This window comes from Epinephelus lanceolatus, chromosome 16, assembly GCF_041903045.1.
Source record: "Epinephelus lanceolatus isolate andai-2023 chromosome 16, ASM4190304v1, whole genome shotgun sequence".
NCBI classification, from domain to species: Eukaryota; Metazoa; Chordata; class Actinopteri; order Perciformes; family Serranidae; genus Epinephelus; species Epinephelus lanceolatus.
This window is the reverse complement of record NC_135749.1, coordinates 37,664,325-37,725,272: the sequence shown is the minus strand read 5'-3', so window position 1 is coordinate 37,725,272 and position 60,948 is coordinate 37,664,325. Positions and strand designations below refer to the sequence as shown.

The 60,948-nt window shown below is 41.3% G+C and overlaps 2 protein-coding genes across 4 annotated transcripts; both read right to left on the bottom strand.

Annotated features, from left to right (window-relative positions):
• Positions 1-3,998: 3,998 nt before the first annotated feature.
• LOC117263715 (toll-like receptor 13) lies at positions 3,999-23,602 on the bottom strand. Of its 2 annotated transcripts, XM_033637322.2 has the most exons (4): positions 23,494-23,602; positions 17,554-20,061; positions 6,204-6,321; positions 3,999-5,518 (listed from the first exon to the last, which is right to left on the bottom strand). In XM_033637322.2, the coding sequence occupies exons 2-4, from the start codon at positions 20,045-20,047 to the stop codon at positions 5,287-5,289; spliced, it is 2,844 nt and encodes a 947-aa protein (XP_033493213.2). In that variant the 5' UTR covers positions 20,048-20,061; positions 23,494-23,602; the 3' UTR covers positions 3,999-5,286. The 2 variants fall into 2 exon arrangements, with proteins under 2 accessions (XP_033493213.2, XP_033493214.1); XM_033637323.2 differs by lacking the exons at positions 17,554-20,061; positions 23,494-23,602 and having other exon boundaries at positions 6,204-7,281.
• A 16,108-nt stretch (positions 23,603-39,710) lies between these two features.
• On the bottom strand, positions 39,711-56,274 carry vps45 (vacuolar protein sorting 45 homolog). 2 transcript variants are annotated; one of them, XM_033637334.2, is made up of 16 exons: positions 56,014-56,274; positions 53,396-53,530; positions 53,255-53,315; positions 52,681-52,760; positions 52,343-52,411; positions 47,740-47,877; positions 47,538-47,648; positions 46,220-46,354; positions 44,634-44,747; positions 44,292-44,459; positions 42,350-42,508; positions 41,333-41,440; positions 41,064-41,185; positions 40,776-40,907; positions 40,325-40,430; positions 39,711-39,962 (listed from the first exon to the last, which is right to left on the bottom strand). In XM_033637334.2, exons 1-16 carry the CDS (start codon positions 56,104-56,106, stop codon positions 39,921-39,923), a joined length of 1,773 nt encoding a protein of 590 aa, XP_033493225.2. In that variant the 5' UTR covers positions 56,107-56,274; the 3' UTR covers positions 39,711-39,920. The 2 variants fall into 2 exon arrangements, with proteins under 2 accessions (XP_033493225.2, XP_033493226.1); XM_033637335.2 differs by lacking the exon at positions 40,325-40,430.
• Between the last annotated feature and the right edge of the window lie 4,674 nt (positions 56,275-60,948).

The following is a 60,948-nucleotide window of genomic DNA, read 5'->3' as shown; positions in this document are numbered from 1 at the left end:
GGACCTAAAGATTGTGTTGTTGCTGTTATTTTTGTGTTCTGACTTTTATTTAAAAAAAAACAAACAAAAAAAAAACAATATATACCTGTAATATTGGTATTTCTTTTTCTCTCTTTCTTGAAAATAGTATTAAGTATCGAGTACCATCCTTAGTATCGGTATCGAGTTTGATATTTTAATATCGTGACAACACTAGCACTAATAGGCCATCACTCACTTTTGTTTCCACATTTATGTTTAAAATAGAAGCGTCAATTTGAATAGCTTGCATGCTTGATTATCATGCAGTTGACAGACAGTGTTGATATTGGCATTGGTATCAGTTGACAAGATATGTTTATAAATGGCAGTGGCAAGGCCACTCTTCTCACTGTACCTTGCACATGTTTAAAATAAAAACATGAATATATGAACCTGTGTATTGTTTGAATAGCTTAGTGGTGAATGCATAATGACAAGGTACGTTTATACATGGTACTAGGCCCAGGTTAATATAAAGCACAATTTAATATACAAAATATATATAGTAGGGGGTCCCTGCTCCATCTCTCCATCAGTCTGGGGGTCCTTGGCCTGAAAAATGTTGAAGACCTCTGCTTTAGAGGGCATTATGAGAACCCCAATAGCAAACAAGAGCACATTCATTCATTCATTCATCTTCTAACCGCTTCATCCTCTTGAGGGTCGCGGGGGGGCTGGAGCCTATCCCAGCTGACATCAGGCGAGAGGCAGGGTACACCCTAGACAGGTCACCAGACTATCGCAGGGCTGACACAGAGACAGACAACCATTCATGCTCACATTCACACCTACGGACAATTTAGAGTTATCAATTAACCTAGTCCCCAATCTGCATGTCTTTGGACTGTGGGAGGAAGCCAGAGTGCCCGGAGAGAACCCACGCTGACACGGGGAGAACATGCAAACTCCGCACAGAAGGGCTCCCACGCCCGGGATCGAACCAGCAACCCTCTTGCTGTGAGGTGAGAGTGCTAACCACCACACCACCGTGCCGCCCCAACAAGAGCAGAATGAAGTGAAAAATAAAACCAGAAAACTAGAAGGAGCACAATGAACTGAAAAGTAATACCGCCATAGAAAATTACTTGAAATACTAGAAAATGCAGGGAATAAAGGGGGTGCTGTACCGGGACATTACCCTGGAAATCCAGAGTTCTCGCGAGAGCACAATTTGAATTTGCTCAGCGAGTCACTCTGGCAATCAGTAATGATGCTCATTGCCCATGCCGTTGGAGCCGAGCTGCACCAATCACATCGGTGTATCTGATATAGGTGGGCCAGAGGCGAGCTAAACAGATGACGACAGTGCTGCGACGACAAAGTCTAGAATCAGTCAGTAAACATTGCAAGATGGCTACAGATGAACACCAGTTGTTTGAAACGGCTTTGGCCGCTACAATGAACGAGTTAGACTTGGCTTTTTCTCTAAAAGAGGAACAGAAGACAGCGCTCGAGTCTTTCCTTTGCAAGAAGGACGTTTTTGCTGTTTTGCCGACCAGATACGGCAAGAGTCTAATCTACCAGTTAGCTCCGTTGGTAGCGCTCTGGATACGTCACCCCGTGTATTGTTCTGATTGGTCGTAGTGTTATCCAGTTGCGTGCAGTGATATTTTCAAATGTATGCTTGATGCCGCCCCTCAAGTTGGGCCATTTGCATTACTCATAGCCAGACCCTAAATCTTTCTAGATTTGGGTCTGGATTTCCAGGCTACCGGGACTTAAGAGTTTTATCTTTATTTTAAAAGTTTATTTTTTTCATGCTTTGTTATACACAAGTTTCCTTCTCAATTGCTTTGGCTCATTTCTTGAAACAGAAATGACATTCTCCAAGCTCTACATGCATTTGCCAAAATAGCCTGGAAGGTTCAGCACAACAGCATGGCTCACCTGCAAAAGGTCATATCTCTCCCAAAACAGTTAACTCATGTGTCAAAACTAAGCCATTTTCTCATATAAATAGTCATTGGCCCCAAAATGCAAAGTCTCTTTGGCATTGTGTAAGCACTGTTGGTCAAAATGTTTAGATGTTTTGTGACTATGGCAGTGGACCATGGAAATATCACTTATGTCACATTTCAATCTTGGTCCAGACCATTCACTGACAATGAATGGTTACTGTAATTGAAAAAAATGATGGACCTACACTGTCATGGAAATTGTTACTGTATTTTTATTCACAAACATAAAATAACTGCCAAACATCACAGTAAAAAGAAAATGTATACAACAAAATATACTGTACTGTAAACACATCAACACAAAAAAAGGAAAATTATATGCAATATCGTTCACACCAGTAACTCCACCTCAATGGTCATCCTCCTCATCCTCACTCTCGTGGTCGTCCTCTCTCTGCTGTCTGTCTGGCCACAGATTTTCATCCACATCACACCTGATATTCTCCCTTGCGATGCAACAGGGGAAGAATCTACATGCATGCCGCAACCATCCCCTGCACTGATCTGCTGTGACATTGTCACAGCAAGCATCCATTGCTTCAAGCAGGGACCTCTGGTTCTGAGCCCGATGCTCATACACCCCCCACCTCCAAGCAGAGAAAAATTCCTCAATTGGATTGAGAAATGGGGAGTAAGGTGGTAGGAGCACCATTAGCAGTCTTGGGTGGGCAGTGAACCAGGCCCTGATGAGCGGGCTGCGGTGGAAGCTGACATTGTCCCACACAACTACAAACTTTGACAAGTGAGGCCCTACCAAACCTCTCTCATATTCTGGGATGAGATCTAAATAAAGGTGATCCAAAAAGAACAGGAGCTTTTGGGTATTGTATGGGCCAAGTGTGGGAATGTGGGTGGCCACACCATTTTCAGAAATGGCAGCACACATTGTTATATTGCCCCCACGCTGGCCTGGGACATCCACCGTGGCCCGGTGGCCAATAATATTCCGGCCACGTCTTCTTCCTTTGGCCAGGTTGAAGCCGGCTTCATCCACGAAAACAAGGGTGTGAGGAGTCTCATTCCCCTCCAATGCCATTATTCTCTACAATACAGTACAACAAAATATCAAATCAGTTATATGGTAGAATCATACCATAACAGCAAATTACATAGGAATGTTTTGTGTTCTCCACCAGAAGTTCAATATAGTGGCCTCTGTGCTTTACTGTAAACAGGTTATAATGATAGATAACCAGTAACACACCACTGACTTACATTTACATACTGGAACCGCAGCTCTTTCACTCTATCAGAGTTTCTCTCAAATGGTACCCTGTAGAGCTGTTTCATGCTCATCTCATGCTTCTTCAATACCCTGTCTATTGTTGATATGCTGATAGTATTGATGATATAAAATACTTGACTGCAAGATTAACAGTGCATCAATCTTCACAAGAAGCTTACACCCTTTAGTGGCGCTAAGCTATGAAGACCAATGCAGACAAGTAGGAAAAAAAAAAACAAAAAACAACTGAAGGGGTGCTGTACTAAGACATAAGAGATTGAGTTTTATTAAAATGTTTATTTTTGCATTCTTTGTTACACATTTTGCTTTATTGTACAATCTTTATTGTTTCTATGCAAAATTTCTCAATTAATTTGATGGCCTAAACTGTACCTGTAATTAACTTAACCTTTAATTACAGTAAAAGTAACTTTAACTTCATATTACTTTGAGGTGCAGGGCAGATATTCATTAATTCAAGCTTTATTTTAACTTGAAATTACACTGAGGGACACCTCTTATTTCCAGTATCGTCAAGAAATATCAGGGCACTGTTCAAGCAATAGGTGACCCCACCCCCTATTTTGAATACATTGATGTATTTTTCAGAATTCAAGATCAAAACTTGAATTTTCAGTTTCAAATTAAATTTTTTGAAGTACAAAACATTTGGCCCCAATATAGCTCCATTCCTTCCCCACTTAATTGGCACAACTGTTGGCTGTTAGTGCAAATATTTGCTAGTTGCATCAACTCCAAAAAAACTCCCGCAGCCGTATGGGAGTAACACAAACTGAAAATTCACTTTGCATTTGGTGTGAACACAACATTACACTTAAACTGACAACTCAGTGCTTACACTCAAACACTTCAAACCCTTTAAGTGCTTCAAACAACACGTAATCGCTTTAAAGATTCAGTGTGCCAGATTTAGGGGGATTTAGTGGCGTCCAGTGGTGAAGATTGCAGAATAAAACCTGAAACTTCTCCTGGTTAGAATTCCTTCAGTGGTCATTGTTCAGGAGGTTTTTACCAGGAGCTGAATTATCCACAGCGGTCTCTTCATCTTAAACAAATCAGGTGATTTAAACCAGTAAAACAGTTTCATGACAATCTGTTTTTCTCAAGCTTTTATGGTGGAGGGGCTTCTACCTATAGTCGGTGATGCAAAAACACAAATGTCCCTGTCTAGAGCCAGTGTTTGGTTAGTCCATTGTGGGCTACTGTAGAAACGTGGTGGTGCAACATGGCAGTCTCTGCAGACAAGGACCTGTTCCCTATGCAGATGTAAACAGCTCATTCCATGGTAACAAAAACACAATGATTCTTATTTTCAGGTGATTATACACTAAAGAAAATAGACTTAATTTCTGCCAGTATATCCTCCTAAATACACACGGGAGCTTTAAGTCTTCAGTGTACTGTAACTCTTGTCCATCTCACAAGTAAACAATTCACATTTTATTGAGTTTAACAGTGTTTAAAAAGATCTAAAAAAAAATCAGCACGTTAAAACATTTTAATTTTCTTGAACTCAAAGATTTCAATTGCAAGTGCAGGTATGACATTTTTAAGACATGCTGTACAACAGGACTAACAGCGGAAATTCCGAAGCTTTAGTAAAATATGATGATGCCCTGCTACTGAGTGAAAATATTTCACTAATGGAAACATGGTTTTAAAAATACCTAAAGGTTACTGGGAGATTTAATTTGAAAAGAATGTACTCCTCAACACTGTGCTAGAACTTACAGATGGAGAACATAAGTCAAACACAAGTCAGATTTTCTGAATCAGAATATTGTCTGTAAATTAAAACAACAATTTCTAACACATGTCCTGCATTATTAATTACCAGAGTTACAGCCTTTCCCCCCTGAGGATACCCAGACTTGGTTTTGTATCATTTCCTGAAATTTCGGGTAAGGAGGAACTTGCTCCTAAAGTGGCAGTAGATGGAGGAAGCAAAAGCAGAACAAAAGACTACAGATAAATGTTGTGTGTTTCAGTTCCTGAAGAGGAAAATGAGTTCTGTGAGGCTCCACAGACGCTCTCTGTTGGGACTGTGGTCCAGTGATATTCTCAGCATCCAGTCAGCAGGTTGTTGGTCTCGATGGGAGCTTCCCCTGTCTCCAGAGCTCTCCATACGTTCTGCCAGAAGACTCCTGTGTGTTGGCTGGCCTGCGGCCAGCTCAGGTAGGTGTGCCTCTTCACCAGCTTCCTCATGCGGTGGTATGGAGACAGCTGATAGGCCGGGATCTCCTCCAGGAACAGCAGGATCAACACGTCCTTCTGCTCGTCAAACAGACGGAAGCTGCAACAACATGCACAGGACAGACGGTGAGGACAAATCCGAGGACTGAACCAGTTTATGAGGCTGCGAGATCAACACATTCTTAATCAAACCTCGTCAAATATCAACGTTTGGTCATGGACCTTCCACGTCCAGATACGACGTGAAAGATACCCTGGGTGTATTGGATGTTGATGTTCTAGGGTGCCGTGTCAATTTATGCCTGTTGCTTGCATTGTTTTCTTTCAAACTACACTTCGGTTTTCACAGGAAATGTACATTTTACATACATTCTCCTTCAAAATAAACACACTACGCTGGTACAACACCGCAAATTGACCTTTTTTTTCCCTCCAACTAATGCACATGGTTGGGTTTAGAAAAAAGAACAAGGTTTGGCTTTAGAATCTTACAGGACATGAACACCGCTCTCCTGGGTGATAGTCAGTGTTTGTTGGACCCATCAACCACCCCTCCCGCCCGCCCAACACAGACTTTCGCTGCCTTATCTTTCATTCGTTCGTTCATATCTTTCATAAACTATAATGGCGACCAGCCGCGTATCATGCTGACGTCAAAGGACAGTTTTTTTTTCATTAGTGTCTGACACCCCATGTTACTGCCGAGCACCGGATTTCGATGACTTTATAGTGAGTGGGTTGGTGAGATAAGAGCAGCAGGTGCTGATAGATGTGCGCGTCCCCACCTGGCCATCTGGATCTCTCTAGAGCACCATTCGCTCTGCAGGTAGCGCCGGGTGATCACACAGATGGTCTTCCTGCTGCCGTAAATGGCGTCTGTTATGTTGTCTATGATGGGTTTACCTGTGGAGACATTTCAGACAAACTGCAGGAAATCCACATGGAAGAAGAACAACATGGTCACAGTGATGTCACTCACAGGCTTCTGATGAAAAGCCTGAAGTTTGGCACCATTTTGGTAGTTGTTAGGACCTAACTGACAAGTGATATTGAAGGAGGACATTCAGGAAGAGACACAGGTTTTTGCCTTCAGATGTGTTCCGACATCACATTGTACACTAGGCTGTTTGAAGTATACCAAACATTTTAGTAGGAGATTTCTGGGGTGCTTGAGGCCCTCTGGAATTAACTCTTCCTAATTGTACGTTCACACCAAATGCTGCCAGAGCTGCAAAATAGCTGAATTCACTCTAGCAACGCCGCTGGTAAAATATGTGTGGCAGCGAAAGCAGCTCAAGTCACTCATGACATCAAATTCTGAACATTTGATTATGCTTCTTTATTTATTTTATAAAGCAGGTTACTGGCTGGAGCACAGAAATGTGACTTCGTGCATTTGCCTGAGTACAGAAACTTTCATGTTTGGACAATGAAAAGAGAATTAAAAGTCTAAATAGGTCTGACATTAAACATTAAACACGCACAGCCTGTGTTGCGTTCAGGCGTTGTCACGTAAATAACAAATTCCAGCATTTCAATAGGCCGTAGCACAACACAGACATTGCATTCCCCGCCAATAACAAGTGTTCCAGAGCACAAAGAAATTGTATATGTGCCATTGTCCACACTTGTGTATCGATTCAACATGGAAGAAGACACTCTTGTAATTTGTGCTGCCGTTTGGTACCTGCGTGGATGTAGCCACTGTCGGGTCTGGGTTCACGATATCCTCCAGGGCCAGCACGGGGAATATCATCGGCTGGTGTGGGAGCTGCGGTTGGATGGGGAAAGGTTCCAGCGCTACTTCAGGTTGAACATACAGTACAGGCCAAAAGTTTGGACACACCTTCTCATTCAATGCGTTTTCTTTATTTTCATGACTATTTACATTGTAGATTCTCACTGAAGGCATCAAAACTATGAATGAACACATGTGGAGTTATGTACTTAACAAAAAAAGGTGAAATAACTGAAAACATGTTTTATATTCTAGTTTCTTCAAAATAGCCACCCTTTGCTCTGATTACTGCTTTGCACACTCTTGGCATTCTCTCCATGAGCTTCAAGAGGTAGTCACCTGAAATGGTTTTCCAACAGTCTTGAAGGAGTTCCCAGAGGTGTTTAGCACTTGTTGGCCCCTTTGCCTTCACTCTGCGGTCCAGCTCACCCCAAACCATCTCGATTGGGTTCAGGTCCGGTGACTGTGGAGGCCAGGTCATCTGCCGCAGCACTCCATCACTCTCCTTCTTGGTCAAATAGCCCTTACACAGCCTGGAGGTGTGTTTGGGGTCATTGTCCTGTTGAAAAATAAATGATCATCCAACTAAACGCAAACCGGATGGGATGGCATGTCGCTGCAGGATGCTGTGGTAGCCATGCTGGTTCAGTGTGCCTTCAATTTTGAATAAATCCCCAACAGTGTCACCAGCAAAACACCCCCACACCATCATACCTCCTCCTCCATGCTTCACAGTGGGAACCAGGCATGTGGAATCCATCCATTCACCTTTTCTGCGTCTCACAAAGACACAGCGGTTGGAACCAAAGATCTCAAATTTGGACTCCTCAGACCAAAGCACAGATTTCCACTGGTCTAATGTCCATTCCTTGTGTTTCTTGGCCCAAACAAATCTCTTCTGCTTGTTGCCTCTCCTTAGCAGTGGTTTCCTAGCAACTATTTGACCATGAAGGCCTGATTCGCGCAGTCTCCTCTTAACAGTTGTTCTAGAGATGAGTCTGCTGCTAGAACTCTGTGTGGCATTCATCTGGTCTCTGATCTGAGCTGCTGTTAACTTGCCATTTCTGAGGCTGGTGACTCGGATGAACTTATCCTCAGAAGCAGAGGTGACTCTTGGTCTTCCTTTCCTGGGTCGGTCCTCATGTGTGCCAGTTTCGTTGTAGCGCTTGATGGTTTTTGCGACTCCACTTGGGGACACATTTAAAGTTTTTGCAATTTTCCGGACTGACTGACCTTCATTTCTTAAAGTAATGATGGCCACTCATTTTTCTTTAGTTAGCTGATTGGTTCTTGCCATAATATGAATTTTAACAGTTGTCCAATAGGGCTGTCGGCTGTGTATTAACCTGACTTCTGCACAACACAACTGATGGTCCCAACCCCATTGATAAAGCAAGAAATTCCACTAATTAACCCTGATAAGGCACACCTGTGAAGTGGAAACCATTTCAGGTGACTACCTCTTGAAGCTCATGGAGAGAATGCCAAGAGTGTGCAAAGCAGTAATCAGAGCAAAGGGTGGCTATTTTGAAGAAACTAGAATATAAAACATGTTTTCAGTTATTTCACCTTTTTTTGTTAAGTACATAACTCCACATGTGTTCATTCATAGTTTTGATGCCTTCAGTGAGAATCTACAATGTAAATAGTCATGAAAATAAAGAAAACGCATTGAATGAGAAGGTGTGTCCAAACTTTTGGCCTGTACTGTAGATCAGTTTGACAGCTTGCTGCTTGTTCTGAAGTAGGAACAAATGTGTGGTAGGAACTATAAGTTTCCAAGGATGTTCCCTGGGTTCCACACAAGCGATGGACATCTACATTCCAATTGGTTGCTGGTCATTTGCAGCTCAAACGCGTCATAGCTAATTTGCATAAAGTTAACCAGTTTTCAACTTTCATTTGTAGCGCAATTCGCCAAATAATAATTTGGCTCATTGCTTTTGCAGCTCAAAACGCCTCTAGTCGTTACATGTCCATTGAAAATGAATAAGACCTGTCACCTTTGCAGCACTGGCAGCTTTTGGTGTGAACGTACAGTAAGTCCTGCCTCTTATCACTCTGTGCACCAATAACAGTGAGTAAACTTCGGCAGAACCTCTGTCAGCTTTCCCCTATCCTGTTATACTTAGATATGTTTTGTACTAGGCTTGCCTATGTTGACAAAAAGTACAGTCTTGTAATATGGTTAAAAGATGTGGCTGTCACAATCTTTATGGAGAAATGACATTGTACATAGTCATATCTTAAGTTACCAAAATGCTAGCTAATGTATAACTACATCATGAGGAGTTAGCCTACTGTCAGATCACCAACATCAGGTTTGCTTTGTCCATATTTCCGTGGTAATGTTAAAGAGATTTGGAAAAGGACGGATAGTTTGGTTGCTGAATTTTTCATGAAGCTATGAGTAATAATTTGTCAAATAAGATTACAGCTAACGTTCCTTTATATGTGTGGCTGTGTCTGTGTGTGCAGCTGTTGTCATGGCGATTAATGACTTGCCTGCACCTGAGGGGCACACAGAGAGCTCATGAGAGAGCAGATCAGCAAAGGCTGTTTATAAAGGGTTTGAACTCCTCGAACAAGTTCTTCTGATTCCCAAACCATTGGTCCAATAATGAAAATAAAGTGATGGTAAGAGAGATAAACTTCTCGTGAACGCATGTGTCATGTTTTATATTTCTAGAGTCAAAAATGTGGTCAGGGGAGCGAGTTTAAAATGTGTTGCACCTCAGCTGTTTTCCAGAAATTTCTCCTCTCAATTTACATGGGAGTGAATGAGAAAAAAAATCAGTGCTCCCTTCGCTTTGGAGCCACTCAGCAAAAATGTGTACGTGTGAGAGATTCCATGTCAACATATCTGTGACCAGGACAAATTTTCCTACATTTTTGGTATAAATTGTGTATGTACAGTGAAAATTGTGGCCATGGCAGCCAGTTAAAGACAAAAGTTTTAGCCGATTTTTAGAGCCCTCTCCACTCTAGCTCACAGCATTCCGTGCAATACACACCCATTATAAACTGACAATTTCTCCACATCTGCTGATGGTACTTTGAGAGGCACAGATTAAAAACGGTAAAAGATATGAAAAAGATGAAAACATGAGTGAATAGATTAGACCTGTGGCAACATTTGAGAGTTGGAATGGAGTCTGTAGCACAAAGTATGGAGACGCTGTAAAGGCTAGACAAAGCCCTAAGATTGGTCCCTTTCTCCCCCTGCTGCCATTCATTTCCTATGGGACAGCTTTCGAAGGTCGTCAGGACGTTTTGTGACATGTCACCTTAAGGAGCCCATAAAATCCAAACTGTTCGAGTAATGAAAAAGTTATACAGAAGATCTGATTAGCACGAGTTGATCTGTCATGTGTGCGAGTTTGAAGCCGATACGATAAATGGTGTAGGAGGAGTTGATTTTTTAGGAAGAGCTGTTTTGAGGCGAAATCTTAATTTGAAAGGGCAAATAGCTCACTTCCTGTTGGATTTAGGTCAGGGGTGTCAGCGTGTGATTTGTAGGTCTTGATGAGACGAACACGAGCCCTTATTTATTTGAGCCAGAATACACTGACGAAGAGCTTCATGAAATTGAAGAACGGAGGAGGAGAGAGGGAGAGAGGCGCAACAGGTAGAGGACGACAGAGGAGGAATGGCTGCTGGAAGGCTTTAGCTCTGGAGATTGGTGGTGTAACGTTACCTGTGAATGCTGTACCCCATTGCCCACAGAACAGGAATACCTCTGTTGCAAGGAATGGGACCGGTTGCAGCCTTGGCTAAATGGTAAACAACAAACATGGCACCACACTGGTAAGGTAAGACAGCACGTTTACATGTCGTTTTCTATGGTCTCTGACATTTATCCTAACGATATGAGGCGGTCTTTGTGGAGACAAAGCTTGTTTAGTGGACTAACTTTGCACTTGAAAGGATGCCCATTCAATTAAGTTTTAACAGGTCTGACGCTACGGCTGTATCTAGGCTAACGGCTAACATGCTAACTATTATTTCTTTGTCACTAGTGACTTGAAACAAATTTAGGACAATAGGAGACGAGTTGAAATAAACCAAAATTTCCCTTTAACTGACTATTTGTTTTCTGTTCTGGTTTTGTGAGAGTGATATTTTTATTTGGTTTACACTCCTACTGTATAAGTAAAGAGTACTGATGGCATTGTTTTGGGCACAATTAGTGAAACTGGAGCCATGGATGGACTATTGCTTGTTTAAACAGTTGTACAATATTGTGTGTGGTTTTTTGGCCCTTCTGTTGGTCCCAGGAAACAGCAGCACCAGGCTGGCACTGACACTACAAAAATAACTGAAAAGGAAAGGGTGCATTGTTTGTTAAATGTCAACAATGTCTTGTGGTGTTAATCTTTTTTTTATTTATTAGGGGGGCAAAGCACAAGTGTGTGGAGTCTTGCTACTATTTTAATTTCAATGTTAGACATTTTAAAGATTTCTTGTGTTGATTTACTTTTATTTATTAAGGGGCCAAAGCAGCCAAAGCAAACCAGCTATATTTTTTATTTAATGTTAATGTTCAAATAAAATAATAACATTAAATAAAAAATATAGCTAGTTAATGTTCAGCTCCTCCGAGAACCATCACCTTATCGTGGTGGAGGAGTTTGAGTGCCCTAATGACCCTAGGAGCTATGCTGTCGGGGGCATTTTGCCCCTGGTAGGGTTTCCCATGGCAGATTGGTTCAGGGCGAAGGATCAGACGAAGAACGGTTCAAAAGACCCTTCATGATGGATAAAAACAAGGATTCGTGTACCTGGCCCGGAGGGTTACCGGGGCCCCACCCTGGAACCAGGCCTGGGGTTGGGGCCCATGGGCGAGCGCCTGGTGGCCAGGCCTTCGCCCATGGGGTCCGGCCGGGCCCAGCCCGAACCGGCTACATGGGTTCGTCTCCCTGCAGGCCCACCACCCGCAGAGGGATCCAGAAGGGTTCGGTGCTATGTGGATTGGGCAGCAGACCAAGGCGGGGGCCTTGGCAGTCCAATCCTCGGCTACAGAAGTTGGCTCTTGGGACATGGAATGTCACCTCTCTGGCGGGGAAGGAGCCGGAGCTTGTGGAAGAGGTTGAGCGCTACCGGCTAGATATAGTCGGCCTCACCTCAACACATAGTTCCGGCTCTGGAACCCGAGACCCAAGTGGTGTTCAGTTATTGGACTTCTGTGCGGGTCGCAGTTTGGCCATAACTAACACCATGTTCAAACATAAGGATGTCCATCGGTGCACGTGGCACCAGGACAGCCTAGGTCGCAGGTCAATGATTGACTTTGTAGTCGTATCATTTGACCTGCGGCCATATGTTCTGGACACTCGGGTGTAGAGAGGAGCAGAGCTGTCAACTGATAACCACCTGGTGGTGAGTTGGATCAGATGGCGGGGGAAGACGCCGCGCAGACCTGGCAGGCCCAAATGAACAGTGAGGGTCTGCTGGGAACGCCTGGCAGAAGAACATGTCCAGATGATCTTCAACTCCCACCTCCGGGAGAGCTTCGACCGCGTCCCGAGGGCAGAGGGGGACATTGAGTCTGAATGGGCCTTGTTCCGCTCTGCCATTGTCGAGGCGGCGGTTGCGAGCTGTGGCCACAAGGCCTCTGGGGCCAGTCGCGGCGGTAATCCCCGAACCCGCTGGTGGACACCAGAGGTGAGGGGAGCTGTTAGGCTGAAGAAGGAGGCCTACAGGGCATGGTTGGCCTGTGGGTCTCTGGAAGCAGCTGATGGGTACCGGCGGGCCAAGCGGAGCGCAGTGGCAGCAGTCGTGGAGGCAAAAACTCGGGCGTGGGAGGAGTTTGGTGAGGCCATGGAGGAAGACTATCGATCAGCTCCAAAGAGGTTCTGGCAAACCGTCCGGCGCCTCAGGGGGGGAAGGCGGCAACTTGCTCACACTGTTTACAGTGGGGACGGGGAGCTGCTGACGTCAACTGGGGACATTGTCAGGTGGTGGAAGGAATACTTTGAGGAGCTCCTCAATCCCACCAATACGTTTTCCAGTGAGGAAACAGAGTCGGGGGTCTCGGGGGCGGGTCATCCAATTTCTGGGGCAGAAGTTGCCAAGGTAGTGAAACAACTCCGAGGCGGCGGAGCCCCGAGGGTGGATGAGATTCGTCCTGGATATCTCAAGGCTCTAGATGTTGTAGGGCTGTCCTGGCTGACACGCCTCTGCAACATTGCATGGACATCGGGGCAGTGCCTCTGGAGTGGCAGACAGGGGTGGTGGTCCCCATTTTCAAGAAAGGGGACCAGAGGGTGTGTTCCAACTACAGGGGGATCACACTCCTCAGCCTACCCGGTAAGGTCTACTCCAGGGTGCTGGAGAAGAGGGTCCGGTCGATAGTTGAACCTCAGATTGAGGAGGAGCAATGTGGTTTTCGTCCTGGACGCGGAACCGTGGACCAGCTCTTTGCCCTCGCCAGGGTGCTGGAGGGGGCATGGGAGTTTGCCCAACCAGTCCACATGTGTTTTGTGGATTTGGAGAGAAGGCTTATGACCGTGTCCCCAGGGGCATCCTGTGGGGGGTGCTCCGGGAGTATGGGGTTGGTGGCCCCTTGCTAAGGGCCATCCAGTCCCTGTACCGAAGGAGCATGAGTCTGGTTCGCGTGGCTGGCAGTAAGTCGGACCTGTTCCCGGTGAGGGTTGGACTCCACCAGGGCTGCCCTTTGTCACCGGTTCTGTTCATAACTTTTATGGACAGAATTTCTAGGCGCAGCTGAGTGGTGGAGGGTGTCTGTTTCGGTGATGGGAGGATCTCATCCCTGCTTTTTGCGGATGACGTGGTCCTCCTAGCTCCATCGAACAGTGACCTCCTTGCTGGGACGCTTTGCAGCCGAGTGTGAAGCGGCTGGGATGAGAATCAGCACCTCCAAGTCTGAGGACATGGTCCTCAGCCGGAAAAGGGTGGATTGCCCACTCCAGGTCGGGGGGGAGGTCCTTCCTCAGGTGGAGGAGTTTAAGTATCTCGGGATCTTGTTCACGAGTGAGGGTAGGATGTAGCGGGAGACTGACAGGCGGATTGGGGCGGCGTCAGCAGTGATGCAAGCGCTTAACCAGTCAGTTGTGGTGAAGAGGGAGCTTAGCCAGAAAGCGAAGCTCTCGATTTACCGGTCGATCTACGTTCCAACCCTCACTATGGTCACGAGCTCTGGGTAGTGACTGAAAGAACAAGATCGCGAGTACAAGCGGCCGAAATGAGTTTCCTCCGCAGGGTGCCTGGGCTCAGCCTTAGAGATAGGGTGAGGAGCTCGGACATCCAGGAGGGTTGGGAGGTGTTTCGGGCATGTCCAACCAGGAGGAGACCTCGGGGTCGCCCCAGGACACGCTGGAGGGACTACATCACCCGGCTGGCCTGGGAACGCCTCGGGGTTCCCGTGGAAGAGCTGACGGAAGTGGCTGGGGAAAGGACTGTCTGGGCTTCTTTGCTGAGGTTGCTGCCCCCGCGACCCGGACCCGGATAAGCGGAGGACGACGAGTACGAGTACGATGAGTACGAGTACGAGTTAATGTTCAAGTTTAAAGTTTGTTTATTTAACCCTGTTAACAATAAACGAGTCAGTTTCTCATACCAGCTGTTGTGGATCATTCTAACTAACCCGATTAAGTAGTTGTTCTTGTTAGAGTAATATCGCTTGATCAAACATTTTCTAACATGAATGACAACAAAATAAGTGAATATGTATAATACGCACTTGGATCGGATCGTATCGGCCAAAACTCAAGGCTGTAATATTGGTATCGGATCGGAAGTGGAAAAAGCTGGATCAGGACATCCCTACATGCCAGTTTTGGTTTGATGTTTCTACGACATTCCTACGGGCTGCAGCGGCCATTTTAGTGCGCCTAGGCGGCACTAGAGAGCCCATTTTGGCACTTTAGGGGTTAATGTCATGATTTTCTAAAATTTTTCGCCAGGTCTGACATGCGTGACAATTTTGGTGAGTTTTTGAGCGTGTTTAGGGGGTCAAATTCCAGCTCAAAGAGGCGGCGGGAGAAAGAATAATAAATGCAGCAAAAACAACTTCGGCAACTTCTGCCTTCGGGCTCGGTCCCTAATTAAAGGGCCAGTGTGTAATATTTGGCATGGTTTATTGTCAAATCTGAATCTGAATCTGAATATTCTACCCATTAATATGTTTATATAAGTGTATAATCGCTATAAAATTAAATTTGTTTGGTTTTCGTAGCCTTTTAATTATGCTTTTATATATGTATATATATAGCAAGGGCCTTGTTTTAGAGAGGTCGCCATCTTGCGCCGCCATGTATGTAAGGCAGCCCGAGCAGACAATCCAGCCAGCCAGAGAACGCGTTTCGCGTGTATAAATAAACCAACGAAGACAGCGGAAGGAAGGAAGAAGGAGGAGGAAACAGCAGAGAGTGTTAGTAGTTCGTCGACGGAGAGTAGTGAAAAGTTTTTTTAGTTATAAAGTTTGCGAATGGACCACACTTGCCACACAACAGGAGAGAATGAACCCGAACCGTCATTTGCGAGGAAAAGAAGACGCAACTTCACTCCTTGTGATGCACTCTCTGTGGCGCTTTTCCTCCTGATGATATATCTCCCCAACAATGGTAGCACCGAATCCCATAATGTGCAGCAAAATGGGAGCGGAGGATTCAGCCTCTTTTCTCGCCCGCTCAGTGTACTCCGGCTCTCATCTGTGTACTCCGGCTCAAACAGGTATGGCTCTGGGTCTGTGTCCGCTACAAGAAACTCTTCAAAATCGCGTTCAAAGTCGTCCATTGCAGCTACTATAGTCCAGAGATATTGCTAGGCTAAAAAAACAGCTGAGCTCTGTTTACAGGCTATGCTGTCAGTCAGTGTGCGGGCTGGAGATTGGCGGAGCAGAGAGGGGAGGGGGTCCCCGCTAGGTATTGTAAACGAGTATGTGTGTATGAAGTGTGTGTGTTTCGCCAGAAGAGTCAGAGTTTGGGACGGAGTCTTTTACCCCCTGGAGTGTTACTGGAGTTTTTGGAGTGCTCAAATAAACTGGCCTTTTTCCCGAACGCTACTCTGGTCTCCTGCTTGTGAGGGATTCATTACAATATCGTAACATGGTTTAGATTTCTAAATAAACATTTACCTCGTCGCTAGATAGACCTACTCCTGAAAAACTCGTGTCTGCGCAATGCTTTTTGTCCCTACGAGGCCACCGTCATTTACCCGACGGGAGGGGTGAGCGAGTGAGCCCTGCAATCTAGAATTTGACCACTGATGTCACTGTTTTCAACCCATTTTACACACTGGCCCTTTAAGGAGGGCAGGACTTAGGATCCCTCAATTAGTGATTCAAGTCCATTGTGCAAATGTAAACTTGTTAAGGTTGCTCACAAATCCTTAAAAGTGTTCGGACAATACTTTGCACGAACTAGTTTCTTTTGTGTCTATGCGCAAAGGTACCCCATTCTTGCATTGTCCCCCCACAAGATACCTAGGAGAGAAATAAGCCCTCTCCAAGTCCACAAAACACTGACTGATTAGCAAACTCCCATAACCCTTCCAGACTGGCAAGAATAAAGAGCTGCTTCAACATTCTACGACCAAGATGGAAACCTCATTCATCTTTCTGAATCTGAGGTTCAACAGTTGACTGACACCTTTTTTTACAGAACCTTGGCAGCATGTTAGGCAGTTCATCTTACCTGCTGAGACAATCCCACGCCTCCTCTTTCTGGATAGTCTGATGTTTGCAGAATTGGCCAACTGAAAGTCATATCTGAACACGTCCATTACTCCTTCTGACTTTTTGTGATTCTAACCCTAACTTTCAACGATGGAGGTACTAAAGAGGTTTGCATCCTAAAGTTAAGCTTATTTACCAGGGTGACAGGGGTAGGCTGGAAGGTGGACACAATGTTTCCACACTATGGGTAAGGACAATATTAACGGGGCATCGGAGACTTAGTGGATAGAGCACCATGTACAAGGCTGTTGCCGCAGCGGCCCGGGTTCGAGGTCCGGGTTTCCCTCTCTCTCTCTCCCCCCTTCACACTCAGCTGTCCTATCAATTAAAGGCAAAAACGCCCAAAAAAATATCAAAAAAAAAAAAAAAAAGGACAGCAGTAATCACTGAATTAGTGGTGATGCTAGCTAGCTCCTACCCAACCCTACCATAATACTAGTACTACTACTAAACTCAAGAGCAGAAAAATTAATCATGTGTAACCAGTCAAAAATGTGCTTGGCAATTAACTGATTATGGTTAACCACTGTCATCCCTATTTCTTACCTTCATACACCTTAATAGTTACTGTGTAGAGTGGGCTTACTTGTCAAATTGTTGGGGTTTTTTTCGGCATGTTTCAAAAATTGGCAGATTCAACTCTATTTGATGAATTATGCTATGCATACAAAAAGACAGACATGCACAGTCAAGTGTTTACCTGGTTGGAAGTCTCTGTGGTGCAGACAGAGTCTCCAGCCCTGCTCTCCCTCCAGCACTGGAAGCATCTCTCTGTAAACCCAGTCCTCGTCATGAACGTTGTAGGAGATGAAAGCATCGTAGTGATGAGGAGCGCCCTTCTTCCTCTTCCTGCTGTCGTAGAGGAAGGCCAGGAAGAGGTAGTAGGTGTAGGCTAGCTGCCACCTCAGAAAGTGGTAGATGAAGGATGTGAGGAGAGTCATCAGCGTCAGGCAAAAGCTAGAAATGAAGCAGAGGAAGCTAACGTCCATCCAACAGGACTGGACGTCAAAGTCCAGCAACTTTGTTCCTTGTTTAGCCACAGGAAAGGTACAAGTGTACTGGTAGGCATTAACAACCTGTGTTTGGTTGTTGTTCTTCACCCATTGGATAAAGCCAGTGTTAGAGCAGTTACAAGTGAAAGGGTTACCAGTCAGGTCCAGGTATGTCAGTGCAGGGAGAGACTGAAAGACCATGTCGTTGATCACGGTCAATTCATTGTCTCTAACTGTCAACACTCTGAGTGCAGAGAGGTTGACCTGGGCTAGAAAATCCAGAGATCTGAGCTTGTTTTTGGAAAGGTCGAGAGCCTGCAGGTTGAGGATTGGCTGAAGCACTTCAGGGTTTAAGACTTGCAGATCACTTTGAAATATGTGAAGACTTGTCAGGAGGGGAGTGTATTTGAATGTGTCTGGGTGAGGTGACTCTGTAAATAATTTCTCCGCTCCAAAGTAATCTAAAGAATTCAGACCTGTCAGAAAATCAGGTGAGATTTCATGATACCAATCATAATTTTGTATCAGTAGACTCTTCAAGAAAGGTAATGGGAAAATGGGTAAATGTGTCTCATTTTTTTGACGAGAACTCTTGCTGTCATATGAAGACGTGAGATGTATTTTGAGGTTTTCTAGGTGTTGCAGTCCTGTAAAAACCTTTGTAATGTAATCCATTTCACCAAAAAATGGTGTAACTGAAAGATTTTGAAGATTGTCCAGTCCTTCAAAAGCCCCCTTATGGGCAACGTAAAATGTATCTGATTCTAAATACAGAGACCTGAGGGAAGACATATTCTTAAAGTCATCTGTTTTGAGCTGCATCAAAGTATTCATGTTCAAATCCAAAACTTCTAGTTTCTGTATATTCAATTTGAAGAAATCAACAAGTAAATGAACTCCATTTTCTGCAACGTTCAGGACTTTCAAATCATTCAGATCTTGAAAAACACATCCCTTGAGTGTTGAAATGCGATTTTGGCTGAGATTGAGTTCTACTAGTTTTGTCAAATTTTGAAAGTCAGAGCAGTCTAACTCACTGATGAAATTCACACTCAGATCTAGGATTTCAAGTGTGGAGAGGCCTCTGACACCCTGTGGCACTCTAGACAGGGAGTTTCTCACTAAGTCCAGGCGTCTGAGCTGTTTTATTGATCCGAGGGAAAACTCGGACAGCTCTTCCAAATAATTATATGATAAATCAAGCTCAGTAATTTCAGTGCAAGATTGAAGAAATGTCTTGTTTATACTGACAAAGCTAATTCCACTCAAATGAAGACTTGTCAGAGCAGTCATTTGGCAGGCGATGTCTACCAGATCTCTTTCTCGGTCATGGTGCCAAAAGAGGAGTGACAGTTCCCGCACTGACTCGGCACTCTTCAGCATCACTTGGTACATCTCACAACTATTGTCAGATACAGATAACTCCAAAGTAGTCAGGCTCCTCAGAAACATTGGGTCTGGTACATCCCACTCAAAGCCAGTGTTAGCATTTAAATGGATAGACTGAAGATGGGGAAAAACGTCTCTTGTAATGCTGAACTTTTTCATTGAATCACTACATAGCCACAGTGCCCTGAGGTTTGATTTATTAAAAGGCAGGTCATCTGACTGAAAGGAAGTGAGACTGTTAAAATCAGCGAGCAGATCATTCAAGTTTGGTAGTTGTAAGATGGGCACAATGTCGGTTATTTGATGTAGGTTGTTATATGTCAGCTGTAATGTCTGTAAGCTGATCAGGGACTGAAAGGCCAGAGGGGAGATGTATGTGATATGGTTTTTCTCCACTGACAAAAAAATTAACTTCCACAGGCCCTGAAACATATAGTTCGTCAGGTTTATGAGGTTGTTTGAACCCATGTCAAGCTCTATTAACTCCACCTCTGCAAAAGCTCCATCATCTACATGTGAAATCAAGTTATTTGCAATTTTTAAATACCCAAGCTTTGAAAAACGGCTGAAATCTGTCCTGTTTATCTTTGAGATGTGATTGAAGTTGAGATCTAGAGTTACTACAGTTATGAGAATGTCATCAGGAACCCCAGTGAGGTCACGATCTGCGCATTCTACCCAAGTCACATTGTTGTCAGCAGTGCAGTTTTTTAGTGAGAAAGCCAGCAAGGGGTTAAAAGGAAGCAGGACAGACGGAAGTAAGATGAGGAAGCTCTGTAGAAAGAACAGAGGCCAACTTCCCATCACTGACATGTTGATCTTCAAAACTGAGAGAGAGAATGAAAGAAAACAACAGTCTGCAGTCAAACAGCTCTGTGAGGCTAAACTTTCCTTTTCCTTGTCCTCTCCTGACGACCATTCATAATTTAATTCAAATGTAATTTGGGGGAAAATATCCATCTTCTTGGTGTAACGCTATAGTGTCAGTTTGTGTCAATGTAGCTAGTGTGCAGAGATGGGCAAAAATACATCAAAATGTATTTTATATATATTATACAAAATACCGCTCCAATAAATGTATCAAAATAAAATACAAAATACTGGTGCCAGAAAATGTATCAAAATAAAATACATGTATTTTGTATTTTCAAATACAGAAAATGCTTTTTTTCTTTTTCTTTTTCTTTTTAGCAGCGACCCACAGCTCTATAGGTCACTCAGTTGATCGGTTGGTTGGTCGGATGGTCGGTCGGTCCACAAAGCTTTTCATGAATAACTCAAAAGTCCTTGACCAAAAATGCTCAGAATTTGCATACTACAACTAGAGACCATGAGTAACTATACCAGAAAGAATACCCATGATTTGTCCATGGGTGGTGCTATACTAACCGATTCAAATCTTTTTGTGAATAACTCAAAAAGTCCTTGACCAAAAATGCTCAAAATTTATGTGCTGCAATTAGAGACTACAAGTAACTATGCCAGAAAGAACAACCATGATTCATCCATTAATGGCGTGACAGTAGCAAATTTGGTCGCAGCTATTGCAAATTTGCCCTTGTTTCCTCACAATTTGGTGTAGGCTACCCTAAAATATTATTTATTGATTCAGATTTAGATTCAGACAACTTTATTGATCCCACGTGAGGCATTCATTTGTAGTATACTCGTCCCAAGCATCAACCACAACAACATACAATTTTCTGTGTTATGCGCAGTCCAGTAAAACGAACCACTAGGTCATTGAAGGGCACATTGAATGGCCCAACTTTAAAAAACACATATAGATAAAAAAAAATTAAAGTAAAAAAATATTGTTACATCCAATATTATTATTATAAGAATGTGTAGCCTATTATTTTTGTTTTTTGATTTGTGAAGAAAGTATTTTGAGTATTTTAAATACAAAATTACTCCACTCAAAAGTATTTTGTTACAAATTACATTTGCTTTTTATTGGCCTTATACATAATACAAATTACAAAATACTCAAATGTAATTGAAATATGTATTTTAAATTCAAGTAACAGAAATATTGCCCATCCCTGTGAGTGTGACAGTTGGTTAATTAACGGTTGTATTTATATTTATAACACCTGTGAGCGGAGTGATTTCACTGTTACATGTCCCACTGATGTTGTACTCTGTATCAGCATTCATGGAATGCCTCTCGTCCAATCAAATTACTCGGTCGGAGCTAACTGTTGTATAAATATATATATGTATATACAGTACAGGCCAAAAGTTTGGACACACCTTCTCATTCAATGCGTTTTCTTTATTTTCATGACTATTTACATTGTAGATTCTCACTGAAGGCATCAAAACTATGAATGAACACATGTGGAGTTATGTACTTAACAAAAAAAGGTGAAATAACTGAAAACATGTTTTATATTCTAGTTTCTTCAAAACAGCCACCCTTTGCTCTGATTACTGCTTTGCACACTCTTGGCATTCTCTCCATGAGCTTCAAGAGGTAGTCACCTGAAATGGTTTTCCAACAGTCTTGAAGGAGTTCCCAGAGGTGTTTAGCACTTGTTGGCCCCTTTGCCTTCACTCTGCGGTCCAGCTCACCCCAAACCATCTCGATTGGGTTCAGGTCCGGTGACTGTGGAGGCCAGGTCATCTGCCGCAGCACTCCATCACTCTCCTTCTTGGTCAAATAGCCCTTACACAGCCTGGAGGTGTGTTTGGGGTCATTGTCCTGTTGAAAAATAAATGATCGTCCAACTAAACGCAAACCGGATGGGATGGCATGTCGCTGCAGGATGCTGTGGTAGCCATGCTGGTTCAGTGTGCCTTCAATTTTGAATAAATCCCCAACAGTGTCACCAGCAAAACACCCCCACACCATCACACCTCCTCCTCCATGCTTCACAGTGGGAACCAGGCATGTGGAATCCATCCGTTCACCTTTTCTGCGTCTCACAAAGACACGGCGGTTGGAACCAAAGATCTCAAATTTGGACTCATCAGACCAAAGCACAGATTTCCACTGGTCTAATGTCCATTCCTTGTGTTTCTTGGCCCAAACAAATCTCTTCTGCTTGTTGCCTCTCCTTAGCAGTGGTTTCCTAGCAACTATTTGACCATGAAGGCCTGATTCGCGCAGTCTCCTCTTAACAGTTGTTGTAGAGATGGGTCTGCTGCTAGAACTCTGTGTGGCATTCATCTGGTCTCTGATCTGAGCTGCTGTTAACTTGCCATTTCTGAGGCTGGTGACTCGGATGAACTTATCCTCAGAAGCAGAGGTGACTCTTGGTCTTCCTTTCCTGGGTCGGTCCTCATGTGTGCCAGTTTCGTTGTAGCGCTTGATGGTTTTTGCAACTCCACTTGGGGACACATTTAAAGTTTTTGCAATTTTCCGGACTGACTGACCTTCATTTCTTAAAGTAATGATGGCCACTCGTTTTTCTTTAGTTAGCTGATTGGTTCTTGCCATAATATGAATTTTAACAGTTGTCCAATAGGGCTGTCGGCTGTGTATTAACCTGACTTCTGCACAACACAACTGATGGTCCCAACCCCATTGATAAAGCAAGAAATTCCACTGATTAACCCTGATAAGGCACACCTGTGAAGTGGAAACCATTTCAGGTGACTACCTCTTGAAGCTCATGGAGAGAATGCCAAGAGTGTGCAAAGCAGTAATCAGAGCAAAGGGTGGCTATTTTGAAGAAACTAGAATATAAAACATGTTTTCAGTTATTTCACCTTTTTTTGTTAAGTACATAACTCCACATGTGTTCATTCATAGTTTTGATGCCTTCAGTGAGAATCTACAATGTAAATAGTCATGAAAATAAAGAAAACGCATTGAATGAGAAGGTGTGTCCAAACTTTTGGCCTGTACTGTATATATATATATATATATATATATATATATATATATATACAGTACAGGCCAGTATATATATATAGTGTCCTCATACAGTTTATTTCTTTGACAGTCACAGTCCAGTTGTTTATTGGTTTGTTTCTGAGTGACAGATTTACACATCATTGAAGTCTTTATTTACTGAGACATGTCTCAGGTTTTAATGGTGCAACCTGTAAATCACTAGTTTGAAAGTAGTTACAGGGAACTTAAGAAGGATTTTATGTTCGTCTCTATGAAGAGGGTTTAAACGCTGCATCATATTTCTGCCGTCTGTCAAAGTTAAACCTTTCAGAGTGCTGTGCTGATTTATCTAGCTGTATTTACTGATTAAATCTTTTTATTTCTTTGAATAATCTGGATCTGAGCAGCTACTCACCAGCCAGATGTTTGACCTCAGACTCCGAATGATGCTCCGGCTCGTTCTACATGAACTGATATGGGAAATGAGAAGTTGGTGCTCCTCTTCAGACTGTCAGACTAAGACTGAAGAGTGGAAAGAGGAAGATCTGTGAGACGTCCGCACACAAGGGCGTAGGAACTGGAGGGGATGGAGGGGACGTGTCCCCTCCAATATTAGAGACAGGCGCATTTGTCCCACCCAGTCGGGACACAGCGGCCTGCATGCGACAGAGGTTTAAGATGAAACAACGGCAGCAGCTCAGTTTAAGCGCTTTCTTTCTTATGGGAAAGAAAAGAAAGAAAGACAATGTGAGTTGGTAATAATTCTGTCCGGGAGGATAATACTCCTATGTCCATAATACCTATGTCCTTGTCCGCACAGTCACCTCTTCTGTTTACTGATGACTTTCTGTCATTCTGAGGTCAAATCTTGTTTTTAAATTGTTCAGACTCTTCACTGTCTGCCAGGACAGTTGAAAGAGGAAGACTGCAAAGATATATAAAACAACAAACTGAACAAACAAAAAGACTGGAGGGAGTTTTGTTTTTATCTACTATCCCCCCAAAAAAGTTAATGCATCACTGAAATGAGACCATGGTTGTTAATGATAACATTAAACTTAATAAACTTCACCAGGAATTAGACGACTTTTTTTAGAAAGAGAGGCCTATAATAACCTCGCTAACACATTACACAGGCCTACTTAATACTGTAATCTGCATTCATAATGTCATATGACATAGGTCTGTGTATCATCCGATCATTCAATTATTCCATTCAATCTAGCAAACGAAAAATGAAAAAAACTAGTCAATATTTTGTTTTTCTGTTTTTCTGTATAACCAAAAAATGGAAGATTGGTGTTTGTTTTCCTATTTTCAGCTCAAAACAGAACAAATAATAAACTGGGAAACCAAAATTAAATAATAAACCTAATTTACGGTTATTGATTTTCCCATTTCTCACGGTGTCTTTGTGCTGCGTGAGCACGTTTTGCGCATACGTGCATGAAGGCTACATTAGCCTACCCATGATCCTCAGCGACAGTTACCATGGTGAAAGATGCAACAGACCGGTCTGAGCGCCAAAAGTGGAGGCTACCGAAAGTTCCATGGTATGGTTCAGTCCCAGCAGACCACTAAAATCTCACGTTCTAATGGCCTCACTCGAGCCATACATGTCTATAATTAATGATATGTTTATGAATGAAGTGACATATCATGAGAGTGTGTGTGTGTTTTTAACAGACTGGATCTACTTATGGTCGCAAAATGATGACAGGCTACCTGTGCTCAGTTGGGGTACATGGAGGGGAATGCCGAATTGGAGGAACTCTGAGAGCAGCCTAGTAAACTAGTTTGGATACTTTACAAATGTCATTTATATAAAGGATAAATAGTTTAGGTCCCAAAACTGACCCCTGGGGAACACCACAAGCAATGTCCAAACATATTAAACTAAGTAATAATAATAATAGCAGGAAAGACTCAACCATGGCGGTGTTTGGACTCACTGAGGAACATAGCATTCATTTAGTTGCTTTCAACATATTGTGTCAGGCCAGCTTTGCTCTTTATTAGAGGCCATGCTTAGCGTTTTACGATGACTCTTGGTAGGAGGAAAAAGTGAGGAGGTGTTACAAGCCACTGGTAGTCCAACTGACGAGATTCTCCGCCTCTTTTGTTGCACAGCTTGAAAGTCAGCCTCTGGTACAGCCATGATTTTTTGAGAATTCTGCTTCCAGTAAAAGGAGCCTAAATGAGTGCAAAAAATGTATAATGTATAAATAAGAACTAATTCTTGAGACTGACATGAATGCAAATTAATTTAGTTTTATCTGAAATGACAGTAAAAGTTTGACATTGTTTATGGCTGCAGTTTGAAATGTGGGACTTTATAAATGTCGATGCAGAAATTCAAAGCCCACAATATATTTGCAACCTGATTGTGAAGCAACATAAATGTTCTGTGTAAATACAATAAATCTTTAAGACACAGGACTATGTTTACTTAAACTGTAAACTGACAAGGTAAATAAAGTTGCTCAAATGAAGCAGCTCTTGTTCCTTCTGAGTCAAAAATTTCCAATGCATTGTGATCTGTCAGGATGAGTGGTTCGTTGCTTCCTACGGCATCTTTTGTTTTTTCAATCATAGATGGGACACTGACCTCCTGCTCAGTAAATCTTATAACCACCATTCTGCTGTTCACAAGCTTTCCACTCTGTAACTTTCCCAGGCTGACAATCCTGGAATTCAGAAAAATTACATTTAGGGTCATTCATAATGATGAACATAGAGAAGTGCACATAAAACATTTCTTTCTGTTGACAAGGACATGGAAATTTAAAAAGAAAATTAGCTCACCTTGTAAAATATTTCAGGGATTGGGCCCTGGGTGGCAGTGAGGGACTTGCTGAGCTAGCCAACCTGGAGAAGTGAAACTGGCTGTTTGAGGAAGGAGTAGGAGGGGGCCCCAAGGCAGTGACGTTACCACTTACATCTGGTGCAGCCTTGGCCCCGTGTACCTCGTAATGGGCCTTATCCCTGAGGTCGAGTGAACTAAAGTGGTCATCCACTCTTGGGGAACATTGCCACATTGTTATCACCAGTAGGGTACAGACTCTGGCTGGTTACCTAAAGGACAGTAAGGTTTTTTTAAATCAGCAAAATCTGGGTAATGGAATTTACTGTATCCGTAATACTCTTATAGATATAGGTACAGCACTACAATCTGCAGCCAGTTTATTAGGTTCACCTAGCTAAAACTAACATGATCCAATACAACAGTCTTGCAATAACTCATGACTGGTTAAATGTAAATGGTGGTGATAATGAACTGTATTACATTATACAGAGAGGTGTTTCTGTCATTGAACCTAGTCTCATTGATATAAAGAGGGTGCGCAAAATACTAGAAATACCTGTCAGTACAACACAATACAGTTCAACAGCACCATTAACTGCAACTTCAAAAACGACCATATCAACACCTCTCTAAAACGCAAGTCTGTGCGCTCCCATGCCTTTTCCCTGTTCACCTCTGTAAAACAGTTTCAACACAAACTGAACATAATAACTTTCATGAAGGTATGAATTATAGCAGGACTGTCACATTAGACCGAATTAGATTTATCTTGATGGACCTAATAAACTCGGTTGAGTGGGGTTAAGGGGCAGGATGAAAGGCTGTTCGTATCCCATAACTTTACATAACTCCAACAGATTAGTAACTTATGGATTAACATGTGCCTGGCAACTAGCTGTCTTTAGAGTTCAGCCAGTGTCACACATTCTGTAAATGCAAAACTTAATGCTAACAAACTAGCATGAGTTAACTAGCTACATATCTTTGGGAAAGAGACATATTATTGTTTGTAAACGTTAAGCAATGTTTGATGACTACCGCATATTACCTGAAATATTTTAGCAATCTTTTCTACCGTCATGTCTTTCTCTCTCAACGTGACCCTCCTGGCGGCCTTGAATAGCACAAAGGATGCGTCCATCTCCATCTCAGCGCCTGTGCCTGCTGAGTTTCCTGCGACGTTAGCTGGCTCTATTAGCATGTAGTTGGTCCAGATGTTGTTGTAAATTAGATTTATTATTTTGTTTTCATTTCCTTGTTTATTTTATTTTCTGTTTTGAGCTGAAAATAGGAAAACAAACACCAATCTTCCATTTTTTGGTTATACAGAAAAACAGAAAAACAAAATATTGACTCGTTTTTTCGTTTTTCGTTTGCTAGACTGAATGGAATAATTGAATGATTGGATGATACACAGACCGATATAAGCCCTTTTTACACAGGAATTGTGCAAATTTGCAGGAAAGCCCAATCAGTCTTTTTTCAGCATTGGCAGTGTTATGCCCAGTCTAGGGGTGTCTGGGACACAACATGAAAGGCCCCCATCTTCCCCAAGTCCCAAGTAGGCCACAAGGATACAAATGTGTTTAACGATCAAATATTAATTTATTACAATAAATGGGACAACAGAAGTGAGTGAAATAATAACTTCAGGGTGGACTAAGGCCAAAATAACTAACAAAACAATTCTATCCAGGGAGTAAGTAAATAACCTAACCAAATAATAAGAAACAAATGACAAAAATCTTACCTCCCTAATTAAATAAACAGGAGAAAAAAGGGTAAGCAACAAAACTGGCAGTCCACCCCTACTTTACAATATATACAAAAGGCTGTTTCATTACAATAGCCTACGATACAACAGTGTGTGTGGCCGGTTGGGAGAGGAGGAAGGTGAGGTCTGCCTGCTAGCTCGAAGCAACTGCCATCTTGGTCCTTTAAAAACCCGAACGCCCTTGGCGGCAGCCGATCAGGAATGAGCAAAGATCCAATTCCCCAATCACCGCCGGGCTGTGGCACACACCTATTTGCACACAGAAAATACAGCACACAGAGAACACGTACAGAGAATACCTGCAGGAAAACACACACAAACAAAAGAAATTACGACAACAGTCGTAACAGGCAGTATAAAAAAAAAAAATCGGGAAGTGCTGCAAAATGCTGCCTACCTACTTTCTTTTTTATACAGAATGCACCTTTTTCAGGGCAATGGGGGGCGTGAGCAAGTAACAAAACGTGTAGCTCAGCTTGTGACGTAAACAGTGGGAGGGAAGCCGCAGCTAGTCAGTCCTTCTGCGATTCTCTTGTAAGTTGGCCCGTCCTTCACCGTCCCCGTCATCTGACGGTTAATGGCCTCTTCATTTGCGAGGACAAGGAGGAAGCGCAATTCTTTGTCTCCCCAGTTGCTCATCTTTACAGAGTCTGTCAGGTTTGCGTTTCCCTCTTGTTACTAGCTGCTCACTAATTCCTGCTATCAGCTGTTTCCTGTTTATCTACCGGCAGTGGCTCGCACGTGCGGCGTCATCAACAGAGCCTCCCACAAGTCTTCAACAGCCCCTCCCATTACGGAAGGCCGCCTCAGTCTGTTTAAACTAAAAGGGTTCCGCCAATATGACTACCCTACGAGGCGGAAAATTGGGCACCTCGGATCAACTCGCCAATCCGGCTTTGTGTGTCTAAACGCTCACAGCTTGCAGGCAAAACGGCCCAACATTTGCAGAAAGTCTGGCAGTGTAAAAGAGGCTAGTGAATGTGTAATAAATAACTTTTAAGAAATGAGAAATAGCAAAAAGGAATTTGTAAAAACCAAAATGGGCATTTCATTTTTTCATTTAGCAACAAAAACAAATAGACCACTTGACTGCGTTTTTTGTTTTTGGTTTAAAGTGAAAAAAAAAACATTACTGTTTTTCATCTTAAAATTTAAAAGAAAATAAGGAATTGCCATTAACCAGGGTCTGTGTATATTTTGGCAGTTGGATTTTCTGTTCTGGTATTAAAAAAAAAATTAAATTAAATTTGTCAAGGTATAGCCAACTACTAGCTATAGCTCTTAAGCAGGCTGTCGCTCTCTGAGGCTAACAATAATATAATGATAATGATAGTGATAAGCTAACTGGCTAGCTTACCCTGCCGTGTGTACTGAACAGACAGTTAATGTGATGACTGCAACAGTTGTATTGTGCTTGCTTTAGTTAATGCTGCTATCAGCAGCAAGTCACAGACATGTAGTAAAGAGCTAAAATGTCACTGAAAACACTTTTCTCTGACTGGAGCCATGAAGTGTACAGCCCTCTCCCACCACCTCACATAATCTTTTGGATTATAAATTAATTAGAGACAATTTAATTCCATGATTCATTCTTATGTCATCCTCCCCTTATAGCATACAATAGTATCGTCATTTAGAGAGCTGGTATTTGGAAAAGTTTCCCCAGTAGTCACTGAAGAATATTCATTAAGAAAGGGTCAGAAATAAACATTTATTTATTATAAATTGATTTATGAATTTCTTGACAGATCTCAACTCGTAGTCTATACATGACTGACGACACAAATGTGGCCTTGTTTCCTGGTGCATCTGGTGTTTTCAGCTCATTGGACCTCAGTCCAAGAACTCACTATGAGGTTCATGGTGAGGACGAGGACACCCCAGGACCTGCAAGTAGCACGGGGCGACATTTTTCATTCATGTGCACACCTGCAGCCACTAACCCCAAAGTCGACTGCCTCAGCCCCCCTCGAGCCACTGTCTCTAAAACCTTTCATAGGTGACCTCAGCCTAAATCATTGTTAAATGACAGTGAGACAATTTATAATTTCAAATTTAGAAATTAAGGGAAGAGAAATAAAATATAGTTAGATTTCATTGTAAAACACCTGGTTAATGCCTGATATGATCATATCAGCCATTCTTTGTCTCCTTCCTTGCCGCTAGTTGTTGTTGTGTATTAATAGTTCATACTACTTGCATTTCATCCATTTCCATTAATTTACATGTATTATGCACATTTTGAATTTTTTGACATAATTTTCATTACCTCCACTACTTCCGTTTTTGCTATGTCTTGGTCTGTCAGCAAAATAACTCAAACAGTTATTTGCAGATTTGTATGAAACCGTGTGTGTAGATTTGTCCTGAGCCAGGAAAGAAATGATTAAATTTTCACATTTAGCAGCCCAAAGATAGAAGAAAGAATAGGGATGCACAATCTGGATTTTTTTTCAGCTGATACTGATAACTGATAATGACCTGGGGTCCGTTTCACAAAGCAGGTTTAGTGAAAACTCAGTGTCTGTTAACCCTGAAATGAGGGAAACTCTGAGTTTTCCGTTTCAAAAAGGGAGGTAACTCAAACCAGAGAAAGAGGGGTAACTCTAGCCTGTTTCAGAGAGAGAGGTAACTTAAGCTCTCGGTCAGTTACCGTAGTAACAGACTCTGTGAACCTAACCTGGTCAGGACCAGGTTTTCTCAATGAACCGAGGAACCTCGAGTTTCTCTCAGTCTCCGCCCTCTTTCAGAGCCACACACTCCATTTGATTTCCTCATTCATTCAGTCAGCAGGCGAGTTTTGGCTTAGCCTAGTTCTTCCGTCTGTCATTTCAAAAAAAATCAGAGTCAGTATATTAGAGGTCCATTAGGCACAGTAGGTGGCGACTTTTTTCACTAACATGGCATGTCCTTTAGATAACGATCCCGTGGATGAAGGTGCAGCATTACTGCGCAGAGAATTAAATATTCGTCGGGAGATGGTTATCAGACCGCGCATAGATGTTCTAGCATTTCCAGACAATTATCTTTTTGAGCGGTACCGTTTCACGTCACAGTCCATCATCTACATACACAACCTAATCCGTCCTTACATTTGCAACATTACCAATCGTAGTCATGCTCTCACATCCCAGCAGATATTGTGTGTTGCGCTCATAGACTGTATAAAAATGCGCTGTGTTTCTTTGCAAATGGAAGTTTTTTGTACAATGTCGGAGATGCTGAGCACTTGAGTAAGGCAACTGTATGCAGGGCGGTCAGAAAAGTTTGCTCGTTTTACAGGCATCTGCCTTCTTTCTGTTGGCTGAGTAGAAGTCTGTGTTAGTTTAAATAGGCTTAATTATTTAACAGAACATGATATAGATGAGAAGACATTTATGTGTGTGAAAACAGCATTATGTTGGGGATAAAACAACTGCACAGTCAAACAGCCACTTAATATTTACTTTACAATGTAAAACATGATCTAAATGAGGTACCCCCATGAGATTATGCCGAGGTCTTACCTGTGAACAATGTTTTTATACTTCATCCTAAGCTGCTGCCAAGTGCGCTTCTCCCCCGCGGGATTGCACCTAAATGAAATAAATTAATAGGCTACCATTCAAGCAGTTTTCCCCTGTAATATTAAAATAAATTAATAGGCTACCATTCAAGCAGTTTTCCCCTGTAATATTATTGTGATTGCAAAGGACTACATTTAAACTTACGCACTGACCCGAGCAGCAATGTTCTCCCACGCCATCTCCCTCTCTTTTGCAGCTGCAGCGGTGTTGCACTTCTTTTTGAAAACGTGTGCAAACTCGCCGTATGAGCGTATTGTGGTGCACGCGCATAACTCCAGGTGAAACATGGGGGGATTGCACATGCACAGTAAAATCTGGTCTGCACTTCCTCAAAGGCTCAGTAGATGGCGTGAGACCGCGGAATAAGGGGGATGTTTGTTTCATGTCACTGAGGTGCCCACAGTCGGTCCTGGGTCGCAAGGTTTTATTCACCGCTGGGTCAGGTCATTTTCACAGCTTATTATTGGACTGTCACTGGTGGCCTGCGTTGTGGGTGAGAATGACAGAGATGCAATTCCGACAACTTCAGGCAGCCGCCGTCCAGAAGTCCAAGCAGACCGCACCAAACGCACTCCTTGATCGCCTGAGCGGATCCTGCGCTTTTTATCTAGCGCCCCTGCTGTCACCCTCCAGCATCGCAGCTCAAGTTACACTGCGCATATGCAATCCCCCCATATTTGACCCCGTGTCTCAGCCTTCTCTTGAACAGCCTTGTTCTGGAACCGGAAACTCAGAGTTTCCTATCTCAGAGTAGATCAACTCAGAGTTCAGGATTAGACTCAGAGTTTGTTGAACCTGCTTTGTGAAACGGACCCCTGCTCCTCATAGCTGATATAGACAACTGATAAATTCAGATGTTTGTATTTTTAAAATAAGTGCATATAACCTGTAGTTTTGGCACAACTGAGGGTCAGAAAGGTTCAGATTTAGTGAGCAGAGATAAAGGATTTAATATTTCACAGCTATGACTGAACCAGATCTAACTGACAACAAAAACAAACAACAGTTCTAACTCTTAAAATGTTCACTTAATTTTGCCTACCAATTAAAATGAAATGTGACAATCTGTCTGTCAAATCAGATATTAGTATAGCCAATATTTATCTGCTAATATATGCCGATATCTATATGGGCCAATATTACTGGATAAACCAATGTCAGGTATTTATTGTGCATCCCTAATATAAACGTATGTAGTGTAGTATGCAGTATGCATACAGTATGCATACTATTGGGACACAACATCCGCCATCACATCGCTCCCTGAACTCCAACCCTCTTGCTCACTTCCGCTGCCGTCCGTAGCGCCACATTTGAATATTTTGTTTTGTTGTACTTTGGAGATGCAGCAAATCTCCACTCGTCGAGCTCGCCAGAGTCTTTTTTTTTTTTTTTTTTTTAAATTTTTTTATTATTATTATTGCTATTACACACATCACATCACAACACAGCACAACACACCACGCCATATTTACATATATACACTAATATACAGAAAAATAATATCCAGGGGTATCTCAATTTAGTTCATTTCATAAATCATACAATTCCTAAGTCTTCACATATTTGCACCGTTTTAATTGCTTTTTGGTTCTTGAGTCCTGTCAATGTCCCAATATAATGTCCAAATTCCATTTTAAATTGCTGAATTCGTGGTTTCTTTCCAGTCCATTTGGATTTATGTATGTGGAATTTTCCAAATAATATAAAAAGGTTTAACAAAAAGATTTCTTTGCCTTCAAAGCTTCTTTCAACATACAGAATAATGTCTTTTATATTTAGGCAAATGCTGAGTCCCATTCGGTCTTTAACAAACCTTTCCATGTCTATCCAAAACAGTTTAACGTAAGGACAATTATAAAACAAATGAAGCACAGTTTCTGGTTCAATATTACAAAAAACACACATTTCGTCTATTTCTCTGAATCTAGCAAGTATTTTTTTTGACTGGGTAAATCATATGAACAATTTTAAAGGAGACTTATCTTATTGTTGACACAGTATTTTTTATTTATATTCCATACAAACTTCCACTTAATGTTTTGAATTTTTGACTCCCAGAAAGATTTAATAGAGGGAATTGATGTTTCCTGACAGTGACTCCTGATATAATAGTTGTTGCATCTCTTGTCAGTGAGGGTTAAATCTCCCAGCATAGGGGCTGATATCACCTGAACACTTCTATCTAAGGAGTCACATCCCCAGACCAGTCTCAAAATACAAGATGGTATCGCATCAAACACAACTGCGTATTCCTTTGGAGTGACTGGAAGTCCATACTTTCTTAAAAATTCTGTGTAAGTCAATAAATTTCCATCTTTGTCTAACAATTGTGTCACCATTAAGATACCATGCCTCACCCAACCATCAAAGTAAATGGATTTATTCTTGTACTTGATATATCTGTTATTCCAAATTAAATATTTGTGAGGAGAAAAGTTGTGTTTGTAAGTTAACATCCATGCTAAAAATACTTGCCTATGGAAACTAGATAACCGAGTGGGAATTTTGTTTAGGTCAAAGTCACACTTCAACAGAAAATCAATACCTCCAACATTTTTACAAATCAATTTTGGAATAATATATCACATTTTTTCCTTACCAAGCATATAGTTTTTTAACCATTTAATCTTTAAAGTAGTGTTTGAGGTGTTAAAGTCAAGAACATTAACCCCCCCTTGAGAGCACGGGTTACACAGGACACCCTTTTTAAGGTAGTGAGGTTTATTCCTCCAAATAAAATTTAGCAACTTAGAGTCAATTTGTTTAACTAAGGCTTGAGGAACATCCAGTGCCAAGGCACCATATATAAGCCGTGATAAGCCTTCGCTTTTTGACAACATAACTCGCCCATATAGTGATAGATCTCGTCCAAGCCAGCTATCAAATTTTTTACCCATGTTCTCCATTAATGGAATAAAATTTAAATTGGCTCTTTCTTCTTGATTTTTGCAAATTTTGATGCCTAGGTATGATACAACATCTTTCACTGAAATCTCACATATTTCACTTAAGTCAGCGGGTTTGTCCTTTAAAGGGAAGAGGTCACATTTCTTGACATTAATTCTCAAATCTGATACCTGAGAGAAGACATTCAGACATTCTAAGGCTTTTTCCACTTCACCTTCATTTTGTAAAAAGATTGTAGTGTCATCTGCCAGTTGACAGCATTTCAATTCCTCTCCATCCAATTCTATACCTCTAAATTGATATTTCTTAATATATAAGGCCATGGTTTGCATAATTAATAAAAAATAAAAAAGGAGCAATTGGATCTCCTTGTTTAATCCCTCTTTCAATATTGAATCTGTGTGTGGTCCCATATGGTAATTTTATTGAACTATTACAACCTTCATATAAAGTCTGAACCGCTCGTTTAAAATAATCACCAAATCCAAAGAAATCCAATGTATTGAACAGAAAAGTATGCCCAACTGTATCGAAAGCTTTATAGAAGTCCACAAATAAAATGAAGCTGTTATCAGAAAGTAATTCATTATAATCAATTAGATCTAGAATTAGGCGGATGTTATTAGAGATATGCCTTCCTTTCATAAAGCCTGACTGACAGTCATCAATGATTATATCGAGGCAGGGCTTTAATCTCTGAGAGAATATTAAAGCCAATTATTTATCATCGTTGTTTATCAGGGTTATTGGTCTCCAATTTTCAATTTTTAGAGCATCTTTTCCTGGCTTTGGTATTAGAGAAATAAGACCTTGAGACATAGTTGCAGGCATCCTTCCCAGATCAATTGCCTCTTTGAAGACCCCTAAAAGAAATTCCGCAATGTCCTCCTGAAATACTTTAAAGAATTCACTGGTTAAACCATCGTTACCTGGTGATTTATTGTCTTTTAATTTAGAGATACATGATTTAATTTCATGTAGTGTGATATTTCCATCACACATATTTTTAGATTCCTCAATTATGAATTTTGCGTTTGACTTAATAAATAAGAAAAAGTCTGTATCATCAACGTACTTATTTTTTTTATACAATAACTCATAGAATTTTGTAACAAAATGCTTGATTTCATTGGGCTCTTCTGTAATCTGGCCATTAATATTCAATTTAACCAAAGAGGGCATTTCAGCATCTCTTTTTTCCAAATTAAAGAAGTATTTTGTGTTTTTCTCCCCCTCCTCTAACCATTTTCTCCTCGATCTAACAAAGGCACCTCTTGCCTTTTCTTCATAAATGAGATCCAGTTGTAGGTGCAGCATATTCAAATTATCCTTGTCTTGATTACACAAGTTTTCCTTACCATGTATTGCAATAATTTCTCTAATAATATTATCTTCTTTTATTCTTTTATTTTTTGCAATTTCTTTACTTCTCTGAATAGCCATTTTCCTAATGTCATATTTCATATATTCCCATTGCCCACCATAGGAATTCAGATTTTTAGCTTTATTCCAGCAGTCCTTAATACTCAATCTGACATTATTCAAAAATTGTTCATCTTTGAGGAGCATATTATTTAATTTCCAGTAACAAAATTTGGGTTTGCTTCCTGCCACTGTGTCACTCAAGTTTATTGATATATAAATTAGATTGTGGTCTGTAAGGACTGATGGTTCTATTTTTACATCCAGAACTTGGTTTTCTAAATCTCTAGATACCAACCAGAAATCAATCCTAGACTGTTTGGTCCTATCTTTAGTGCACCATGTAAATTGCATTTTATCTGGATTCCTGTGTCTCCATATGTCAAAACAGTTCAGATTTAGGCAGAGGTTGTCCACTTCAGCAATATAGTTGGCTCTTATAGGTCTTGGTGGAATACAATCTACTAAGGGATCTCTTATAGAGTTCCAGTCTCCTCCTAAAATTAGTTTTGCATTAGGAAATGTATTTATTAAACTGGATATCTCGTCTTCAAGCTCCAGAAACAGTATTCTATTCTGTAATCTGTTATTTGTAGCATAAATATTACCCATGATGAATATAATGTCCCTTTTCTCCAGCACTAAAATTAACCATCTTCCATATTCATGTGCTTTACTTTTCAAAATATTACCACTAAATTGTCCTCTCAATATTGCAACACCTGCGGATGTATTAGATCCGTATGACATCCAGACATTATCACCCCATTGACTCTTCCAAAAGTTGTAATCCGATTTTAATGCATGCGTTTCTTGTAAAAAATAAAAATCAGCCTTAAATCTTTTACAAAACAAAAAATTGCTTTTCAAAATATCTCTGATACCCCGAACATTAATTGAACACACTGATAAAGACAGTTTCCTTCAAGTGAACTGAAAAAATAAAAAGGAAGAAGAATAAATGTCCGCCTGAAAACTAAGAAGGCAAGTAGGCAACCAAAAATATATATGCCTATCCTAACATAACCAAATTACAGCCAAATCTTGCTGCACCAGATATTGCATTACTTCAAAACCAACCTAACTGTCGGCATGACGCTGACTTTCATACCTTCTATGCCTTCAGCTCTCTCCCTTCAATTAAGGCTTTGGCTCCAATAAAGAAGGCTTTCTTCCCCTCTTTGCGCGCCGCCTCGATGTGGGGCCACAATCTGTTTCGAGTCTCTTTGTCCTTCGTTGTCAAGTCTTCTCCAAACCTCAGCTTCCTGGATGCAAGATACTCGGATCCCTTTGCGTTCTTCCAGATGAGTTCTTTGACTGATCTGGATGAGAATCTGATGATCACTGGACGTGTCCTCTCTCTGTCTCTCCGTCCGATCCTGTGGGTGATGTCAGTGAGAAGCTGCAGGTGGTCTCCAAGGTCTGGAGCGATGGCTCGGCAGATTTCCATCACACGTTGTTTGAGGTTTTCTCCCTCCTGTTCTTTCAGAGCATACAGCCTCAGGTACCATCTCCTCGCCAGAGTCGTGCATACCGTTGGAGGTGCCAGAGAGCTCTGTTGCTGTTATGTCGTAATGTATGTTGTTGTTTCTAATAAACTGACATGTTCACGTAAACAGTCCCAAGCCTATTATTAGTGACCTGTCTATTGAACTAGTCACCAGTAGGCATATTAACCCCCTTCACACACAGCTCTCTGTTGCTGGCAGATGTTTGTTGTTAAATATATTTACAGCTATGCAGCTGCTGGCACTATATTCTGTCTGCACGTGAAGCAGCCTTACATTCACATTACTTTTATTTGTAGTGTAACATACTTGCACATTCTTACTACATTACTTAATATGTATTTGACTTTTACTATTTATATGTTTATTAGTCTATACTGCTCATACCTGGCCCATAGTGTATTCATATTTAGTCATATTCATTCATTATTTATACCACACTTACACCACTGCCTGTACTGGTAGAATCTTCTATATTGTAGTCATAGTTGAACCCTAACATTGATTATACTATAATCACAATAAAGTTGAATGTTGTAACCGTGTTCTTGCAAAACTGTATGATATGTGACAGTATATAATCAGATCATTGCAGTCCTAATATGTAGTGTCTTAGTATCTCAAATTAAATAAACCATGTATGAAAGGAAGTGTGGGCGTTGGTTGTACACGCAGCTCAGTCAGTGCGACGTAACTTCCGCTGCGCAAAGGCTTGTGGGTCAGAATGGCCAAAGAAGCATGCTGACATGCATACTGCGAAATATGGCCGGATGTAGTAGAACATCCTGGTACTTTTGGCATACTGCATCTGACATACTATGTATTGGGACACACTAATTCTTTTTCTGGCATACTAAATAGTATGGTAGTATGGGTATTGGAACGCAGGGCTTCTCTCCTGATTGTGGCGATGAGATGACAGCAGCACCAGCGTGAAGAGCGTCAAGTAAAACTCCCTGCCATGATCGACTCACACCTGGTCCCAGATACCATATTGGATGAAAAAGTCCACTTAAAACTTCACCATTCCAAATCAGTTATTCTCAGTAAAATGGTTTATAACAATGATGCTAAGCAGATATCATTTAGTCACATTTTATAACGAATGTGGTAGTCATGTATATGCAATATGTACAACTATTTCAAAGGCTTAAAAGGAACAGTTTGATTTATTTGGTAACAATATGTTGTTTTTTGTCATTTGCAGCCTCACTTTTCACTTCAACATTTGAAAAGCATAACTGATTAGTGGGTTTGAGGTTTATGGGTTTAAGGGTTTAAGAATATAGAATAGTGTCTGCAAATGACCAATGCAAAACACTAGTGGGACGTAGGGCTAGGCAATAGGGAAAAAAAATCAAATATCACAATATCTTTGACTGAATACCACAATGTCAATACTTTGACTACTGTTGCTTTCCTAAGATATAATACACATAAGATATTTTTAATAAAGACTCATTGGTAATGTGGATATGATGACCAAGCAGGTAGAGGCAGAGAATAGAACAGCTAACAGCTGTCTGTTTTATGTCCATTATGTCTATTCTAATATGAAGCACTTATACTGCATTATTGTAAAGCACTTTGAGCTGCATTTCTTGTATGAAAGGTCCTATAGAAATAAAGTTCATTATTATTATTATCATTATTATCATCACCACATAAACATGGATATGAAGCTGCAGACTTGAGCCTTTGGCTCTTGTTAGCAGAAAGCTAGTCTCTATATACAGACTCTACATTCAGTGAATGTAGAGTCTGTAGGCAAACCCCAGAGATCTTGCTTCTGGAAGAAGAGCGGAAGAGCCCTGGTTTCCGGTTGTAGGCTGTTTGTAGTCCACGTGATATTGACCAATCACGTTTGAGCCAGCTGCAGTTGTTGCCAGGTTAAACGCTCCGTGCAGTGAACTAACAAGGCGGAACATAGTTGGTGTCACTGCAAACTCTGAATCCATTGCAATGGTTCATTATATTTACTTATATATAAACGTATAACAGAAATTCGCCTCCTCCGCCCAAATCAAACGGGAATGCCAAAAAAATGGGGGTCTGCCCCCAGAGGCTGTATCGCCGTCTGCCGGAAGTCAGACGCCGAATACAGCTGATGGGTTCCGAGAATGGCAGAAAGCTAAATGATTAGCAACATTTTCTCTCCAACTCTGAAACACTTCATCGATATTGTCATGTGTTTTTTTTTTCATTTATTTTCAGACTCTCTTTTAGATCAGTCCGTCTTCCTGGTTTGGGTTGCTTTGCAGTGTAGACAGTTGTTGCCAATGCTGGAATAGCAACTTTATCTGCAGGATTCTCCTCCATTGAATCAGGCTTCCACCATCTTAAGTGACGTGCACACACGTCTGTATCTGTAGAACAGCCAATAAGAACGCCATCTCTGAAATGACCTGTGATTGGCCAAAGTCTCCCATCAGGACTAGATTTTCTAAAACCTGAAAACAGAGCCAAGAGGAAGTGCTGAAGTCAAGTTTTCTCTCAGACCACTTGAATATGCTCAAAGTTTATTGTAAGATTTTTGCTAAATGAATAAAACCACCTATCCCAGCTTTAACTATAACTGTTAAAATATTTCAAATGAAACCAGAATCAAACTGACAGTAATGTAATGTAATGAATAAGACAAGTCTGTCATATTTCTTGGTGTTTTATTTTAACTTAAAACATTCAGTTGGTTTGACATGAAACCACACAGACACTTCAGAGGGGGACATGGACACAGAATATAATGTTGAACTGTTCCTTTAAACACACATGAACGCAAAATGACCGCAGACTGAGAGGAGGGAATGTTGTTGTTTTTAGCGTCTGCTGCCATGGCGACCACTTCCCTGTGCTCTGTCACCGCTGTGACCTGTCGCCATCATCACTTCCTCCAGGAAACTGAGAGAGAAACAAACAAACCCTGATGTCACTCAGGTACAAATACTTAAGCAATATCACACAAGAGGGAGTGATGTTGCACTGTATATCGCCACGGTTGTGATTCGGACAAGGCCGCAGGCCGAGTGCCGAAGACAATTACAGCCGTGACGATATACAGTAAGCTCCAACATCACAACCTCGAGTGTGATATTGCTTTTATACAACAGTTCAACAACAGCTTAAACACCAATGCTGAGTAAGGAAATGTTAACAGAAGGTGATGAAATAAATTATTTAAGAAAAAAAAAAACAGTTCCCCCAGTCTGTTGCCAGGCAACGCAGCACACACGCCAGGAACTCACAAACTACTTTGTATTTACATTGATCTGCAGCTGTGTAACTTCATCCAGTTCGGCTGATGAAACGTTGGCAAACCTGGATGTTGGCACGGCCGGATTCAGCTTCCTCGTCCTCTCCTGACGACCACTGATAATTTAATTCAAATGTAATTTTGGGGAAAATATCCATCTTCTTGGTGTATATAGTGTCATTTTGCGTCAATGTAGCAAGTTTGACAGCTGGTTAATTAACGGTTGTATTTATATTTATAACACCTGTGAGCGGAGTGATTTTACTGTTACATGTCCCAGTGATGTTATACTCTATATCAGCACTCACGGAATGCCTCTCGTCCAATCAAATTACTCGGTTGGAACTAACTGTTGTATAATGTACTTTTTACTTCACTATATTTATAATAATCGTTTTATCTGCCATGCTGACACAATGTGTGTGTGTGTGTGTGTGTGTGTGTGTGTGTGTGTGTGTTACCTTTTGGTGTTGTGTATGGTGCTTCCTCCCAGGACGATGCGGACTCCAGGTGTGCTGCGGTTCATGTTGTAAACAGTTAGAGCTTCTTCATATGTGGCTCCACCAATAAGAAACACCACAATGTCTTGAGGCCTGTAACACACACACACACACACACACAAACTAGCATGACAATGAAGCTAAAGACATTTGGATTAAACAGGAAGTGACTTTTAATCATGTTGTGTCTCTCTGTTTTTGTGTGTGTGTGTGTGTGTGTGTGTGTGTATGTGTGTATGTGTATGTTACCTGTCTCTGAGACTGCTGGGCCCCAGGTATGGGAACTGACTGTCCTTTAGTCGACCTTTGATCAGCTGATCCAGAGTGTCATGAAGCAGAGGCTGATGCTGAGTGTACACATTCTCTACACCCTAAACACACACACACACACACACACACAGGGAGTATTGTAATTATCTTGTACAATATAAACAAACATTAAAATATAAACACTAAATATATAAAAGGTGGAGTGTAGGTGAGGTGTATGGTGTACAGATGTGTTTGTGTGTACGTACCTTGAGGCCTTTGAAAAACTGTTTGGTGATGGCAACAGCGTCTGTCGGTGTGATGAGGTCACTCCCTCTGACTCTTTTTCCTCCGTACTCCACCACCGACTTCACCATCTAAAAAAAGACACACACACAAATCTTTATTAGTCAGTAAGTAACAGTCATGATAACCAACTTTAAATTGAATTACTGTAAATCTGGGGCGTTTCTAGGGAGGTCTGGGTATAAACTCAGACCCTCTAGGGCTGAGGCGAGGGTGTGTGCTTGCAGAATTTTTTATTTTTTTGGGTGGTTCCTGCTGTTCTGCCGGAAACACTACTGCCTAATTTCTTTTTATTTCACTGCATAGAGATTTAATTTTTAATAGTGATGTTAAGACAGGGCGGCATGGTGGAGTAATGGTTAGCACTGTCACCTCACAGCAAGAGGGTTCCTGGATCAATCCCAGGAGGGAGCCCTTCTGTGCGGAGTTTGCATGTTCTCCCCATGTCAGCGTGGGTTCTCTCCGGGCACTCCGGCTTCCTCCCACAGTCCAAAGACATGCAGGTTGGAGATAGGTTAACTGGTGACTCTAAATTGTCTGTAGGTGTGAATGTGAGTACAAATGGTTGTCTGTCTCTATGTGTCAGCCCTGCGATAGTCTGTCGACCTATACAGGGTGTATCCCACCTCTCGCCCAATGTCAGCTGGGATAGGCTCCAGCCCTCCCGCGACCCTCAAGAGGAGAAGCGGTAACGAAAATGGATGGATGGATGGATGTAGATTATGTTCTTCAAACCAATCTACAGTCATTTGTCTCTGATCAGTCTGTGAAGGTGTCTGTTAAGCAGCTCTACCTGCTGGCAAAGAGATGTTAGTGCAGCCTGACCTGTTGTAGATTACTGATTTTTCGAACTTGTTCAGTTGTATTGTTCCAATTGTTAGTCAGTAGACTGAAAAAGAAGCCACGCTTTGTTTTGTCCTTATGATTTGTGTTGATTTCGGTGTCCAATCTAAGCCAAGTGTTTGCGATGACATCATTACCCTGCGATGCCGCTCGGACACTCCCCTCCTGTTCAGCTCATCCATCAAAGCCGGCAGGATGCTGCTGCTGTGGCGTTCATATCTCAGAGCATAGAGCATGACAAGACGGACAGCATCCAGCTCGGAGAGACGAGAATTCTGCAGCAGCCGGCGGACGTTCTGAAACAAACAGGAAGCACAAGAGAAGATGAGACAAGCTGCAGACACAGACTCAGGAACTGGTTCTTACATTCTTTAATACAACAGCTTTATATTTTCACTGATGTTTACAGTCTGATCCAGCAGCTCAATGTTAAAGAAATAAGATGTTTGTTTTATTTCATTTTTATTTATTTAACCCATATTTAACCAGTTAAGTCCTGTTGAGATCAATGATCTTTTTTACGAGGGAGACCTGGCCAAAACTGCAGCACACAAAAAGATACAGTCAAACAACCACACAGTAAAAGAGCACCTACACACAATGACAAGACTCAATGGACTCATTCATCCTTGTACTTAGAGCTTTAAAGTCAGGCAGAGACGTGTGGTTGATGGTGGTGGTTGGGCATGTGGTTTGTAGGGGTGGGGGAAAAAAAACGATACAGCATAGTATACGCGATATGTTGCATGGCAATTGTATCCATACATAGGCGCCAGGTATCCATCTTTTATTGTATACATAATTAATTTCTGCAAATACACATTTCAATACAACTTCAGTTGCTTTTTCGGTCCACTAGATGATGCTAATTTCTAGGTTTTTTTTTGCCTGGTGATGCCTGTAGAGGTCTCAGTCAGCAGCATTTGGCAGGAAGTTCATCAAAAACGTCATTTGAACTCTGTTTTTAGCCTCATTGTAGCCTGCAGCTCTAACTGCCTCTCTGGGCACTGTGCTCACGTGTGGGTGCTTGCGCGAGACCGTGAGACATGGGCACCCTGTTCATGTGTGTTCACATGCTTTCGCTGGTCTTGCGCGCACACGTGAGCACGGTGCAAATGACGTTTTTCCAAACAACTTTTTATGTCGGGGCTTCAGGACACTTGGATCACTACGGACAAGCAGTATGGAGATATTTTGTGGTTTCAATTATGTGTTTTTGGACGTTTGAATCTGGGGCAACCTCCATTAGGTGGAGTTGTGTTGCTACCCCCTCTCCCCTTGGATCTCCGCAAGTGTTGTGAGGACTCTAAAACTTCACCTGAGCCTCCATCGGCATATGGGTGAGTAGATAATGGCTGAATTTTCATTTTTGGGTACACTATCCCTTTAAAACACATGAACCTAGGTATGTGACTCCACCCCCATGTTTTTTCACCGACGCAGCCGTACCCAAGCTCTATGGAGAAGTGAAGCATAAAGCTGAGGAATCTTTGAGTACAGCAGGAAGGGTGGTGTTAACTTGTGACACCTTCAAGGTCAGTGGATTCATATATGACTATAGCGACACATTATCTCACAGAGGACTGGAGACTGCTGTCTCAAAATGCAGCACAAGAATGGAACAGACAATGTGTCTAACATGGGTGTTGCCATTCAGTTAGCAGGATACCTGCATGTGAAGTGTCTTGCCCAGGCTTTTAACCTGGCCTCTCTAAGGGCATTAAATCTGCCCACAGTTTAGTCTGTCAGGTGTATGCAGCATTTCTAACAGGTTTTATGTCTGCTTTACATCACATTTTGCTGCAATAAAAATGATTAAAGTCAGATGAACAGACTGAAAACATTATCTTAGGAGGTAAAACTGATGTTGACAAAGTTTTCCTTTGGGGAAGTAATATGCAGTTGGAAAATAATCAGCAATACTCAGCATATTGCAATACATTTAATATCACAATAGTATCGTAGCATGACCTAAGTATCATGATAATATCGTATTGAGGGCCCTCTGGTGTTTCCCACCCCAAGTGGTTTGTGGTGGAATGGTTGTTAGTTGGTGGTGGTTGTTAGTGTTGTAGTTACCTGCTGAGCGCTGGAGTGGTCGTTCTGACAGGACAGCTCCTGCTCCACCTCTGACACCTCCATCAGCTGACGCTCAGACACCAGCCGAGACAGCTCACCCACCACTGTCACGTGTTTGGACACAGTGCCCGACATCTTCTTAAACTGAGGGTAGTTATCAACAAAGGCCTGCAGACAGACAGACAGACAAGAGAAAGACAGACAGACAGAGAGACAGGTAATGCACTCTGAGGACACAAACACCAGGAAAAAAAGTTTGGAGATTTCAACCAGCAACCTCTCAGAACAGCTGTCTGTCCATCTGTCCATTCCACTGTCTGCCTGTCTGTCTGTCTTTCTGACCTTCATGTCACTGATGGACTCCAGCTTCTGTTGTTCTTTCGGTTTTTTCTTCTGGAAATCTTCCATCAGGTTTTTAATGTTGGTGCCGATTTCTGCAAAGTTCAGGTACAAGTTCTGATGTGCACACACACACACACACACACACACACACACACACACACACACCATTTTATTAGTCAATAAATCATTTTATTATTACTAATCTTGTTATTATTATTATAATAAATAATATAACTTAAACGTGTTATAATAATATAACACGTTTCTTAAGTTATTTGCCTTTACACATTAAAAAATTGATTTTTTTTTCCTTGTATGACATTTTAAATAGAGTCCGTCAGAAAACTACAACATGTCATCATACCCAGTGCCAGGAGAAGTACTCAGATCTATTATCTCAGTAAAAGTACTAATGCTACACTGTAGAAATAGAAATACTCTGTTGTGTAAGATTTACACTCCTGTGTCAAATTGATGGTGTACCTACTGCGTAGGCTCTGTGTTGATGTAAAGCCTATGCCGTAGCCTGGCTTGATCTCCCCAAAAATATAACTACACGTTGCAGTGACGCAGACCTCCTGTCTATTTTTGTAAGCTCAAACCATTTTCCCACAGTGGAAAGCCTTTATTTACTTTCATTTCACAGACAAGAAACAACAAATTGTGAAGACAATAAAGCCTCCACAAAATAGCATTTTAAGTCTTGTGTCTGATTTATCCTGGCTTCAGATGAGTAGAGGCTGCCATAGGCCTGTGCTAATAACATTAGCATGTTACATTTGTTTGGAAAACATGTTTAGCACAAGACAGTTGTTTTGTCGGTAAACCTTGTGAGTTGTAATGGATTGCTGTTGTCCCTGGTTTTATATGAGTAGAGGAAATGTCTGCTAGCCACTGGGCTAATTTATCCTATGTAAAATGCCATAGGGTTGTGCTAAAAACATTAGCATGTTGTATTTGTAGGGAAAATGTGTCCAGCAAAAGACAAGTGCTTTGTCTGTGAATCCTTTGAGTCATAATGAAGCTGGTTTGTGAAGTTGTGTGTGAAACTGTCTCTATTAAGCCATGTTTAATGTGTGTTTAATGTGTTTTTTGAATCAACTAAACTTTACAGCACTTCACAGAAACCCCACCGTCAACTAGTGTTTTGGAGGTGTAACAGCAGAGTGACACTGACACATGACCAAACAAGTATAAATGCTCATAATGGCATAGGCCACATGCATAGACTTCAGCGTAGGCTCTGCATAGAGCTGACACACAAGTATGAATCCACCTTTACACGTAAATGTCCTGCATTTAAAATTTTACTCAAGTTTATGTACAAAAGTATTAGCATCAACATATATTTAAAGTACCCAAAGTAAAAGTACTCATTATGCTGAATAACATATATATTGTATTATCATTACTGATGCATTAATGTGTTTATCACTTGAAATGTAGAGCTCATTTTAATCAATGTATACTGCTGGGTAGATCAATCTATGAAAATACACCATGATTTACTATCGATTATATTCTGTATTAATCTGAAGATAAAAGTGCTTCATTCAATGTTCTCCGTGTTCTTTGAGCAGACTCACATTGGCGTAGAACTCGTCGTTTTCTGCAGACAGAACCACCTCCTTCAGGTCTTTGCTGATCCCCGGCACTCTGGAGAGGTCGATCCTGTTGTTGTTCAGACCCAGCAGCTCGTGGACCATTGCCTGGTACGTCCACTGAGCAACACATCAACACATTAACACATACAGTAAACACAGACACTTCATTCATAGAGAATGTGAGTGAATAAAGTTATCACTGTATAACTTATTAAGTGCCAAGGCGCATGTCAATTAAATGTAAATATGAACATGTTTTTTAGGAATAGCTCATTAAATGTGCACATTTAAGTTGATTTTATGATAACAGGAAACTATGGTGGCCCTGAGAGCTTAATTCTCTGCAAGAACCACACAACACAACAGAAACTGTTTCCAGGGGACATTAAAAAGTGATGCACATAACTGAATTTAGCCTTCAGCTTATAATTCACCTGCCAGTAGAAATAATCTGACAAAATACACACAGTTAATTGTGAATCAGGCTAAAGTTTGCTCCTTTTACATGCCTCTTCAAGGCAGAAATTTCACACCGTTATTCCGCCTTGCTGTGCTGTGTTAAAGGTACCATCATGAAATGAGGGGACAGAGTTGTCTCACCTTTAAGCCAGCACTGGAGGTAACAGCACCGAAACGATGTCTGTATGAACCACAGGTTTGCAATAATATCTAGATACTGTATGCCAAGATGGAGTTGCTCACCTGGTGCATACACCAAAAAAAGCAGCAGCCGAAAATGTCCACAAATTAGGAAAATAATGCTCATTGTTTCATCACAGAAAGTGTCCATATGAAGTTTAAAATATTATTCATGCCGTCAAACTGCAATGTATTTTGTCTGGAATTGTTAATAGTTTGTGATTTGTTTTGACCTTTGAATGTTACTTGGTGACAGTTTTTAAAGTAACTACAGCAAGTGAACATAATAGCTTGTTTTTGGCACTGGCTAATACTACGCTAAAGCTTAACACTAGGCTAGCAGAGGATATCTGCAATAATATCTGAATCATGTGATCACAATGTTAATGTTAAGCAAAAAAAAAGAGTAGACTTGAACAGCTTCACAGGACAGAAACCATGACAACAGCAACAGTGTTTCTGTGTGAGCTATCTGCAGCACGTTCAGTTTCAGGGCCACCGTAGGGAACTACATAAAATCATGAATGCATCATTATTTGAGTAAGACGTTGAATTAACAGCAAGAAGAGATCATTGTTTCCTCTAAGTAAACTTGTGACTGTGTCAGTGCTGTTTGTGATTTAAAGCTGATGTCATGGTGTGGTGCGCTGTGATAGGTCACCTGGTTGAGCAGCGGCGTTATGGCGTCATCGCTGCGGTCGAGGATCAGCAGCAGAGGAGGAACTTCAGTTTTCCTGAAGTCAAACAGCTCGTACTCCTTCGTGATGATTTGCTGACGGGTGGAGCGTAAAGGAGGTTAATGTTAACATTTACCTGAGAGATTTGTGATAAGTGTGATGAGTGTGATGTGTTGCTGTGGAAACCTTGACACTCTCTGCGAGGCGTTTGGACATGTCGGAGGACAGCTGGTAGCGGATCATTGGACATTTCTTCAGGGAAAGAAGGACGGAGGTCAAACCCTGAGTACACCGAGACAACATGGAGGGCTCCCAGCTCCGACCCTGACAAGTACACACAAATATGCATATAGAGAGGCCGTGGTGAACGTTATGCTGCCTGTAACATCATCCAGCATGACTGGTTTGGCGGTCAGTCAGTGATGGTCTGGGGAGGCATATCCTTGGAGGGTCACACAGACCTCAACGTCATAGCCAACGGTACCCTGACTGCTGTTAGGTACCAGGATGACACAAAAGCCTACTAAATGCACAAAATAATGTGAAATGAATGGATTGCCAATGTAAGGGACAGCCCGTGCAGCAGTTGCTAAGTGATAGGGTACACTTTTCGAATTTCTGCTACCAATTAAAAAGAAGTATAGGCATATGGCCAATTGTCCCTGTGTTCTACCTATTTTTACCTGTTTACAGACACAGAATTGGATGCAAAAAATAAAGGATGTGATTAAGAGTGATACAAATAAACCTAAAGAGGGAAAAACAGAGTACCAGTAGAGGAATCTGGTTTTATTTGGAACTCTGACATTCTAAATTAGAAGTATGTTTTCAGCTGTAGCTAAAGCCCCGTTTCCACCGAGCAATACGGTACGGTTCAGTTCAGTTCAGTGCGCATTTTTTCTGTTTCCACTGTGAAAAGTTGTGGATGGTACCAATAGAACTGTTCCTTACCATCCCCATTTTTGGTTTCCCCTTTGTTGGGGTACCTAGCACACAGATCTGGTACTAAAAGGTGGAGCTGTGAACACTGCAGTCCGTTGATTGGTCAATAGCGGACGTCACTCTGCTCAGGGCTGAGTTGTGGCTGGTTTTGAGGCTCATGTAACTACTGTTCATACTGTGGAGAGTTTTATTAGTAAACTGTAACTATAAAATGAAAGGATGTTTTGCTGCCTCTCACAGCAGATGTAGATTGAGAAAAAAATAACTTAATTAAGTGGGCTGACTGACAGCCACTTTTAGGGTGGAATGTTTACTTGTAATGTTACTCAATGCATGAGGTGACAACGTGAATCCATCAGCACACTTTAAATTTCTTCGACCATTACTTCAGGTTTTATTGTCTGTCTTGGATGACATACACTTTCTTGAAACGTTCATATATATCTTAATTATGTGACCTGCATATATGCTAATCCTCACTTGGAGAAAAAAAACGCGTCGCAGAGCATCGCTCCTGTGGGCTCCGGCAACACTAAACCCCTGCGCTTGCCTGAGAAGGATTAAATGCACAAAGCTGCTATTTTTAAATATCCCATGGAGAGAGACTCTCACTGCAGCATGTTCTATTTTGTTCTGAAAATGTCGGCGTGCAGCCTCGTTCTGTGGACGATAAACGGTGCTAAGGTGCAGACTTCCATCTGTGTCACCAGTAATGAGGAAATACAGTGAGTGCTGGACGGAGCAGTGAGTGACAACAACCTCGCCCACATTTAGGGTACTGCTTGCAGTGGAAACACTAAGGTCTAGGTCAGAGCCGTCCTCCCTTTAAGTGAATTAAGTGGCTGCTTAGGGCCCTGTGGCCACTAGAGGGAACCCAGATGGATGCACAGTAAACTGAATTGTTTACAACAATTTGAACTTATTTATGATTTTTAGATATAATGATTAAGATACTGATATAAAGTAATGGACTCCAAAATTTTTTTAAAAAAATGCTAATGATAAATGTTAATGTTTTTTCCTACCAGGCCCATCATCATCCCACACTGAAGCTGACTCATCATCAGCCCCTGGGGTTGGTTCCAGTGATACATTTGGTAAGTTTCATGTTTGCTGCCAAATTGTGGATGTCTTTCTTGGAAAATTAAATTTTGTACACAAAAGTTACTGAAGCTTTTCCAACTGATCTTACTCCTCGGATCCAGTTGAAACTGCTGATCAAAGCCACCCAACATCTGTTCTTGAGTAAGTGAGTGTAGCAGTAAACTATGGCCCATCATGTTGATAGAGGTAAAAATGTAATGCATAAGGTTTATAATTGCATACGGTATCTGGTTTTGTGTATCCTTAACTGTCTATTTATGGCAAAGTAGGGCCCCTGGAGCTTATCCTGCTTAGGGCCCTCAGATGTCCAGGGCCAGCCCTGGTCTAGGTACCATGTCTGAAGGGTTACGTTTGGTCTGTCTGTCACCACAAGTGTTTGGTGGAAACGAGGCTTGAACTACTCTACATAGATCTACAGTTAATTGCTTCATTATGTTAGCTGATAAGGTATTTGCAAATCTTAAGCTACTTAGTAATGTGGAGCAAATGGTCCAAAAGAAATATAGGAACACTGCAGATAGTAACATTATGTCATTCTATCAGCATGGTGCTGGTCAGTCTCATGTTTGTTGTTGTTTTGAGCGATGCTCGTTTGAGGCTACAGAGCACGAGCAACAGGATGCTGACTGCAGTTCATTTAACAACCTTGGAAAGAGGGGTCACTAATAACAAGCATTTTCTTAAAGTTCCATATAGAACTTTAGTTGTTAATAGTTGTTATAAAGCTGACACTGTATTCATCACTTACTTTATATAATACTTGGTACTAGGTACACACTCACTATTTACTTAAGTAGTACTTGGTACACTTGGGCCCAGATTCACAGACAAGGTTTATATCAAGCCAGGAGTAGGACTAAGTCAGACTAGTTAACCTAGGCCATTTAAGTGGTTGGCATGAACGTGGCTTAAATTTGTCTTAGTTAGTCTGAGACTATGGAGTCCTGGAGTGAGCATAAATGAGAACACCTGGGTCAAGCCTCGTTAGATTAAGTGGGAGCACAGCCTGTTAGCCTAATGGTGCTAATAAAAACCCAGAATGGAATTGAGGACAGCATTGCTGGAGGGAATTTTGACACCAAACAATGGCTGAAGCTAAAAGAACACGCTCAAAGAACTATACTGAGCATGAAGAAACTCTACTTAAACAAATTGTGGGAAATCATGCTGTTATTGAAAGTAAGAGCCATACTGCTGCTACTGAGCATAAGAAGAGGAGTGCTTGGGCTGCCATTTGCAGTGAATTCAATGCAAACGAAAATGTAACCACAAGAGCAGTACAGCAACTGCAGCTGAGATATGTCCATTATGATCCGTATATCGCAGATGTCATATAGTTCTGTGACATTATTTATATTGAATGATATCTGCCTTCACAGACTCTGTGGAAGAACATCAAATTAGATTTGAAAAAAAAAAAAAGAATACAGAGGCCAGAAGAGAGAGATTTACTACTGGTGGTGGACCACCACCAAGTAAAGACAAGACAGATGAATTGGGTGACTTGTTGTCTGGAATAATAGAGGACCAGCAACCTCTGGATGGTATACCAGATGATGACCATTTGGACAGTGGACATGAAGAACTGAGCACAAATGGTAAATGTTCCAAAGAAAATAAATCAGTTCTGTCAATCATTCTGTACATACAGTATATTCCACTGTCCGTGTCTCTCTGTATTTTATTTCATTCTAAGGACCACATGACTTTGTGAATCTAACAGTGTCCTTTTCCCCGAGGAAATTATTCTAACGCTGTTGGAAGAGCCAGTGCGCAGTGACTGTGCACCCTCCACATCTGGTATGGCATCCCAGAGAAATGACATGAAAATGAGAATTCTACAGGTTGAATTGGATATGAAATTAAAAGAGAGCTACTCAAAGAAAGATGCATGAGCAATGCTGAACAATGTAATGAAATACTGTAAGTTGTGAAAATAAATGTTTTCTCACTTGGCAAGAGTGTGAGTATTGTAGTAACCACAAACTGCGTTTTAGATCAGCCTTGGTTGAGTTTCTCATTTAATTAAATGCATCTTTTTGTCTAACTGAAGTGCTACAATGTGAATGCAGCATAAGGGAATTTAATGTACAGACTTCTCAGTTCACAAATGGCATTGCAGACATTGTGAACTATTCTACACACTGTTGCTTCACTGACACCACACAAATCACCAGTTTCAAGATGAAAGGTTGCAGATGCCAAGAACCTCAAAGTGATCAGAACTGGGAGAGAACTGGGTACAGGCCTTCCTCTTTGAGACATAGAGGAAAGTCTAGGCTCAAGCAAAGTGATTATCTCCAGTGCATTTTCTTTGTACATACGAAAGCGGTTTTGGAAAGCTATTTCATCAAACTGATTCAACAGATTACTCCTATCCACAAGTATTTGTCTGGCTGGCCTCTGTAGTGCATATTGGTCTTCATTTAGATATTCCAAATACTCCATGCTCCAAAACAGTCTGTGCTCCCTTTAAACCCGCCTCTTTGAAGGATTAATTTAAGCTTCAATTTAGTCCTAGAGTAGCTCTAATCCACCCTCTCGCCATCAGTTTTGTTTAATCCAGAACAGACTAAATCTACGACTATATTAAGATAAGTCTGTGCAAGTGACTTAGAGTTAAGCCAGCTCAAACAGCATTTTCGTCTTGGACTAGGCTTAAGCCTTGTCTGTGAAACCGGGCCTTGATGTTTAGCTTCCTGTTAGAGGCTTTAAAGAGTTAGAAAGGTTTGTGGTTTCTCACCCTGGCGACTCCCTGCAGGTTGAGGGAGAACAGGTGAGGATTCACTGCAATGAAGTCTCCATAAAACTCCTGCACACACGCACACGCGCGCGCACACACACACACACACACACACACAAACACACACACAGAGGTCATATGTCAAACTTCTCAGCTATGTGTCTAAACAATTAATTAATGCACCAATAATTTTATTAATTAATAATTGTATTGTTTGATCTTTAGACAACACGTGCACACAAAATGTCCATCAGAAATGATCTAATAACTTACTTCAATAACCAGAGTAAGTTGTAAAACAGTAAACACTGAAGATACTGGATGTTGGATGGACTCACCTGGACTTCAGCCACCACTTCCTGTTCATCAGCCTCAGCAAGAGCTTTGATCTCACTCTTACTGATGACATTACTAAAGTCTGGAACACGCACGAACACACACACACACACACATACACACAGCAGTCAGAAGATTTAAAACTAAATATAATGTTTAAAAAGCTCAGACAAAATTAAAAGCTTCGAGGGGTTGAACTAACCTGTATTTGTTTACATTTAGTCAAACTGTCTCCATTCAAAGTGTGTTGAATGATGTCTGAGCAGCGGTGTACCCATGAATGTACAGATAACTATCACTGGATAACTTTGACACTGAAGATAACTTAAAAACATGATGATTCTCAGGCAAGTTCTGCAGCTTCCTTTTTCTGTGATTTCTAAGTGGATTTATGGACGTTTATTCTGGATGGACATCACAGATAAAGGTATCTTCATTGAGTGTCAGTCACGCTGAATCTTAAGATGTGTCTATCACGTGTGTCAGTGTGATTACTGAGTTATGACTCCGGGAAGAAAAAGTGAAATTTGATGAGCCTCCATCAGTGTTAACACTTCGAGTGTTTAAGTAACTTACAAATGAAGTAGACGCTGTACTTTGGTCTCCGTAGCTCCTGGATCAGATGTTCCACATTCTCCTGCAGAAAACAAACAAACAGACACTCAGTATTATTATCACTAAAACAAATGTTATTATCACACACAGGCGGTTCTGTACCTTGGTGGGTCTCAGGAAGCAGATGGCCTTCAGGTGTTTCATGCTGTCTCTGTTCTGAGAGTCGATCCGTTCAAACAGGTAAACCTCCTTCTGCAGGATCTCTGACTGAGTGTAGACCACGCTCACTATACTGGTCTGAACACATCACACACACACACACACACACACTACATATATATATATATATATATAAAATAGTGTACAGATACATCATCAGGCTCTGGGGCCTCATTACAGAAATGTCCACAATGTGAAATCCTCTCATTTCAGTTTAGGATGTCATTCAAGATTTTCACTCTTTCAGAAACATGTTTCATTACTGCATTTACAAAACAGTCTTATCTTACCTTGGGATTTAGCTATTATCGATCCAGCCTAACTTAGGGATTTCCCAGGTTAGGAATCCTGAGTTAGGATGGCATAGATTCTGTCCTTAAATCAAAAAACTGCCAAAAATGTGTCTGTATGGCAAAGAAGACAGGATAGCAGAAGAGATACCCACACACCAATGCAACGAGGCTGGACAGTCACAAAAAAGTTTCACAGGCTGAGATCAATGCAAAAAAAATCAATTTATCTAGAACAGCTATGCACAAAACGAAGGATGCTCAAAGTGCAAAAAATAAGAAGTGATTATAAACTGCAGCAAATGTTTCAGTCCTTGACTTTTGTCAGTGCCACATGATAAGGACTCAAATTTCTTCTCCTTAGGCCCAATCCCATTTCTACCCCTTAAATCTTCCACTTGATATTGAGTGCACTCGTTTGCAAGATAACCCTTGACGAGGGAAGTGAGAAATATTAGGGTAGAGATCTTTCCCTAAGAAATGAGACACCACTTCATACAAATCGGCGTGGCCGACGTGCAGGCATACGTCACGCGTAGTAGCGACGCAATGAAAATGCTGGTGTTCTGACAAATGGAGCTACCCGCTCAGAATGACCTACCAGTAGCGAAAGAATCAGAATGGACTACAAGTTCTATAAATGTAGGTAAAACTAGAGCAGCTCATTCTGTCAGGTAGAAATATCTATCACAATGTGGTTAAAAGTAGAGTAGGCCATTATATAGGGTAGGAATTATCCATCAATATGCTACTACCTCTATAAATGTGGTTAAATGTAAGGTTGTGTTGCCTGGTATGGTTTTAGTGGGGTTTTTTCGTCACTTAAACGCACCATGAATGAGCAGTTTGTGTTAGAAGGTCATTCTGAGTGGTAGCTCTATTGGTCAGAACCCCGGCACCAGCATTTGTGTTGTGGCGTGTGTGTGCTATGTTTATTCTTCTCCGTCTGATGAATCAACGGAGAACAAATGCTGAAAACAGGAGGCGCCTATGACGTCTTCTAGTTCTGATCGATTTTGTTCGGGTAAGTCGATTTGTTTAAATATTTTGACACTGTGTTCAACCAAGTTGCTGATGAGTTTACGCTAATCCAACCATCTGTTGTTTGTATAGCCTACATTCCGATCATACAGTAAAAAATTTTTTCCATAACTTGCTGACTTCGCATGGTGTTCTGGGAAATTTCATCTTCCACTTCGTTGAAAGAGTGGGTCGGGGCTCCCTTGGAATCTAGGGCGGGTTTTAAGTGTTGGAAACCACTTCCACTACCTCAATTCTGTTTTGGGACACCACTAGCCTAAACGTGAACACGCACAACCAAGTGCAAGTGAGTATTTCTAGGGGAAGTATGGGTATTGGGACAGGCCCTTGTACTGCCTTACTGCACATAAACAAAAGCAACCAATCAGAGCTGAGGAGGCTCTAACACAGCTGTCAATCATATCAATCACTGCTCGTGGACTGCAGTCATGTTAAACAAGGCAGCCATGTTGGAAACAGTCGAGCCCACTAGCCGGACCAACTCTCTCATTTTACACCTGAACAGTACACAAAAATATGTATTTCTGAGAACATCCGAGGCAATAAACCGGCAATGCAGTAACAGAATCTTGATTCATATTTGATCAGCACTGCATAGTTTTACAGTTTGACCACAGTTCACGAGGCTTGATTGACATCTGCATCCCTTGACCCCTTGCCACTGATTGGTTGTTCTTTCTGTTTAGGCATTGTGGCTTCAAGCAAATGCCATTAGAAGCACTACAAGGAGGATCGGGATTTCTTAAGACTATCTGTCTCATGTAAAGAGTTAGTCTCATAAAGGTCTCCGACTGTAGTTTTAACTTGTAACTACCAATGCTAAATATAGCAAGAAAGTAAAATGTAAAATGTCTGTTTAAAGGAAAAAAAGTGTCTGTGTCAACGTCCTGTTTTAAATTTAAAGACTGGACATTTACGGAGTGAGGTGTATGTGTGTGTGTGTGTGTGTGTGTGTTCACATGTTAAAAAACGTTAGTGCTCGTGATTAGTGATATCATCATCATCATCATCATCATCATCATCATCAGTTGCTCTGATAACATATTAGTGAACAGACCTCTGTCTCTCACTGATCAGTCCGATATTTAAACACCGTTTACAGGATGTAAACAAACAGCCGACTGACAGACAGTAACGTTACTAACATATATATAACTAGTATATATACACAGCATAACTATATAACTAGCACTTGATATACATTGTAAACACACCCGGTGTGTCTCTTACCGTCTCTCTGTCCATCAGCAGCACCTTCATCCCAGGCCCGCTGTTTTCGATCATCTTCGAAATGTACTGCTTCACCGCGAGCGTCACGTTCATGATGGCGACAGAGAGTGTAAACAACAACAAAACAACGACAACGACAAATAAACAACAGCAGCAGCGGTGGAGGATCTGTTTCAGTCTGCTAGGAAATTTTCGGAGAAAAATCAGCAGAGCTGCTGCGACAACTCTGCTGTGAGCTTCTTTCCGGGTTGGTGACGTCCTACGTCGTACCAATGACGGTAAACTTCTTCTTCCTTTGGTTTCATGGCAGGTTGCAACCATCGCTTATTAGGGTGCATACCGCCATCTACTGTACCGGAGAATGTAGTATGAGTTACTATCTATGGTTACTATCCTGAACTACTGTACATCATTAGGTAGCCTAACTAATAATCCTTATTTTTTTTAATCAAATAATAATAATAATAATAATAAACAAATAATAATAATAACTAAAAAAACGAAAAAAAAAACCCTCAACTAACCTTAAATTCTATAATATAATCTTGTCTCCTTCAGATATTCAACTATAGCTGTTGTTCCCAAAATACCCCCAAGACTCCACTCTCTACCTGCCCTACCAATCTATTGAGTTAGTTTAGTCCTTTCTTCCCTATACTTTCGACAGTGCATCAATATATGTTCCACATCTTCTGTTATTTTACATTCCGAACACTCATCTGAAGTACTTTTTCCTACCAAAAACATTGTTTTATTTAGACCTGTGTGGTCAAATCTTAATCTTGTTAGGACAGTCTCCTCCCTTCTATTGCCTCTATACACTCCTCGTGTAGTAATGTTTTTTTGAACACTATAATATTTCCTTCCGCTGTTATCTCTGTCCCATCTGTCTTGCCATTTCTTCATTATTTCTTTTTTGAGTATTGCTTTAGCTTCTCCTTTACCAAGGGGTATATCTACAATATCTCTCATTCCAGTTGCTTTTTTGGCTATTTTATCTGCTCCTTCATTACCTTTTATTCTAACATGGGCAGGTACCTAGTTGCACTTCCACCCAAATCCTATATAACCTGAACAAACTTTGCTGAATTTCCAGCATTAAATCTTCCCTGTTAGATGTGGTAGTGTCTATACTGAGAAGACTGCCATTGAATCAACACAGAATACTACTCTGTCAGGTCTTACTTCCTCCACCCACTGTAGGCCTATGATGACTGCCATCATTTCTGCTGTGTAAACTGACATCTGATCAGGTATCCTATTTCCAATATTAATATTCATTGATGGTATATGTATTCCTATGCCTACTCTATCCTTTTCATCTTTGGACCCATCTGTATATATATCTAAATAACTATAATACTTATGCCTTATATAATGACTTGCTAGATGTCCTATCACACTCTGCTCCCATTCTTTCTTTAACCCCATTATGCTTAGATCTATTATAGGTCTCGGGAATAGCGGGGGGGACATTACTAATAGGCATAGGGGTGTTAAAACAAATGTTTTCCAGCCTATATTCCTGCGATTTAGCCTTTGATATCCAGCCAAAGCCGCTACCCTGAAATTTATTGTATTCCCAACATTCCTGAATTACACTCTTGGTAGAGTTTGCATTACCACACCCCCGTAGACAGCTCCCATATGTAAGTATAAGTTTATCTCTTCTTAGATCTAATGGTACTTCTCCTAATTCTACCTGTATTGCCTTAATTGATGTTGACCTCATTGCCCCAGTGCTCCATTTACCACTCTATCAATTTTATCTAAATGTGATTTGGCAGCTGCGCCATACACAAAGCAACCATAATCTATTATCGACCTCATCAAAGCCCTATAAATATACATCAATGCCTGTTTGTCTGCTCCCCATTCTTGCCCCCCACTACCGCTCTCATTAAATTAACAACTTGTTTGCATTTTGATTCCGCCTTTCTCCACGTGTTTTCCATAAGCTATATGCATATGCTATTTAGTGCAGCATTTCGTATTAAATTTGAAATTTCAGATGTACATTCCTCAATAGTACCCTGCCCAGAAATCAGTTTTGCTGACATACTACATAGCTCCTTTTATGACTAGGCCTTTCTTGGATATTTATCTCTACATTTACAGAGCATATTATTGGAAAATGGTCACTTTCAATACTTGAACTGTCTTTAACACTCCACTCAAAAGAACTTGCCAAATTATTAGAAATTAAAGTAAGATCAATACTTGAAAATGTATTGGAACGTATATCAATTCTTGTGCCATTTCCATTATTTAGACAAACTAACTGCCTCACATCCATCAACTCTTCCACTACCTCTCCATTATCAGTATGTGTACTTCCCCAAAGGCTACTGTGTGGATTAAAGTCCCCGCACCATATTTCTCTTCTATTCCCTTGTCTATTTATTATCTTCTCTAAGGTTTCTAATCTTAATGGTTTACAAGGGTTATATAAGTTAACTATTATAATGTTCCCATCTACTTTACATATTTCCGTAACTACAGATTCCATTTCTGATGTGGTTTTTATCCTTCTAAATGCTATCCCATCCCTTATAAATGTTACACAACCTCCACCTTGATTCTCACTTCTATCATACCTCACTGACGGATATCCAGGTAGAATAAAATCAAGGTAGGGCCAAAGCCAAGTTTCTTGAACGCAAACAATATCAGGTTTAATTTTGGATTCTGCTATAAACTTTTTGAATACTTGACCATTCGCAATTAAGCTTCTAGCATTCCATTGCAAGAGGTCGAATACCATTATAAGATTAAAAAACATTCTGAGACCCTCCATCATTATTTGTGCTCAACAATCCATGTATATCTTCCGCTCTCACGTCTTTAATTCCTAGAAACTCCTCAGCAGCTTCCACCACTGTCTTAATTCTGTCGCTTTTTCTTTCTTGTCTTGTAGCTACACTGACAACTTTGCACATGAAAGCTATAAAGCTCTTCTTCTCTACAATTAAGGTGTTCTTCTCAACATTGCACGCAAACTTCTTCTTCTTCTTCTTCTTCTTCTTCTTCTTCTCCTCCTCCTCCTCTTCTTCTTCTTCGTATAAGAAGAGTATAAATAAATAAATAAATAAAATAAAATAAATGAAAAATGAAATAAATTAAATTAAAAAAACAGAAAAGAGGAAATTAAATCCTCTCCATCAGCCTTGTATCTTTTAGATATATTGATGTCTGAGTATATCATTTGGTTCCCTATATTTAAACATATCTTGGCCTTCTCTGCACAGTGCCCTCCTTTCCTCCTCATATGCTCTACACTCCAACAGAACATGCTGGACAGATTCAGACTGACCACAAGTGATTACATTTGCCATCAGGGTGTTTACCTATTTTATGTAGTGTATTATTCAGTCCCGTGTGCCCTATCCTAAGTCGTGTGATGACTGCCTCTTCCCTCCAGCTCCTGCCCATCCTTCTTCCCACCCCAACCTGTTTCTGTATTAGGTGTCTTGGATGTCCCAGTATTCTTGCCACACTTTTTCCACATGTTTCGTAATTATTGATTTACCCTCTGCCCTACTTAACAGAATTTCTGTATCTACAGTGTGTGATTTAAGTGATTGTTTGGCCAGAAAATCTACCCCTTCATTTCCTTCTATTCCTACATGGGCAGGAACCCAAATGAAGCAGACCATCAGACCCCTCTTGTGTATTCTGTTCAGTAGATTATGTATTTCAGTTATGAGATCTTGCCTACATGACTTCATGGTTTAATACTTGTAAGTGCTGCCAAACAGTGTGATGCTATTAGTGCACTGTTATGGTTGTTTTCTTCTATTCACTCCAGACCTAATATAATAGCTGAAAGCTCAACTGTATATACCGATAAATGATCTGTGGTTCTTTTCTTGATATGTACTTTGTGGTGTGGAATGAAAACTGCAGCTCCTGTTCATCCAGTATCAGGGTCTTTTGACCCATCGGTGAAACTCATTGTTTTGTCTGAGAAGTGTCGTTCCAGAATAACTCTGAGCTACCCTCCCAGCAGAGACTTGCTCACTCCTTTTCTTCAGTTGTTGCTGTATTTCAAAGTTTACTGATGGTTCTATAAATAGCCAGGGAGGAGTTTGTGAATATGGGACTGTCGGACTGAATTGTATATGATCTAAACCTGCTTGTTCTGCTTTTATGTTCCCTATCCACCCAAAGCTCATAAAATTAGAGTCATTATGTTCCCAACAGTCCTCCAGGATGGCTTTAGCAGGCTATAAAGTACTGTGCCCTTGAAGATTGACCCAGTATGCTAACATAAGTTTCATTCTTCTGTTCTGTTCCCCCATTTCCACTTGTATGGCTGCTACTGGAGAGGATTTATATGCTCCATTACATATCCTCAGTCCCTGTGCCTGCTGTACATACAGCTTTTAAGATGACTTTCTGCTGCTGATAAATACCCTATACACCCGTAGTCTAGTGTTGCTCTCATAATTGTCTGATATATATTTAACAGTGATGCTCTGGTTGCTCCCCAGTCTCTTCCTGACAGGCATCTTAAGAGATTGTGGACCCTTTTGCACTTATCCCATACTTTATCAATGTGATGCCTCCAAGTCAACTTTTCATCCAACCACATTCCTAGTAATCGTATGACTCTGATCTGCTCAAATGTTTGGCCATATAGTTTCAAGGAGATCTCTTTGTGATGTCTAGAAAAACATATCCCTTGTGTCTTTGCAACAGATAACTTAAAGCCCCATTCATCTGCCCACTGCTCCACCTTCTCAATTGCCGCCTGCAGTCTCTTCTGTATATAATTCAGATTCCGCCCCCTTATCCATAAGGCCCCGTCATCAGCATACAATGACTTCCCTATACCTCGCTCCACTTGCTCAAAAATATCATCGATCATGACATCAAACAGGACTGGACTGCAGACACTTCCCTGTGGTGTTCCATTCTCAACTAGATATATTT

Bases quoted from the DNA above. Each gene is read 5' to 3' on its own strand.
- vps45 (XM_033637334.2), bottom strand. From the start codon at position 56,106: ATGAACGTGACGCTCGCGGTGAAGCAGTACATTTCGAAGATGATCGAA. The intron at 44,748-46,219 runs GTGAGTCTGCTC...TGTGCACATCAG, and splicing joins ACGACGAGTTCTACGCCAAT to AACTTGTACCTGAACTTTGC. The intron at 39,963-40,324 runs GTAAATACAAAG...TTTCTCTCTCAG, and splicing joins TTACACAGCTGCAGATCAAT to TTTCCTGGAGGAAGTGATGA.
- LOC117263715 (XM_033637322.2), bottom strand. From the start codon at position 20,047: ATGTCAGTGATGGGAAGTTGGCCTCTGTTCTTTCTACAGAGCTTCCTC. The intron at 6,322-17,553 runs GTAAACACTTGA...ATGTCTCCACAG, and splicing joins CCACAGAGACTTCCAACCAG to GTAAACCCATCATAGACAAC. The intron at 5,519-6,203 runs GTGGGGACGCGC...ATGTTGTTGCAG, and splicing joins AGAGAGATCCAGATGGCCAG to CTTCCGTCTGTTTGACGAGC.